The 72089-nt window shown below is 43.0% G+C and overlaps 3 protein-coding genes across 4 annotated transcripts; 1 reads left to right on the forward strand and 2 right to left on the reverse strand.

Annotated features, from left to right (window-relative positions):
* Positions 1 to 22580: 22580 nt before the first annotated feature.
* fgf18a (fibroblast growth factor 18a) lies at positions 22581 to 28243 on the forward strand. The gene is made up of 5 exons (XM_068740195.1): positions 22581 to 22612; positions 25818 to 25857; positions 26001 to 26178; positions 27725 to 27831; positions 27971 to 28243. Exons 1-5 carry the CDS (start codon positions 22581 to 22583, stop codon positions 28241 to 28243), a joined length of 630 nt encoding a protein of 209 aa, XP_068596296.1.
* A 3693-nt stretch (positions 28244 to 31936) lies between these two features.
* On the reverse strand, positions 31937 to 44883 carry fbxw11a (F-box and WD repeat domain containing 11a). Its single transcript, XM_068740153.1, has 13 exons — positions 44756 to 44883; positions 40772 to 40840; positions 40346 to 40565; positions 39875 to 40061; positions 39378 to 39468; positions 38601 to 38738; positions 37610 to 37728; positions 35861 to 36110; positions 35200 to 35318; positions 33928 to 34038; positions 33762 to 33840; positions 33452 to 33616; positions 31937 to 33330 (listed from the first exon to the last, which is right to left on the reverse strand). The coding sequence occupies exons 1-12, from the start codon at positions 44792 to 44794 to the stop codon at positions 33455 to 33457; spliced, it is 1584 nt and encodes a 527-aa protein (XP_068596254.1). The 5' UTR covers positions 44795 to 44883; the 3' UTR covers positions 31937 to 33330; positions 33452 to 33454.
* Positions 44884 to 46049: 1166 nt separating this feature from the next.
* LOC137894735 (eukaryotic peptide chain release factor subunit 1) lies at positions 46050 to 52141 on the reverse strand. Of its 2 annotated transcripts, XM_068740190.1 has the most exons (12): positions 52017 to 52141; positions 51526 to 51636; positions 50057 to 50232; positions 49202 to 49341; positions 48963 to 49101; positions 48628 to 48818; positions 48362 to 48491; positions 48096 to 48269; positions 47947 to 48011; positions 47708 to 47855; positions 47490 to 47605; positions 46050 to 46763 (listed from the first exon to the last, which is right to left on the reverse strand). In XM_068740190.1, exons 2-11 carry the CDS (start codon positions 51609 to 51611, stop codon positions 47511 to 47513), a joined length of 1344 nt encoding a protein of 447 aa, XP_068596291.1. In that variant the 5' UTR covers positions 51612 to 51636; positions 52017 to 52141; the 3' UTR covers positions 46050 to 46763; positions 47490 to 47510. The 2 variants fall into 2 exon arrangements, with proteins under 2 accessions (XP_068596291.1, XP_068596292.1); XM_068740191.1 differs by lacking the exon at positions 47490 to 47605.
* Between the last annotated feature and the right edge of the window lie 19948 nt (positions 52142 to 72089).

Genomic DNA, 72089 nt, shown 5'->3' on the forward strand with positions numbered 1-72089 from the left:
GTGAAATATTGAATTACAGAAATTGGCTTGTTTCTGCACTTTGGCTATATCAAAACAACCCAGCCTGTCCTGACCTGAGACACACACTCGCTCTCACATTCTGATTATCACATTTCAAACTGTGTATGGCACACGCTGCAGGTGGAGGAGCGCAGCACAGCAAGGCTTGTTGCTCGTGAAACAGTCGCACTCGTTCCAGTGGGTCAAACTTTCTTATTACTTGCTTTCCTTTACACATTCTGCATGTAGTCTGCATAAGAGTCGAGCAATTAGCACAGTGGGTTCATAAAGCTCTTACAGATGTGGGCTGTAGTCCCTGTAAATTCCAATAGATGCTGACTTTAGAAACAACCCTATGAATTTAATATAGCATTCAATGACATCAAAAATAAAATAGTATAAGACATGAAAAGGCATGTCAGAGCAACTGCGGCAGTGAAATTGAATTAATTTATCTATCGTATTATTATGTATACTCTGACCTTTGGCCAACACTGTGTCGCAGTGGGTAGTGTTGTTGCCTCACAGCAAGAAGGTCAGGGGTTCAAATCCGCCTGGGACTTTTCTGTATTGAGTTTGCATGTTCGCCCCATGTCTGCAGGGCTCTCAGGCTTCCTCCCACCACCAAAAGCATGCAATATTGGTGACTCTAAATTACCCATAGGCGTAAATGTTATTGTGGTGGGTTGCAATGTCGGCTGGGATAGACTACAGCTGCACCAGTACCCTAAAGAGGATAAGCTCTGAAGGAAATTAATCAACTTCTCTTGTAATATGGCATGTCCTCTGTAAGAAAGGCTTATTGTGGTTATTATAGGTCATATTATAGGGTTTATATTGTCATTTGCGCAACTTCACAATTTCTCTTGGCTCGTGGAATCATGTCACTTTGAACAGAAAAAAACAATGGTCAGCCTTTCAGTCTATTTACATATATGAATCAATCTGAGTTATTATTATTATTTTCAGAAGAGTTATGCATAAATAATAATTAACATTGCTGTGACCACATGTAATTGTTGTTAGCGATGTGGGCATCCAAGATCGCTGCTTCTCCTGTTTATAAAGCAGGCCGCACACTGTCATCAAAGGTTAACAGCATTTGCCAGCTAACATTACAATGCTTTTAACATTGCCCAGATCATATTCACTCCTCTCTGCACATGTTGTTCTGAAAGTGCAGCCCTCTGGTCTTCTCCTCCGTAAACCTAGTGCTATGCTGGGGTTGCACATGAATTTCTGATTGAGCGTAGACAACCTGATAGCAGTTTAGGATCAGAGCAGAGTTAACACACTGTCAAATGCCATGCAATGAGCACCTACACAGGGGAGAGATGAGAGTAACATGTGAGCGTATGTCGAGTGTGTGTACTTCTGAGCAAAGTATATGTGAAGAGTTCCTGTGAAAGGAGTGCGTATCTTGTGTGTGTGACTGAAGTGTGTGTGTACGTCTGTTTGTGTGTGTGAGGGCTACCCTGCTCAGGGCATTGACTGAATTGTTTCCACATGTGTCTTAATGCAGACTTCTGGGCGGGTTCGGAGGACAGGGGAGGAGAGGGGGCTGCTATACTTGGTGGGGGGGGGGGGGGGGGGTCAGGTTTCATAGTACAGCACATCTGGGCTGTGAGGGCAGAATTTGATTTCCCACGACTGAAAACACATAGCTTACACACACTTACATGCGTCTGCACACACCTTTATGAAATGTGATTGATGCACAAACATCTGTGATGTGTAAGAGACAAGCATGTGCCCCCAAACACAAAGTGTACATGCATACACACTCTGCTTCCATGCACACTGTACAACCAGCTATACGGTTCCTCATTTATGTTATGCAAGTGCAGTTTGTTGTGTCATGCTTTTTAACCCTGGCCTGTTTTATCCTTAGAAAACAGACTCTTATACATACACACACACACACACTCAAACAGCACTTCTTCCCTGGCACAGCTGTCCCAAATGCTGCGGGCACACATGCGTTTCACTGGCATGACACATGGAAGGAAAATCTGAATGTGTTCTCACTAATCATTCCCCTATTCCACCCAGAGAGAGAGAGAGAGCGAGAGATGGACAGATGAGTGAAAGGACAGCCTTTATCAGGTGTTAATAGGTGCAGGAGGCAGGAGAGAAAACAAAAATGCATGATAAAAGCACGTTAGAGGTGAATGTATAGAGAATGAGGAAGAGAGAGAGACATGGAGTGAGAAAGGATAAGTGGGGGAGTACCAATTCTATAAATGTTTAATTGTCAGCAGGTTTTTTCATGTTAAGAAACAGAAAGGAAAAAGAGCGTACTTAAACAGCACAAAATCTGTCTAGAGCCCCCAAATCTAATTTACACAACAAACAGAGGGAAGAGAGAGCAAAAAAACAAAGGGGGAGTGAAACCAAAAAGGAGAGGGAGAAAATGCTAATTGGCTACAGTCGGGCATGTCTGGCCTGAGATAAAAGAGGAAGAGGACAGAGAATGATGAAGAAAGAGGTAATGAGTGAGTGCCAAGAGAGACAGTGAAAATGGATGGATGGAAGGAAACGGCATGGGCCATTATATGACCCCGATTCAGCCCTGAATGCTTGCTATTCATTTCACATGAACACAATGCCAAACAACATAGCAGACGCTGTACCACGTCATCAAAATCATGGATCTTCTGAATTTTATGACAGCAACACATCTAAAAAAAAAAAAAAATGTTGGGCTGGGGGCAACAACAGGCTGGGAAAGTTGGTGAATGCTCAAAATATACCTCGTTGGAACATTCCACAGGTAAGGAGGTTAATTCGTAACAGGTTGTAAGCAAACAGTTTGTCAAATCAGGACTTTAGTAGCTATCAACAAAGTGCAAGCTATATATATTAGCAAAATCCAGATGTGTTGCAGACTTCTACGGGTTCACCTGTGCAAAGTTCAAAGTGTTTTTCAGAACTTGACAAAAGATTTACAATTCCCTTTTCTTTAAAAAAAAAAAAAGGGGGAACCAAATTTAAGCATCAATCATCCAGGGAAGTTACCCACGGTTTGGATCTGGTCAGTCGCTACTGTTCATTCGCTGTTTCAGCCTGATCTCCACTGCAGTAGTATTTCTACATCTAGATGCATAGACTTCTAATGGAATTCATAAATGAGTCAGATTGGATTTTCCCAGCTGTGCAGAGGTTTGGCGTTGTCTGCCGTACTGGTGCAGGAATACTGGAACAGTTTTCACTTGGCAAGTCCTTCCTGAATTGAAACAACTCTCAAACTCAACCACTGCAGAAAAAGGCTTAAAATTCTACTGGTCCCTGGCGCAAAAGTGTACTTCTTACTCCCCCTCACCTCACCCCAATTTGTCTCTCACTCTGTATATCTCTCTCCTGTTCCATCACATTCTACACCTCCTCCAACCTGCCTCCCCTGTGTTTTTCACTTGAGCTTATTCCTGTATTACCCAAAATCCTCCCAACGAGCCGCGTAAGGAGAGCCGAGGCCAAATGTCGCAAAAGGAAACGTGATTCCAAGTTAATAGACGAGAGTTGTCCAGAGGAAGGCCAGCATTTGACTTGTGTTCATCCAGCCTTGGCTGGATGAGGACTTGTGTGTTGTGGCTGAATTAAAGGTCGGGACATTCTTATGAAATCTCTTTCTCGCTCTCATCTCTGTAACACAGACCTGTGTATGTCTCCAGGCTGATACAGCATATGTCCCGTGTTAAACATATTACTGTTACACAAGAATCTGGGGCAGAGAACAACAACACTTGCTAAATATGTTGTTTATTGAAGTTAAAAGTGCATTCAATGGCGGTCATGAATCCGGCTTGAGAACTCTCATCTCTGATTGACCATGAAAACAAAGCAGTCTTTTAAAGAAAATAAACTCAAGTCAGGTCACCGGTGGAGAAATCGCCTTCGGTGTATACCGGACTAGGTTTGGACTCGGTCCAGAAGGAGAACAGGAACGCAGGTCAGGGGGTGCCATTTTGCGGGAGGTCTGTTTGGAGTCTGCTCTGTGTGTGTTTTTGTGTTTAGTGCGGTTTAGTCAGTCTCCGATTTACAAGCATTTAAGGCCCCGCTGCTGGCCGCTTGCATTTTTCATTTAGTCGCAGCCTTAGGCCATGTCCCAGATTTGAGACTTCTCCACAACACACTGCTTCCCTCTACGAAGAGCCGCTCCCCTCTTCATCGTCTGGTCTGGTCTGAGGAGATGAGGACCTCCTGGTGACCCCAAAGCCTGCAACGCACACACTCATTCTTGCACATTTCTATATGCGCACTACAAACTGATGTAGAAAGCAGACATATTTCTGCTTTTGTGCACAAACACACGAGGAGGGCAAGAAAACACAGACAGATAGGCAGACGGAACACACGCAGACAGACAACATGTGGAGCAAGTCCACTATCTAATTCCACTAATGCGAAGAAATCTGAGGAGACAGACAGGTATGGCATAGCAGACATTAGAAACACAGAGACATGCATACTAGTACACAGTTATGTGTTCAGGTGGGTTCACTTGCAGACAGATACACAACGAGACCCCTAACTGTAGTCCTGCATGTGCGCACACACTTGAACACATAGATGCATGATCACCACATTTGCACCTACATGCATCAAAACAGGAATGTCGGCATACGCACACAGAAACACACACATGCACAGTCGGTGTGAGTGTGTGTGCCCAAACACACCTGTGGTTTGAGGCCAGCACAAAGAAAACTCTTTAGTCTTTGCACTGTCTGTCTCACTTAAGTTGAAGAGGACCTGACAGAAAGCGAAAACACACTTTCACATACACACCCGCACTCTGTGATGAGTATACTGGAGTAAAAGACCTGACTAAGCTGAATTCATCCCTGCTCCCCTTTCCGATTTTCCATCTGCCTCAGCGCAGGAGAACCTGTGTGCCCACCATACACACACACACCATTCTTCAATTTCTCAACTCTGGCTGTGACACTCCTTTAAATACACACATACACACACACACACACACACACACATTGCTAATCCCCTGCGTCAATCCCAACAGTATTCCTCTGTTTTCTATTTGCTGATTTCTTTCCATGCAGCTTCTTGGTATTCCATCTTCTTTCGTTCTCACACTTTCTCCAACTCCAACCTTATCTCTTTTCAGTATTCTATCATTTCTATATCTCCTCCCTCTGTCCCGTTGTTATTTCTGTGATCCTGTGTGGTTGACCAACAGCCAGGGAGAGACAAGTGCAGGAGTGCCGGCCAAACTTGCTTGCCTCTTCGCCCAAATTACATGGGACAGTCCCAATTACCCTGTGGCCAACCAAAGCATTTCCTGGGTTAGCACTGGTGACGCGTGCCCCCCCCCCCCCCCCCTTTGCTGTGGTTACAGGGGGTGTCATTAGATGCTTGTTTTACTGCAACCCCAAGAACGTGCCCGCTGGCCGCATCCACGCCACGGGAAGCGCTGCTTCAACGTTCCAATAACTTTACTGAGCCTGATGGATGACAAATGGAAGAACGTTAGGGGTAATTCTGGAACGTGTAGTAAATTCCTGCTGGCCAAGAGGGAGATGCAGGGGGAACGTTGCAGGGGAAATAAAGCATTCTCTACTGAGAAGAAGATAAATGTGCTGTAATATTTTGGGGATTCAAAACACAGTAAATAAATAAAGAACCCTTCTTGGACAGTCTATCTTTAATACCATGCAAGGTGTAAAGGGGGGAATACGGGGGAAGAAGCAAAATAGTCTGACAAGGGTAGATTTGAGTTAAACGTTGGAGGTTGAAAATGTGAAATCAGTGGGTTGTAAAGCATGCAACATTAAGAGTGAGAAGAATAAAGCAGTGAATGTTATGTTGTTATCATACTTACAGATGAAAAGATGATGAACGAGGCCTCAGAGAATGCAACCCTTAAACAGTAAGCACATTTCTCCAATCATGGCATTGCACCTTTGGTTGACACCAAACTGAATCAGAACTATTTCAGCTACAATTTGACCTTTTTTGGGGGCAAATCTGTAGAACTATTTTCTCACGGTAACATTTTTTTAACACATCCAGAATATAACTTGCATCCAGTTGATATTTTAAAGCGTGGCAGATTTTTTTATGATATTATTACATAATTCCTGCCAAGAATGGTACGAAATTTAGAAATGAAGAAGAATCTTTGTATTTCCCTGATAAAGTTAAGAATTATTTCAGAAAAATTCTTTATCCAAATAATCCAAAATGAATGGATCTTTCATTGGACCACCTACCCTCCCTTGCAAAGTACATCAATTCAATTTGCTTTCTAAATTTAACCATATAAAAAGGAGAACGGGAGTAGGTGAAGGAGCGAGGAGATCAATTTACGGGGGGAAATAGGCAAAAAGAGAAGGGAAAGATTGGGAGGATGACGCACGGAGAGAGATGAGGGTTTGGAGCGGTTGCCTGGCAAAAGGCAGAGTGACGTAATGGATGAGAGGAGAGATGGATTAGCTGAGTGACAGAGATGAAGGGATGCTCCCTGGTGTCACCCATCCTCACTCTAAGTCTGTTCATCATTCACCGGGAGCACCGTGGAACTCTGGAGTGTGTGTGTGTGTGTGTGTCAGCTGTGCAAGCCAGCTGTGTGCAAGTGTACGTGTGTGTAATCAGTTTGTTTGCATATGTTTTTAAATCTGTTTATGCCTGTGTGTACTGTACCTATTAATATTCACTCTGTCAATCTGTTGATATTAATGTGCACCACATGTTCATGCACAAAGTGTGTGTGTTTTGTATGCATGAAGTGTGTGTGTGTGTAAGCTTTGTACAACTGTTGCTGCTATGCTGCGCTGCCCAGCCAACTCTCTAATAGATACAATAAGCATGTGGTTTGCTGCCTAACACACACACACACACACAATATACTTCCACAAAACACATATGCTCCGTTCACTGTTATTCTTCTTCTAGGAGAAAGAGGCTGAAAAATAGCCATATATTTACGTTCATCTCTGGGGCTGCATCAACACAGCCTGCCAGTGCGAGGAGAAAAAAAAGAGCCAAAGTGTGAAACATAGGAGTAGGAAGAGAAAAGGTAGCAGGAAAACAAAGGAGGACAGAGGGAGAAGCGGCGAACAAACAAGAAAGGAATTAGCCACATGGAACCTCAGGCTGAGAGGGAGGGAGAGACTTTTCTGGTAGACGTGAAGCAGGGAGCTGTAGTTTGGTCCGGCACAGCATTTGGTTGCGTTACAAGTCTGGATGTGGCTTGTGTGGGTTGGACTGAAACGAGCAGGGAAACAAACCCAAGCAAGACCGTAGCTAAATTGACTTGAAAACACAAATTACAAGTTCTTACAAGTGATTTTCATCTGTATTGAGGTTGTGTAAGTGTCTGATGAGACAAATTAAGGTTCCACTCGTATACACGTCAAATACTCTGAGCTGCATTTGTTGTTTGTCCAGTTGTGCATTCAGTAGCAGGGTGTCTTTCCAGCTAGTGGGACCACTCCGGATCCCGTTCCAACAAAACTGAAAATGTATTTACATTTGGTGGTGGTGGTGGTGGGGGGGGGGGGGGGGGGGGTATATGCCTCTCCTAATATGCTTTAGAAGTCATTTCTAGCCAGATAAATATTTCTACAGATGTAAACAGGACAAATTGTCAACTTAACTTTGACGTGATTCCCCTGGATGTGGTGGATTATGCTCAGAGCCAAAGCCAGGTTCTTTCCAGTTTACCCAACAAAACAGTTCTCTTTTCAACTAGATGTTTATTTGAATCCCATTGGGAAAGACAGGTGTTGCCAGTGTATACAGACCTAATGCGGTTTGGGGAGTTTACCTTGGAGAACGGACTACAGGTGCTTGTAGGACTGTGAACTGCACTGGTCAGGAGATAAGATGCTGAGATAAGGAAAGCATGTGTCCCACGACCCCTGAGTCGGACCCTGCTCAGACAACCCTGACTGGCAAAAGCAAGCACGCACGCACACACACACACACACACACAAGGACGGACTGTCTTTTCTGCAGGCTAAGGTTGCCACAGTTACCTGCTCTCTGTTTCTGTTCACTCGTCCGCTCTTTTTCATCCTCCTCACTCCCTCCCTCATCTTCTGTTAATCTGTTCCAGAGCATTGTGATCACATGGAAAAAAACAAGTGCAAGTGCACATATATCCACCTTAGCCAAGAGTGAAAAAACACACACAGGGGTGGGGTGTGGTGTGCGGGTGGGGTTGAGGAGGAGGGGGGGGCATGATGGGGAGAAGAAAAAAAAAAAGCGAAATAAACTGTTTATTCAAAGGCAGCGCTGAGCCCTTTTGTTGTGGTGGGGACCTGTCTTTTATTAGCAGCCTGAAAAGCCTTCAAAGGCTGGAAAGACAGAGGGGATGCCAACAGACGAGTGTATACAAGACAGAGGAGAGAGGAGGGGAGACAGAGGAGCTGGGAGAGAAAGAGGGACAGTGAAGGGGACAGGGCAAGAAAGGTTTAGACGGAGGAAAACGAATAAAGTCTGGGGACATGAATGGTTTGAAAGGTCTCGAGTGGGGGCGGTGGAGGAGATGATGGAGGGTTGAGAACTTGAGATCGTGCCACTGGCAGCGAGGACACACAGCGAAGGCCAGCGCAGAAGGAAAAGGGGGGCGCTGGGAGTATTCCAGATGGACTATAATATGGGGAAACTGCTCAGAACTGCTCTCATATGTTTGCAGCTTTTACACTGGCAGGACTTTCATAGAGTCGTGTAACTGGTTTTGTCAGTGTGTGTGTGTGCGCATGTGTGTTTGTCGGGAGGTTAAGAGGAGAATGATGTTTTATATCAGATCTAATCTTGATAGTTTATAAAAGTTCTGGAAAAAGTTATTTGGTGTGAGTGTGTGTGCGTCTGTACCTAAATCTTTACGCTGTGCTAAGTATGTCAGCATGCTGTGCGGTAGGTGTTTGTGTGCATGAACTTGCACATGTGAGGAAGATGGATGTTTTGGGGGATAGCTTTGAGAGGCTAAGGAGACAGTCACTCATTGCGTAACTTCATCTCTACTATCGCCGTCAAACCAATCAATGTTCCTATCTCTCTCTACCCCCCAGCCCCACCGTGGATCAAACAGTAAGGAACGAACACGACATATTTGCATTTCTCCCCACTTGTCCTTTCCATCTCTTCTCCTCTTTATCTGGAAAAATGTAGTTAAAGTGACAACTGTGAACCAGCCCTAAAGTACTGTGTGTGTGTGTGCATGAACCATATCTACACGTATGTGCAGAATTTGTGTGATCTATATGTGCGTGTGTGTTGTGTGCATATGCATGAACTCAGCGAGAGCTCTTGAAGCTGAATCAAAGTGCTCTGCTTTCAGTAAAAGTCACAATCAGCAAAGTGGCAGCAAGCAATGACATCACTGCAGCTGGGTCCCCAGCTGGAGTACAGAAAGGACTTTGGCAATTGTGTACGAGTGTCGGTTAGTGAGTGAGTGTGTGCAGATATATGTGTGTAACAGAGTCAGAGACCAATGTTTGCATAGTTTATTTGCAATATGCATAGTTCATGCAATCCGTAAACTGTGTAGCGGCGCAAAACACAAGCAAGTTACTGCTAATGTCGAACCTTCCCTCACAGCGCTCATGAATGTGTGTGTGTGTGTGTGTACAGTGTCTGAGAGCATAAGTGAGATTTCCAACCTCAGTCGTCCCCATCAGACTCTCTGCACATTCTGTGCCTTGTTTCTATTGGAGCAGACGGTGCTGCGGTGAGAAAAACAACAGGAATTTCATCTGTCATTGATTAAGCCCATTAACGGTGGTGTCTGATGTCTTTTACACTCATTCCACGCAGCTGCACTCACAAACACACACAGTTACACGTACACACCCCGACTCCCAGCATACTGCATTGCTACCAAGACTATAATATAGTAACGGACACATCATGGAATATCATCAAGATCCACGCTATTACTGTATGTGTGTGTGTGTGTGTGTGTGTGTGTTTGTGCTTGTGTTGGGTGTGAGTGGATTTTCACACACTAAGTCATGCAAGCCGGAAAATACTGATCATAAACTTCCAACCAGAATGAGCAACCAACAACCCCACAGTGAGCCAACACACACACCTAGCTACTAGACACATGAGCTGCTGACACGCGTTACACACATGCACGTGCACACACACGCACACACATTGTAAACTGACTCACATGAACGAATCATGGTTTGAAACATACACAAAAGCCACTGAAAACACACAGCTACTGAGCATACCGCGCAACCAGACACTCCAAACTCCCTGAATAAATGTCTGATGTTGTCATTCTGGTATTTACCACCCCACCACTGTCATTTTATTAGCTAGCCTCACTGCTTTGAATGTGCGAGCATTAGCCGTTTGCCGAAACTCGGGCTGAAACGCTGAGACAATACAATGTTGATATGTCTCGCGCGCCAGTTCCACTGTAAACAAAAGATGACGAACATTTACATATAAATGTATATGTATACGTATATATACGTATACATATACGTATATATATTGAACATACTGATTGGCCATCTATAATATAATTGGCTTGTGGCTAGTCGGACATTTACCAGAGCGAGAATCTGACAACGTTCAACTGCCCTCACCCAACAGGAGCTGTTCGTGATTATGTGCATTCATGCCAAGTCAAAGCGATAATTACAATGATGGGAGGGAGGTGTGGGATAGGAGAGACGGAAGGCAAAAACAGATTTTATACCCATAAAACACGAAACTAGAAGGGCGCTCGGCGAGTGCTAATCTCCGCCAAAGCGGCTCAGTTTCCCCATTATGTCATTCACCTTAGTCACTAGTCCTATGATGGTTTGACCTACCTTATATGGTTCCTTGACCATGAAAACCTCCCCATAGATTATATATATATATATATATATATATTATTATTATTAACTTGATAGTTATTCAAGAAATGTTTTCCATGGCAGATAACCCACCCTTCCACCCATGGTTACACTTGGAGCGATTTATGTGTAACTGACAAAAATGGTTGAAAAATCTGTACTCTGTGTCTGTGTTCTTTTTAGACTCCAGTATATCACACACACACACAAAATCAGGCTTGTGGAAGCACCCAGTTTTTGAGGTTTGGTTCCTTGCTCAAGGGCACATTGGCAGTGCCTAGGAAGCGAACAGCCACCTCTCCATCTACCAGTCTGCATCTCCACCATACCAGTCACTACACCAGTCCACATCTAAACGAGTTCCTTCCTCGTCATGCACCCAACCATTAGACCAAGTTTAATGAAAACTGTCTAAAACGTCTGTGAAATCCAGCTTGCAGACAAAGAAGTCCAGATTGTAGATAAGTGTGACAAACAATCACACCATTTTAAAAGCACTAAAATGCACTGACTCCAAGTCCAAAACAAAAAGTGAAAGTTATATCTAACTATAAGTGCACAGTATATAATTCATATAGTAATTGAATGATCTGTTATGGCTACATGCGGATAAATGATTTATGGCCTACATTATGTCCAGTGACAAAATGCATGAAAATAATTTAGTAGAATTATTCACCGGTTTCTAATGAAACAGAGTTTCCTCAAAGTCTGTGTGGAATTCAGTCAAGTGCGCTTGTAGAAGACGCTAAATGAACAACTTTGACGACTCCTACTAAGGTCAACTTCTTGAACTCCGCATCACCCGCTCAGAACTCAAGAAACACCTTGGATGAAAGGAGAAACATATTCATGCCTTTCCTACAAGTCCAGTTAACTTCATTCAACACGGAGATCTGCTGTGACCTCGGTAACTGAGAATCTTCACAGACATGGAGTCTTTTTTTTTTGCTTCTCTCGTGTACCACAGCAATGCGGTGTTTTAACAACATCCAAGCACTAGCCACATTGAGTAACTGCTCTGGGAAAAGCAGTAGTCTGAGAATGTCAGAAAATTCCACTACGGTAATTTTTAGGGCCATTAGCATTCATTTTTAATGGTGTTTTATTTCAGTTTAAGTTATTATTTTGTCAGTTCAGCATAATGAACAGACTGTAATCAATGTGCGTTACATATTTTGACAGATTTTTCTTTCCAGCTCCTTAGTGACTCCAACAAACTCTCCCCTTAATAGTTCAAGGTTAGACTTCTGGCGATCTGAGAAAAGTTCCACCAGTACAGATGAAGAGGCCCTTGAAGGAAAGAGTAGTGAGAGTCTGTGTGCATTTAGTGAACATTAGTTAGCATATGACAACATGAAATGTTTGTATATGTAATTGTCATATTTGATTATTTTTTTGGTAAATAGGTAAATTCTTCATACTTAATTACTTATTTAATGTTAGTTGCAAAACATTTTAAATGTCTGAGTTGCATTCTTTTAAAATCAAGCAAAGGTTTTGTCAGGTTTTGGTTTTTTGGCTAGTTTATCTTGATCATTTGCGTTCTTGTTCTTTCCTTTCATTCGTTCTGTTCTTTCTCTCTCGGCAGAGGGCGGAATGGCAGAGTGGAGCAGACACACCTGCGATCCATATTATCATTTGACTGGTCTTTAAATCGCTGCTCACCTCATTCCCCGCCTAATTGGATTGACATAATCCACATGGTGATCTGGATCATCATCACAAGGTTCTAAATTGTTCTCGGTATCTTCATACACCAACCATGAAAAGTAAAAGTGAATTGGGCTTGTGTATTTTTTACAGATTTTTGAATCCGTACATGGTGTTTTCAATGTTAAAATGTACTATTTTTTTCCCAACGTGATTCTGGATCCGATCCAGATGAAATTCAGTGGTTAGATACATTCTGTCCACAAATGATAAAGATTTAAAAATGACAATAGGAAAACACAAAGGGAGGGAGGGATGTCATCCACTTAACATCTAACAAAGCAGACTTCCATCTTTGTCTGGAGCCTCGAGTTAAGTGTTGTTTCTTCCATTTTTATGGAGCAGCCACAAACCCTCTAGCCATGACTGGAATGTTGTGACAAAAGGTTTTAAGCAGTTTACAGTAATTCTCTTAATGGCTGCCACTGGGAGAATCTGGAACATATCATAGATGGCCGCTGCTTTCCTCCTTCAGCAAAGAAAGAAGTACAAGAACCAAAGATTTTAGTATTTTGAGTTTAGAGTTCTAACCTCAATATTGTTTAAATTTGTTGCATGTGGAGACAAAAGAAAAAAGAAAAACAGGTTTTCATAGTTACAATTCATTAATTCTACCAGTGCATGTTAACAAACAGACCCAGAACAATAGAAGGCTGTTTATGACAGTCAAAAAAAAAGGAAAGAATACATCTGAGCAAATCCAAAAAAATTCTCACAACCCCATAACTTCTCAATTAAATTAGCAATTTTGAATTCAAATAGGTCACCTACAAGGTGGTTTCTTTTTTGTGTCAGGGGATGGCGATGCAAAGATTTACTGGATGGTCAGCTTTTGGTTATTATCTACATTTGTGTTAATATGATATTATTTGTGGCTCAAACAGCTTTCATCTGTGTGTGCCTGTACCATAACTCCTGTTTTGTTGGCACAGAGTACATTTATGTACTGTAAGCTGCTGTCCTGCTTGTTTGATGCTTAGTGCTGTCCATGGTGCTGATTCAGCTGTCACAATGTCACCGCATTAATGACATTGTTTTTGCTCTAATCGTTGAGTCAGGCCTCGATTGGTTTGTAGAGGAATTATAAGATTCAATAGTGGGGTGACAATAGATTACTTTAGCACACTTTGCCTTTCTTAAGATAGACTATTGGGGTCACAAGTAATACTGTAGTGACCAAACCAAATTCTAAATCGCATTAATGCAATCTATAAAAAAAAGATATATGCACATAATTTGATAGCAATCTTCAGAATAATAAACGTGGATAATATTCAAGTATTCAATATGAATGTAGTGTTGCATTTATAGATAAACAGTTTGCCTGTCAGTGCTCAACCATAAAATCAGGTTAAAGCATCTGCTTTACTGTCCTCATCCTGAAAATGGCTTCCTATTAAGCTTAATGTCCATAAAGTTACTCTTGACTGTCTCTCAATATTAAACAATGAATTAATACAATATCACACCGACTCAGTGGAAGTGCTACGTTACTTAAACTATAGCCACACTATATGCCAACACTAAGATGAACATGCATGAAATTAACAATAAAACAAGATAAAATATGGGAAAGACAACTTTCAATTTTGACATTGGATTACACTCGATTGTTTTCCAAAAAAAAATATTGACTGCTTAAATAAAAACTACTGATTATCAAAATCAGAAAAAAAAAATCCTTCAAAATTTGTCCTCATTTTAAAACATCCTGTATCCCAGTGCTGCCACTGGGATACAGGATGACCCTCTGAATACCCTGTCATACTGCAGACACCCAAGCTGGTATGCTGTTCAATCCTTAACACCGACTACGGTGGTGTGAGAGAGTGATTGGATGTTGTCAATATAGGATTTAATATTGAACATACTGATTGGCCATCTATAATATAATTGGTTAATTAAAAAAATAGAGAAATTCTCAATAAGTCAAAGAGACATTTTTTAAAATTTGTTTGATAATGATGGTGAGGGAAACTTAATAAATTGGTGTAAAGTCAGTAGAATAGAATAGAATATTGCAGCGGAGCATAACAAGAGGACAAAGTGACGCTATCAGCAGAGACCTGGGGAACAGAGCAGCGATGAGGGACAGCTACCAGAGACGCCCCGAAACCCACACTGTTCCAAGCAGAATAACTCACACTGGCCATTGAAAAAAACACACATCAGACACAAATGTCTATAAACTAGTTAGTAATATCAGACAGAATTAGAATCCGAATATTAACACACCTATAGTTCCCACTGGTGCACACCTTTGATTCAACCCACACTGAACACGTAAATTCACGCTTGTTTTCATTGATATTTTATTGTCTGCTTGTTTCCGCTCATCTCTTTCTTTGTTCTTACATCTCCATCCTTCATCATCTTTTCAAATTCCAGGAATCCGTCACATTTCATATTTCCATCACAGTAGACAGCCATATGGGCCAACTGCTCTCCAGAAGTCCAAAGCTCTGTCCAACACTCCAGTCGGACTCCAGAGTTCTGTCATGTGCTATAACTTAGCTCTTTCCAGGATGCTTTACTTTTCCTCTGACTGTCACTTCTCATATATCTCAATCACACAGCGCATCTGTAGGGGGGGGGGGGGGGGGGGCTAGGTAATGGGTTATGGCCGACTGAGGTGCGGTGCCATCAGATTCCTGTCAGAATCCATCACACACATTTGCAAAAACATGTACGTCTGAAACACAAAGGGCAGCAGGGAGAGGCAGGTGGGGCAACACGGAGTGAGAAGTGGCAGGGAGGAAGGGAGGGAATGATAGAAGACAGCAAGCAGCGTGTGAGGGCAGGGGAAAGAGTGCGTGAGTAAGAGCAAGAAGGAAAAGAAAAGGGAGAATAAAACAACAGGCAAAGTGGAAGAAAAAAAAGGAGAGGGAGAAAGCCTCTGGAGTGGTTTTTCACTCCAACGGGACAAAAGGTTACAGCATGACGGGGGTAGGTGTCAGGTGATGTGTGACAAGCCCAAATTAAAGATGACATAATGGCAGGGGCCCGGATGGGGTCCAAACTGGGGGCTGAGCGAGACTCGGGGTGGGGGCAGACCGTGGCAACCAAGTTGAACTGGGCCACGCTGGGCTGAGCTAGGCTGGGGCTGGGCAGCAGGGGGCTACCCTGCAGGCTTCTCCATATGGAAGGCGTTAGCGTAGCGGCTGCTAATGAAATGCAGGCTGACGTCAGGCAGACACCCACCCTTTGTTTTGCTGCTTAATTTGTTGTAATATTTGTCTTACAAATGAGGATTTTCACCGGGATGCAAGACTACAGCTGCAGAAGTGAAGGGCAGAGGTGGGAGAACAGTATTTGAGTACAATGTAGTTTGCCCCTTAGGAAAGGAATAGAAAAAAACGGAAGGACTTGAGAAGGATGAGTGAAAACTCGGGAATGACCTCAGCCGACTGGGCGGTAGAAATCTAGGATAAGGGCTCAAATGGGAAGGTGAACTGTGAAAGTGAGGGATTGCTGAAGGGAATAAGAGGCATGTGTGTTAATTGCACGTGGATTCATGAATGCAAAAACATGTCTGCATTATGAACAACAACTTGTGCAGGACTACAACATACAGCTCCCACAGCTGCCCTGCTTTATTCATCCTTAGTTTTCAGGATCTGCAACTCTTTCTCTCTCTCACCCAATCACCCAGTTTCCACCAAACAGAGGAGTCTTCCTAAAATAGTCTCAGTGGAACAAGTTTAAGTATGCTTTTGTTATTCCAAAAAGAATTGTGCTGTAATTGACCACCACCTGGGCATCTGGCAGGAGTCAAAGGAAGCCGGAGAGAAACGGATACAGAGGAGAGGGAAAAGAGCCATGGGTGGAAAAAAAATATGAAAGAAATGACAAATTTGAGATGAGCAAATGGAGACTGAGGAAAGAAAAAAAGGAGAAAATGCAGTTGGTGTGTGGGGGGGGGGAATGAGGAAGAGTGTGTGTATAGTGACCCCCCCCCTCCTCTGCCTCTCTTCCTCTGCCTCTTGCTTTCCCACTGTGACATGTCAATTTGTAGGTACTTTATTGACATGAGTAATGATGGGATGTGTTGCCAGGGCATTTACATAGCAGATTAAAGGCCTTCATAAACATTACAGTTCCTGCACTGCCCGGTGGCAAGGAGAAAGAAAAAAAAGCAGAATGAGAGGGAAGTAGACCCAGTGAGAGGGAGCAGTAGTGGAGGAGCAGGGAGGAGGATGGAAGCGCAAGCAGATGGAAAGACGGATGGCAGGAAGATGGGAACAGAAAAGACGACAGGAGTGAAGACTACAACCATCATGGATTCCATCACGAGTACCTGAACCTGGAGAACATAAAACACACGCTAGACCAGCATCCCACACAAGACACAAGCTGTTGTTCACAACATTAGGCATGGAGTAACACTCTCACTCTGTCACGGGCACACACACACACACACACACACATGAACTCTAAACACTCAGCGTACAGTCTGTCACTGAGGGTCAAGACACTCTCGCTGAATCAAACATGCAAAAACCACAAGGACCATAATTGAACAAACTTCTACCAGTCACTCAGTGCTGCATATTTATGTGCAACCTCATTGGTCAAAAGCTATTAACTTCTTCTTCTCTACCAATCAGTGTCAGACAGCATGATGTATAATATCATCCATCTTTAGTTCAGTGCGTCATAATGTCAAATCACACATTCAGATTCATTCCCTGCTATTTAAATTAATTCCCGTCTTTAATTTAACTCAATTGGATCGTCAGAGGTTCTTGATTCCTGTCTGAGATCCTGATGATGCCGGTATATATATTTGTTCCATCTGCATAAAAATTGTGCTTTCCATGTTTGATTCTTTTTACATAAACCACTGCATCAATGCAAAGTGTCCAAACTTCAACAAGCAGTCTCGCACAGATGGCAAAGAGAGATGAAAATGAGAAGGTCTCGCTGCTGGATCTCATACGCCGTTGGATCAGGTCATTATTATGCACATAGTTAATCTGGAAGGAACAGATGTTTTGTATTATTTGATAGTTTGGGTAGATGTCATCCAAAAATATGACAATAGACTCCCACGAAACTTGAAGCAGCTGAATCACCTCTCTAATGAAAGTCATACGATGTATCCCAAGGAGGCAAGTGTACCCCCAGAAGAACACGACTAACTGCATGGGCACAATTCAGGCTGCAAAAAAAAAAAAAAAGATTTTACACAACATCAACCAACTATCTTGCATGAATTATAATCTGGCCACTAATCCAAAGTAGCATGAAACCTTCCAAGTTTAAACTGTTCAAGTTATCCCACTATTTCTTCTTGGCGACGCATACAGACAGCAGCTGCATTGAATTCTTGGAGGGCCGAGCGTAAAACGTTCATATTCACTGGATCCGCTTTAGTGAGAGATGGGAGCAGGCAGTTCACCACCAACATCGCCGCTAATAAGAACAATATTTTTGCTTTGCAGCTCGTTCCAAGATCTGGTGGCGATCGCTACAAAATAGCTCTCTGCTAATGAATTCCTGATCTCACTTAGTAGCAGCTGTTGAGGCCATCATAGCTCAGACAAGTGGCAAACATGCTCTTATTTCAAAGCCCAGCATATTGTACATATTCCTCGACTTTGTATAGGCCCCCTGTCTTCAAAGGACCTTTATTACGTGTCTTATACATTTACACATTGGGGAACAGCTTGGACGATGATTGACAGACTTGCGTATCTATCTCAGAATCCAATGTGAAAGTGACATTTCAATATCTGATGTGAAGTTCCATGTCTGCAGGTGTTAATCAAATCCACAAGTTCATCCAAACTAAGGAAGATCTTTGGTGGATTCGCACCTGAACACAGACACGTGTACAGACAACTATCATGTTGATTTAACAACTGGCCAGCAGCTCAGAACGCCCCAAGCTCTACATGAGGCTCCCCTCCAATCACCCATAGCCTAGAGTCCAGCACAAAGTGCCTCTCCACCATGATGACCTTGAGGTCAGGCCAGAATGCCCTCATATAATGAGAGTGCTGTTTAGGGATTTGTTGGGCTGTGATAGGGAAAGGGCAAGCGGACGCAATGCACCCTGGGTCTTTGTCTGGGTGCTGAGAGTATTGACGAGCGCTGATCGATGTTAATTGCTAGACAGAATGGCCATATTGATCAGACTCCCTGGAAGCAGAAGCCTGCAGGCCCAGTCAAAGGGAGAGGGAGAGAAACACACAGTAAAACCGCTATTGGACCCATATCTACAACAGCTACATGGCAATACACACACACACACACACACACACACACACACACACACGGGTCTCATTCACTTTAATGAATCGAAAGAAGAGCACAAAGGCATAACGTCCATCAATGCCACATCTATTCAACACAACTGAGGGTACATACAATAGTAAATGTCCAGGTAATATGGAATGGAAGCTGTACGAGTGTGTGAAGGGGACGGAATGAGGGTATCCATGTGTGTGTGTGTGTTTTAGCTATGGGTCAATAGGCAGGAGCTGCAGAGGCAAAGACATGGGCAATCAATATGCTGACTACAATCAAAGGGAAGGACATTTTGAGCAGATTACAAAAAAAGAGCTGGCCAGATTAGAGAGAAAGATGGGGAGGTCAGATAGTGAGTAGGGTGGGAGAAGGGGGGGGTGAGTGAATCGGGTTAGTATGAAAACTTTATTTATTGGGTTAGAGTGAGTACAAAGTAAGAAACACTTTTTTATTAAACACCTGTCAGACATCTTCAGATTTAACCAACTCCTCCAATGGAGTGAGCTTTAGGTCATTTCTAAGATTTGCTGAAGGTTTTGTTTGGCAAGAAATCAGCAAAAGGTTTGAATGTTTCTACCAGTATGTTGTTAACCCCGTCTATAGATCCCTGCAGTGTAAATGGGATCAATATAGAATTTAATAGAATAAAATAAAATAGAATGTCTTTTCCTGTTTTATTCAAAATGTGTTGAGCCAGATGTCTTGTTTCCCAGAAATTTGTTTTAGTATAATAGAAATGTTACCTTTAGAATAGAAGTAAAACGATCTCACCACAGACCTTAAGATAAAGTTACCGCTGTCATAAAATCTACGACTGTTGTATCGATCTTTCTGTGCCGATTGAGTTGGGCTCTTCTGCCTTCTATCCTACACCCCACGGTTGTACCAGGATGTGATATACTCCCCACTCTGAACCCCCTCCATCTGGATTTAAGAGTACCAGACGGGCTCATGCCTCATCACCAGAATGTGGTGCAAATCCCTCTCCACAACATTTGCACTTGTATCCCTTGCAGCAGCGTGGTGAGCTCTGAAAAAAAGCTCCCAGACACAGGTGCAAGGGCAGAGAGAGCCAGTCGTAGGAAAGAAGGCCAGAGGCTCGTCTATATGGAGCATGACTTAGAAAGGCATTCAACCACAATACCCAGACCCATCTCAGCACGCCCCTGTCCAGTTGCAAGACGTGTGTGTGTGTGCGTGTGTAAAGTACAATGTTGAAAATAATAGGCCGACTCTTGGAGCCAGAATAACTGCCCCTGATGAATGAGGCCAACCCCCCTCCCAATTCTGTCACATGCGCACACGCACACTCACACTCACACACAGCTAGAGGGAATTGAGGAGTAAGTGTGTGTGTGTGTGTGTGTGTGAAAGGTATGGCAAGAGTGTTGTATTGGCTTGGCTGACCGTCTGCGGTTGTGCGGCGGTGAGAGAGAGTTTTGGGAGCGCAGAGCGGGCGTTGCTGCCGAAATCCCTGAGAAATGTTCGTTTTGGATCCGTGACCGTGCTTACATACCGCCCTCCCGACTGTCTCTCATTCTCCGTTTCATTTTTCCCTCTTAAGGTTTAACTTAAAAGTTATGAAATGGGGAGTCAAAATGCATCGCTGGAAAGCGCGGTGACTCTGAGCGCTGTGTGTGTGTGTGTGCGCGCACTGCCATCCCACCCCTCTCTGAGTCCGGGGCTGCAATGCGAGATCATCTGCGAGGAGATGCTGGAGGGCGAGACGTCTGTTTGGTTTGCAGGCAGATGTTCACTCTTGAGCAAGGCAGGTGTCTCCGTTTCAGGAATTTGCCACTTTCCCTTTCTGTCGGGCGCACTTTCAAGACCAACAACTCGTTTTTCCTGGCTTTACAGAAACAGACAATAGATGAAAAAGAGATGGAAACTCAGAAAATACCAAAGGGGGGGTTGCAAAAAACAAATCATCGAACTAAGGCACTGTAAATATGATAAGTGGCATCTCGCGTATTTATCACACACATAAAACAGAACACTTGTTCACGTAGATATCTTTGCACTGCAAGTTGGGTCGGCACGGTATAAAGACCGACTAATCCCATTTTGATTCAATAAGTGTGCATGTGTGTGTTCGAGAGAGAGGGAGGGAGAGAGAGAGAGAGAGAGAGGGAGAGAGAGAGAGGGAGAGGTGGGAGGGAGGATTGATCCGCGTCTGTTAAAATCTGGTTGGGGTTTTTCGCGGAGTGAGGTCTGTGCCGGCCGACGCGCCTCTCCTGTGCAGCAGCCCCCCCTCAAGAAGAGAAGAGCTTCTTTTTTTTTTAACGGAAGGAAAACTCGGAATTTCTGAACGCGAGAAGGATCTGCTCTGCATAGTAGTCGTTAAGTGGATAAAACGCATGCGTTATTCTCCCCGGGTGACTGGATGAAGCAGAGGCACTACAAGGGGGGGGAGGATGGTGCAGGCTCTGGACTGGGAGCCGATCTGTCAGTGCGATTTTGAGTAAACACGTTTCCAGGAGCGTTTTAACTTTCATTTCTCCAGATAGCTGCAAAGCTCTTCTCTTCTCCATCGCGGAGTTCGCTTTTCTCGGAAGGAGGAGACTTTAGTATTCACCCCCCCCCCCCCTTCCAGAGAAACTGCTTTAAACTTTCTACCTTTAAAAAAAATAAATAAGAAGATCGGATTGCATTTTCCCCTTCAAACATTTTGGGGGTGATGTCATCGCGCAGTGTTTTGGCTGCTGTTGTGTCGGGGGGGCGCGGGGAGGACTCCTGCAGCCAGGCGGCAACCAGCGGCTGAGACGAGCGTGGAGGTCGGGGGATAATCAGGTGCAACGCGCGGCCGTTATTTCCTTGCTGCGTCCGCCACTCCGGTGACAGCTGTTCCCATCCTCTCGAGCCCCCCCCCGCCGCCCCCCCTGGGCTTTCCTTCCCTTGTATTTCCCCCTCCCATTCTCATTCAGCACTCTCCATATACCCCTCTGAGCTGGACCGCTCCGGGACCTTAATCACCTTCTCCATCGGACACTGTTGGTTGGTGTCACCTGAGCCAGTGTGTTTGTATGTGGGGGGGGGGGGGGGGGCGCAGTCATGACCGAGACCGCCCTGCATTACCCTGCGTCCGCAGAGCCCCCGTCTCCAGCTCGCCGTTTTCTCCACCAGCCAAACCAGATAGCGCATCTCCAAAAGCTCCTAACCGGGGTCTGCTGGGACTGAACTGGCCGGTGGTCCCGTCTGTGCTGGAACAGACACTTGACTTTCTCTAATCCTCTCCGGGCGCCGGGATTTATTTGGGAGTCCCGCTCCAGCGTGCTGTCGAGCCGAGACGTTACGCACTGGATACCAAACATACCGCATCTGTTCACGGGGCTAAAGCATCACTCGGAGGGTCAGTGAGGTCGATCGGACTCGGCGTGAACGCGCGTTCACCTGTTCCTCTCCTCGTCGGGGGGGGGGGAACGCATCTTTCAAAGCCCCATCACCCCCCCCCCCCCCCCCCCACCCCCCTTCCCCCCTTCCCCTCTTTGCTCCCCCCGCCCATCCGTCCTCTCCACCGCTCTGGACAGCTGTTAAAGGTTGCCTTGCCGTCATACTGGCAGAGTTAACCCAGCCTCATACCCACATTGCACGCGCATACCCATTGATCTATACGCCTGGGGAGCCGGGACACGCAGCCGCCGATGCCAACGGGAGTGTCGGCTGACGCTTGGACCCTGCGCAACTTCACGCGGATTCACAACACAAGAGAGGAACTCTCCGGACCGTCTGACTGGCTCAGACCGAGCGAGGAGACTGTCTCGGGGCCAAGTCCCATAGTGGAGGAGGGACGCAATGTGGCCCCTTCTTTCCACGCTGACCGTCTTGTAAGTCACTTTTATCACTTGATCATTTCATACTCTTGTCTCGTTTTTGTTTTTTTGTTAAATAAGTTTCACGATAGGCCACTGACCAAAATGATGGAAAGGAAGGTTGCAGCGTCTAAGGATTACATCACTCCTCATCAGCCCCCATAGAAAACATGCCATGGAAGGGCCTGTTTTGATTGGCTGACAGTTCGGGGTCACTGGGTCAGACTCAGGGCCCTGTTACTCATAAAAGCTGCCATAAACATCTCCATCACCATCTGCACTTACTGCAGGGATGACCAAGCGGACTTAGAAAAGGCCACTTTCCCATCACCAAGAAAATGCCTTGACCCCCCCCCATTGAAAATGTTTCAGAAGTTGAGTCGAATAACACCGGCTTTATCTAGTGGGTTAGGAAAATGACAAATTGCCAAGAGCAAATCTAAGGGAGGATACAAAGTCGGGGGGCTTGAGTTTGCCCATTTGAGGTGTGTCTTGTTAAAAGCCGAGGGATTTATTTTTCTTTCTTTGCGTCGGCTGTACTTCTCCCAGATGGCAGTCATCTCCAGATAGTTCTCATTCCTCAGACAACCTGGACAGGGTGTGTGCTGCTGCTTTCTCTCTCCCCATCTGCGTTTTCCCTCGCACTCTGCACGTACCCACCTCGTTTTTCCACAGATGCTTGCTCAGATAAAAGGTAATGAATTATTAAATAAATGACCGGCGGTGCCCCTGGCAGGATTTTGGATGAAACAGTCTCCCCTGTTTAGTCTGCTGGTTTTCATTTAGGTATTTTTACGGTCAGTCATCTTTCCATTCATTTCCTCCATTTCACATTGACCACAGCCACTTCACTATTTTACCAACTGAGAGCGCTCAGCCAGCGAGGAAAGCCAAGGGCTTTTTGCCACAGCAACCTGTTACTGCTCTCCTCCTAAAGCCACAAGCTCCATGTCAAGGCCTTCGGTTTCCCCCTAACCATTGCTCCACCATGGGCCTCGTTACGGCTAATGCCACGCTCACACGCCCACTGGCCTGACCGCCGTTCTTCAGCGAGGCCCGCCGCGGAACAGCTGAAACGTTTGCGTCGTGTTGAAGCTCTCTGTTCCAGCGTTGGCCTACCACCCTAACCACTGCTACACACAGCTGAAACCGCCGCTCCGCGCTGCATCCCACCAGGCCAACCGCTTTCACTCCACGCTGCTGAACGGTCCTCGGCGCTGAGGTCCGCTCATCTAACCGCAACCTCCATATGGTCGATCTGCTGGGATGCAGGTTTATGATGTCAGACCCTTGCTTGCTTTGGCTGCAGGCCAAGGTGCACCAGGCTTTCCCTTTCTCCATACCTCCTCCCGTCTTTACTTTTCTCAAATTTTACTCAGCGCTCTCTTATTCTCACGTTTTCTCATCCCTCCCCCCCACAGCTGGCTGATCCGGTCTCCCTCATTCCCTCTGTACTCTTTCTCTCTGTGGCTGGCATAATATGGAGTGTCTGTGGTTTTTCTGGGAGCCGGGGAATCCAGCGCAGAGGCACTTTTCCTGCAGTGTCCTCGGCAGCAGTGCAGCCGCCGTGTTTTAACAGCTGAGAGTCCTCACAATGCACAGGCGCCCAGGTTTTTTGGGCTGCGCAGACAAAACGCGACGGCCAACCCTCCACTGCAGTTCCTGGGGTATCTGTGAAGATGGGTTCAGGGGCCAACACATCAGCTCCGGACACAGGAGCGATTAGTATAGAGAGAAAGGATTCAAGAGGGTCGAAATGCGTTTGTTAGTCATGAGTTGAAACCCCTCCTCTTTCATACCCATTATTTATCTTCAGAACATTTCTCACTCTTTTTTGACCCTTCACTCCTCCTCCTCACACCTGCTGATCTGCTCATTCTTTCCGATTTCATCTCCACATAACGTCCGGGTCCCGTCAGGTTTCTTTTGCTCCATTTCCTCCTCTTTATTTTGTCCTGCCTTCTACCAATGCCTTTGTGTACTTTTCAGTCTCCTTCCCTCTATCTCACACCCTGAGCAGCACATGTCTTTGCCTCGGCCCATCTGTCAGCTGCCCAGTCCTCCTGTACGCCAATACACCATGCACACATCTGCACATCTGTGTGCATGCCCATGACAGTGTGGAGAAGCCCCCCCCCCCCCCCCCCCTAACCTCAAACAGAAAGAAGGATGGGAGGCAGGACACGATAGGAGAAAGGCAGTGTGGACAGAGAGACAGGGCGAGCGCGATAAGGCAGAGGCGAGATAAGGAGGACAACAAGTCAGAGAAATAGAGAGAAGACACATGCAGAGAGACGGCTAAAAACAAAGGTGGGGAAAGATGAAATTCGTAGAATTGAACTTCAAGTCTTCAGCCGCGAAAAATAGAGCAGTTCAAGGACTGCCAGAGGAGATTTTACACAACGCAAACACTCCCTCACTAAAGCTGTAAATAACATTTGATACATCCAAGGTCAAGGTCCAAACGTCAATTAAGTAATGTGATAATGTGAGAAGAATTTTAATTGCAGCTTTAACCAGCTGTTCCAATCATAAATTCTCAAACACTCCAAAGAGTCAACTAGAAATAATAAGCTAAAGCTATATTTTTAACGGGCTCTATATATTAAATCTGATGCAACGCCACCTCATTTTCCTCCATAAATCATCTTTCCACATGTTTCGAGAGGTCATGTTCTCCACTTATTCCTTCCATTTCCAAATGTGACCACAGTTTCGCCGCTCTCCAAAGCCACATCACAGGGAAGTAGCGCACCTGTAGTCCAGCCCCAGCTGTCTACATACACGGGGCAGCCAAATACGCCGGTCCATTCCGTCAGATGTCCGAACCAAAACATGCTCTAGTTGTCTCGGCATGCGTGCTATTTCGGCACAGTCCAAATCAGGTCATTTGGAGGCCAGATTTCGGTGTGACTAAAGTCAACGGGTCAGAAAGTGAGTTTGGACTGAAGACTCGTGGCAGAACGATAAACACCGTTCTGGGTGTCGTCTGTCTGCTGATCCCTGGACATCTGCCTGTCTGTCTGTCAGGTCTCTCTGCCAGCCACACACACACACACAGACACACACACACAGCTGTGTGAGTAATCGCCAATTGAGGAAAAGCGATGAGCAGAAAGAACAGCAGAGGAGAAAGCAATGGAAATGATGCCGTCGCAGGATTATTCTAACATTTCAGTGTTGCTTACTTATTTCTTAACTAATCTGTGGATATTTTCAGATGCATCCAGATGTTGCTGGTGATGGGCAACCCATTACAGGTGAGAATCTGCATTCCTTCCTACAGTAGAAGAGAAAATGTGCCTTTTGGTAAAATGTGTAGTTCTTGTATGTCTGTTCAAGAGTCTGTGTTTGTGTGTGTGTGTGTGTGTGTGTGTGTGCGCGCGTCTGGCCCCACCAGCAGGTACTTGGTGGAGATGGGGTCAACTTTAGTGTGCACGTGGAGAACCAGACGCAGGTGAGAGACACCATGAGTCGGCGACACCACCGGGTCTACCAGCTCTACAGTCGCACCAGTGGCAAACATGTCCAGGTGCTGGGACGCAGAATCAGTGCACGAGGTGAAGACGGAGACAAATATGGTAAGACACACACACACACACACACACACACACACTTCAGTACGCATGTGTATGCAATATTAGATTATTACTTGCACACACATGCAAGCTCACACTAAATAATTGCAGCAAGTACAAAGACTGAAAGGTTGAGCAAGTGTGTGCATGAATGAATACGAAATGCAACTGTGCAGGCACACACACACACACACGACTTTCCAGGCTTTGGCAGAGGGGCAGTGGAGCTTGTCTTGGGAATAAAAAGACCTCATCGACTGGCTGCTGACTCAATGATTCACATGGGGGGGTGGGGGGTGGGAGAGAGAGAGAGAAGTGAGTTTGAGAGAGAAGCCTGGCAGGTAGTGTTGGAGCGAGTGTTAGAAATTCATCTCCTTCATCGATCCATCCATTGATTTCTCATCCTCCCCGTTGTCTCCTATGGATTTTAAACAGCAGGCATCCTCTCCCTCCCTCCCACTCCCTCTGTCCATCCCCCCACTCCTTCCATCTTTCTCTGTCTAATGACATCTAGCCCATTCTTAAACCACACACAAAATCAGCGGACGGAAGAAAGCCAAGCCATCGAGCTCCAGTTCATACTTCAGTGTGTGTGTGTGAGCCGATAGTAACACTTCCATCCATTCAAAAACATGACAAGTAGCTCACACACACAATGCACAGCACAGAAAGGACATGTATGCATGAAGGTCGAAAGACGATGGGATAGAGCAGAAGGAAGACAGGAAGAGAGTGCGGGGAAGAGAGAAGAGGAGGGAGGCAGTTATTGATTTCTCTTGACCCCTTTTGTTGACTGAGGTCATGTCGGAACCATTTTCAGGATTTATTTTTAAACAGGCACAAGCGCTCTCTGAAGATGTGCAGTTGGTGAGGCATAATTGCCCGGAAGGACGAACACGCATGCACCTGCAAGCACACATACAAATACACGAGGTGTGCACGTGTGTGTGTGTGTGTGTGTGTGTGTGTGTGTGTGCGCACAACACACACACACCTTAAAACAACACTATCACAGACACTCAGTCTGAGTGGTGTCCCGCTCAGCTCGGCCCACCATGCTCCCGTCTACTCTTGGCTGTTATCTGTTTTATGAGGCCCATTTGTGGCCAGCAGCCTCCCCATCCACGTGTGTGACCGCTCTTATCCGACAACCATCTGTCCAAGCGAGAGACACTTACGTCGGCCTGTGATTTATCAGGACATTTAATAAAATCCAATGCCGTGATTCAACGTGAACGCCTTATCTGGTTTAAAGGCAAATCCAATTTCATGGCGGCTGGTGAGCTGCACAATTATCGTCACGCTTTTTGGCAGTAGGTTTGCTGGTGAAATCAACGATATTGTTCTTTGTCACAGCTCGGTGGCCTCGCACAAGATGCAAAGATGCAAGAGGAAAAGTTAGCATTAGCATAATCTTATCCACCCCTAACATTTGTGTGATACAACTGAAAAAAAAAAACCTTTGAAATACTTCAGACAAAAGACTATTCGTCTCTGCAATGCCTGTGGCTCTAATGTCTGTCTGTCCCTCTGTATGTCCCTTCACAAGCCCAGCTCGTAGTGGAGGCTGACACCTTTGGCAGCCAGGTGAGAATTCGGGGCAAAGAAACCAATTTCTACCTATGTATGAACCGGCGCGGCAAGCTTGTAGGAAAGGTGAGAGCACTATCTTGTCATTTCAGAGGCCTTTATCATGAACATCAAGAGTGTGCTATAGTTTTCTGACCCTGACCACCCTCTCTGTGTTTCTTCCAATGTGCGTGTGTGTCTGTCTGCGGTTTCTCTGCTCTCTCAGAAGGCCAGCAATCGAAGCGCAGACTGCGTTTTTGTGGAAAAGGTTCTGGAAAACCACTACACAGCTCTGATGTCAGCGCGCTACTCAGGCTGGTATGTGGGCTTCACTAAAAGAGGCCGTCCTCGCCGTGGCCCCCACACACTTCCCAACCAGCAGGATGTACATTTCATGAAGCGCTTCCCCCCCGGGGAGCAGCCTGACCTCACCACACCCTTCCGCTTCACCACCATCAGCAAGCGGGGCAAGAGGGTGCGTGCTACCGGGCCCCGCTAGTAGTGGCTAATGCTTGCACCCCACTCTCATGGCATCCAAAGCCTTGACCTGAGCCTGCCAATGGCAAACCCAGTCATCACTTCAGCCATGCACGACTGAGCAACTTCCTTTGTTGGGACAAACATTGACCAGAACCTTGATGAATCATTCTTGGGGTTAAGCTTTACACTGACTAATTTGCCACTACAGCCCCCTAGTTAGTGTTCATTCCTCTCAATTTTAGTTCCCTTCACTCATCCAACTGGAGCATCTCTGGTCTATCAATGGAAGCTACAAGGATCTGGTCTGCTCCGTTTCACAAGCTAGAAACACTAACAAAGAAATCTGGGAGGCCGCCAGAGTCCCGGGTTCGACAAAGGGCTTAATTCCACAGCCAGAAAAAAACGCAAGGCCTTCATGTCTCCTGTTCTGGACTAGCTGGACAATGTCAGGTATGGGATTACAACCTGGACCAGAGAGCGAGACAGAGCGAGAACGAGGGTAAGAAAGACTGAACAAGAGAGTGGGTGCAAAGCCTAGAGACGAAGGGGGGGGAAAAGAAGACAGCAAAGTTGACAAAGGGATAGATGGAATGATCTGCGCCGATCAAAGGACCATTAATGGATTGTTGACATGTGACGCACTTATTTGTCCCACGACTAAATTAGTGGGAACCTGTGAGGCTGTTGAATGAATGGAAGGATGGCTGAAAAAAAAAAGGATGAGTGACAGAATGATTGGGGGGGGGAGTGGCATACTGAATAAATGCCCTGTAAGGTTAGGCGGCAAGAAAATGTAACTAATAGTCTGTGTGTGTGTGTGTGTGTGTGTGTGTGTGTGTGTGTGTGTGAGAGTGAGTGATCCAACAACTGAGTGAAGCTGGATCTCAAGGGACTCTGGAAAGGGACCATCCAGTCCCTGCATGGACCCCGGGACAAACACACTGCAGGGACGGAAAGCTTTAGGAACTAGAATGTATGCAAACTCAAGCTGTACCAAAAAGCAGCTACGGCAAACAGAAACAACTGACCAAAGACAACTGGACAACTTCTTTGTGACTCCCTCCTGACACCCAGCCCCCTTGAGGACACTACGCCCTGGGCTCAGAGCGCAGGGGACAAGCATAGCCCCGGTCGATTAGCATTGCTATAGAAATGACCCGGGGGTGATGCTCCCCATGTGATAGTGTGGATACAGAATGCTGCTACCAGGACATTGAGTGGAACAAGCCAAAGTGTCACGCATAAACACACAGGAGGAAAAGAAAAAAAAAAAACATTAAAGGGAACAATTTATTGAATGTTATATATATAGTATATATATAAAAGAAGACAGAAACCATAAATAAGCAGTCTTACTATGATGGTTACTATAATTATTATGATAAAATTATTTCATTTATTTATTTCAGCTCTGTGCAGCAGTCTTTCCCCAACTCAGTAAACCTTAAAGAAACATTTCCTGTCTCCCAGCCTCCAAACTGTTTTCTTCATATTAACACTACACATATGGGCAAACTGGCTTTGGCGGCCTATTCATCGATTGGTCAAAAATAATCGCTTACATTGAGCAGCATCAGCTTATTTCCAGCGACAGCAAGCATCGTGAGTGTTTCATGGTCTCAGCTCAACTGGTTGCAGCCCTTGCTGGTGTCAAAATGGAGCATAGATTCTTTTTAAGTGACAAGCCATGCAGTGGCGAGAAATTCAGGCTTCTCTCCACAGTAGGAGGCCGACTGCAAATACACTCCGGAATCAAAGTGGATGTAAAAAAAAAAGTTGACCGTAGACTTCTCGTAGGGATAAGTGATACTCAATTGCTGTAGAAGATTTGTAGATTTCAGAGTTCTCTCCGTGTGGGTGGCTGTAAGAAGTCAGAGGCTCGAATACAAGACATTAAATTATTTGAAAAGCAATACAAAACGGGGATGGTCTTGGAAACTGCTGAGCTCCACTCATTTTCAAAAAAACAACAACCAACGGTGACTCTCCACTGCACGAAGTTTTGCCATGAATTCACAACATGAAGAGACTCAGACAAACCGATGAAGAGAAACATTCACTTGTGAGATAGTGTTTCATCCTGCTCTTGTCCGTCCATCCCTCCCTTTCCTTCCCGGTCCTAGCAGGAGGTCACTGAAGAGATGTGACTGCCAAATGACCCAATCATGCCAGCAGATGAAAACAGCTGACTCAGGAAGGGGGGGGGGGGGGGGAGGGGGTTGGGAGGATTCCACTGCAAGGCAGCAGGGATCACTGCTGAAGGGGGTGGTAAATGTAGAAGACAGTGGGGTGGGATAAAGAGGAGCGAGTAGGGGGGGGGTTGTTCATTTCTGGAACGTTGCTCCATCTCCACTCTGGAATGATGGAAATATTCTGCGTAGCCAAACCCAGAGTGGAAGGTGTATGGTGATCATGTTGGGGAAGGAATGCCAAATATGTGCGTGAGAACGGAGCTGTGACCTGAGAGCTGCAGGAATTATGGGCCAAAATCCCACAGACCCAGAGGAAGCACACACACCCATATCCAACACATACACACATCATATATTAACGGGTGCTCAAGAGCACAAATTCATCTCACACAACTTATTCCCAGAATTTGAAGCATTCTGTTACAATAGTCTAAAAGAGACATTTTTGAAAGCTCAACCCAGTCAGCAGGCCAACCCTCCTCCTCCTCCGAGTTGAGAGGTTGCACATTGTTCAATAAGCAGATGCATTAGGATCAGCTCACAGACAAACCGCACCTCGACTGTAAGGAAGCATCTCAAACTCAGCCCTCCTTCGGTGTTTACAGGACTGAGCACACACACACACACACACACGCACGCACAATCTACGGTTACAGATTATTTGTGATTTATAGCTTTGCTACATAATGCAGAACTGAGGTCTCATAACACATTGCACTGTGGGAGATAGCTGAGTGTTTACCCCCCTCTAGCGGCCAACCTGATGAATGGCAGTCATCACAATAAAAAAAATCACATCAAATGACTGGACCAATTCTGAAGGTCTTATTGCACCTTTGAAGCTTTTGCTGGGGTGTCATATCAAAGGGTTTACAGTAACTGCATTATTGTGTGAATCCATGGAATCACAGATCATTAGCTCCTATGTTTCATTTATCTGAAATAGACATTTTTGGAGGGGGGGGGGGGGGGGGGGGGGCATTCAAACCGCATAAAAAGGGAAAAAATATTCTTCATAAATACTTACCAAAATGCTGCTTTGCACACAGATCCAACAAAGGATGGCTCACATTTAACTCATCTGTGCAGACAATTCATTCCTGATGCAGTTCAAACTGTCACACTCAATAATAGCAGGAATACCATGTTTTCACAAAACATAGCTGAGATATAAACAAAGACAAATCTGCTCAGTGTGGACAATAGTCCCCAACAATGTTGTACTTTCACCAAGACAAAAACACATTTCCCGTTATCCAGGTCTTCAACATCCTCAGTCTTCAAAATTAAAAGCCTTAATGAATCTTTCTTGAACTAGGATTTTTTTCTTTGACTAAATCTAAAACTACTAAAACTGTGCTGGTTCTAGAGCCCCCCCCCCCCGCCAATACACTTTTAATGCCTTCTTCAACATATGGATTTTGTTGACTGGTGAGTTAGTTAACGGAGCAAATACCCAGTGTGGTGGTCTTCAGGAAAATCTAGTTGCTGGATCTTAATTTAATTTTTCGGAACAATTTAAACCATTTTATTGTAAAAAACAAAAACAAAACAAAGAACACCCTTTCACATAAAATGACAAATATGAAAGTCGTTGCTGAATATGAGGCAAAGAGCCACAGGTTTGAATGTCAGATCTACTGACAGATGCATCATCATACAAAACCCTCACTCAAACACAGACAAGAACTGACAGACAATTAGACACTCATTCATTTTACAGTTGGCTCAACACTCCACCACTGTCAAGTACTTTATTCACAATAATGTAATTTTCTTCTTTAAAAAAATCATTTTTAATATACAACACAATTTTTGACAAGACAACTCCGTTTACAACTAAATTTGAGCTCTTGAGTTCCAGCTTCTCTCATAACCAAAGCAAGCACATAGTTGGAGGGAAAGATTGTGTGAAAGGGACGAACGAACGAGGGTTAGAAGAAAGAATGGAGGAAAGAGAGGGAAAGCGAGGACAATGCTTAGTATGATTTTTGCACTCAGAAGCAAAATACTCAAATAAAATGAGAAAATAACAGATAAAAAAAATAAACCGTAAGAAAGATCGAGAAAAAAAAAAAAGCAGAGGTGTGCCAGGATGCTGCATCCAAAGCAACCCCACATGCATGTCTGTATGACTCTTCTGCTCTTTTCTACCATTTCAGAAGTCCACATAAGCAAAAACACACTCACTCAAAAGTAGAGCGTGTGCAACCCCATATTCCGAGCAAGTTCGCGTCTCTGGGGTTTAGAGGGGTGCAAAGGGGTTGGAGAGAGACAGGAAGGAGCGAGAGGAAACGAGGGCGAGTGGGGAAGTCAAGCCCAACACTGCTCTCCCTCGTTCACTCCATCCATCTCCAATTCTTCCTTCCTATCCCAGAGCTGAGTAAAGAGTCTTTGTCTCCTCACATCACAGCTCCAGTCATCCTCTGTCCAACTGTTCCACTTGTGTGTCTGTAATATATATAAATATATATCTGTAAGCGATTCCATACCTGTGGAGAAACTGGTTTGGCAGGGGTTGAAATCTTAAGAGCTGTAACTCCTTAAGTTTGTATCGAGGAAACAGAAGGACGGTTGTGGCTTATAATGTCTAAAGGTAATACTGTCATTAGTGTACATTACAGAACATAAATTAGTCGAAGGTGAACTTCTTAGGAGCGTTGCATTGGTTCTGTAGTAGGGAATCTTCATCAGTGTTGACCCGCGCCTGAGCATCTGAGCGGAAATCACGGTACTGTCTCAGGCTCAAGAGTCTGTCAGAAGGGAATGGAGGCGGCGGGACGCGGTGGACAGAGCGATGAGGAGGAAGGAGAAGAGATGGGGCCCCTTTACTTGACGGATCCACCCATCAGCCCAGCGCTTCCCCCAAGTTAGGCCGTGTTGAGTGGCGCCACCGGAGGGTGTAGAAAGGAACCTGCAATCCACACATGAGTCTGGCTCAGATGAATGCACAAACCGACTCAGTGGGGTTTCACATGATGGTACAGATGGTCCCTATCAGCAATGGGTGAATGCATGAGTGTAAATCTTCATACCTGCTATCTAGTAATGTAAGTGTAGGTGCGGGAGGGAGACCGACCCTCTGACTGGCCATTGGTCGAGACGTTCAGGAAATCCCAGATCAGAATGGTGTCATCGTGAGAACTACTGATGATCTGAAACTCATCAAACTGGAGGCGGAACACACGGCCAGAGTGCTCCTGAAAACACAATGAATCAATTCACACTATACACGCAGGCAGGCTGTATATGTACATCACCTCTGATATATATGCACATATGTATCTGATATAATAAAAAATATGCAGGGTGATTAACCAAGCCAGTGAAATCAGCGACGCTCACCACTAGAGTACGCAGACATAATGTGCTTGCAGGGGCTCGTGGGTCTAAGGCTGCCTGCAGGTCCCAAACTTTGATCTTACTGCAGAGAAAAAAAGCAGGAAGAGACGACTTCAATAAGAAAATTTTTCTTTACACAAGTGTGTGCGTGCGCGTGCACGAGACTGACCCATCATAGGCGCCGCTGACAATCCTTTTGTTGTCAAAGCGAATGCAGCGCACCAACTCCTCATGACCCTCCAACACCCGCAAACATGCCCCACACTCTATATCCCATAACCTGGAGAAAGAGAAAATGATTTTACACCAAAACAGTATTTGAAAGAAACATTTCTGAATCATTAAATTGAATAGATTAATATAACCCTGTCGTAGTCTCACCGGGGAGATGTATGTACCGCTAAAACAGGAGAAGGGGTATTGTACGAAGCAGCTCTTGAAGTGCATTGAGGAAGTGAAAGACTGGATGTCACTGAATTGTCTTCATTTGAATGAAAATAAGACTTAGGTGTTGTTGCTTGGCCTGAAAGATGCCCCTTCCTCCTCGTGGATATTGGTGTCCTTTCGGACAACACTCAAAATCTACAGCGACAAACCTTGGTGTGAAGCTAGTGGCCTGAAGTTTGATGCTCAGATCACTCTGTGGTGAAGTCCAGCTTTTATCAGTTCAGGCAACTGTCCAAAGCCAAGCCCTTTGTTCCCCGGCATCTTTTTGAGATTTTAAGTCATGCTTTTATCCCAAATCGCTTCGATCATTGCAATGCCCTGTATGTCGGGCTCCCTCAGTCATCCATCTCCCGACTGCAACGTGTAACAAAAGGCGGCTGCTCGGCTTTTAACAGGCACTAAAAAGCGAGAGCAGAGCACTGCAGTTCTGAGGTCTTTGCTCTGGCTCCCCAATTCATATCGTGCTAAATATAAAATTATTTTATTTGGTTTTAAATGTCTTCATGGCCTCGAACCTCAGTATCTGTTCGAGCTACTGCAGCCCTATGCCCTTGCACGCTCCCTCAGGTCGGCAGTTCACTCCCAGTTGGCTGTTCCTCAATCAAGGAGGAAAATGAGGGGACCCTTCCTTCGCCATCACCAAAGCTGTGGAATGCACTGCCTCTGTCCCTCAGACAGACAGAGTCACTTCCTTTTTTAAATCCTCACTTAACACTTTTTCTCCTTGGCTTTCAACGCAGCATGAAAAGCTTGACTTGAGTGTTTTGTATATTTATTCTGTTTTGACTAATTGACTTTAATTTCGCTGCCGGTTTCGGCACTTTGGTCAAATTTATTGTTTTTAAAAGTGCCTTACAAATAAAGTTGGATTGGATTGGAACCCTCCACTAAAACTGTTTAAGCAAAAGGCTTTCTGTTAATTAAAGTGGAAATATTAATTTCACAAAACAGATCTAAAAAGACAGCAATATGCTCGTCTCATCTTTCCACATACCGGATTGTGTTGTCCGATGAGCCGCTGACCACCAGGCGGTCTCTGTACTGTAGACAGGCAATGCCTCGCTTATGACCATTCAGCGTGCGCACAAACTCACAGGTGCTAGTGCTCCAAACCTGCAGAGGGCAACACAGACAGCCATTTAAAACAGCCCGTGATCGGTCAGGACAGTTTAATAACCCACTTGGGTTTCAAACTTTGACATTTTCTCTTTCACGTCTTTAATTTATGAATGGCTATGCTTGTCAGAATCAAAATGATCTTTACTGATGTTGCATGGTCTCATAGGAACAGGCAACAGTACATTTAGATAGCTTTCACACCTGCCCAAGTGGACTAGGTTCGATTAGGCAGCTGAAAGTCGCAACATTGTTGCATTTATCACTTGTTCCGGTTATGCATTCACATGGTTTTCTTAAAGCGCACCAACCGAACAAGGGTTCACTTGCAAGCAAAACAAGACCCACGTTTTCAGGCGGATCAGAGTTTGTTTGTTGGGTCTGCACCAGAGTTCGGATGCGCTTTCACACCTGCCCAAATGAAGCGGACTATCCAAGGAAACAAACTCTGGTACATTTAAAGCGGACCAAACAGCTCTGGTGTGAAAGCAACCTAAAAGAGAAAAAGCTAATTGCAAGGTAAACACAAACAGCGTTACCTTGATGGTGCGGTCCCCTGAGGCAGACACAATGTACTTGTCGTCAAAGTCGACTACATTTACAGCAGCCCGGTGTCCAACAAGGACACGGCGTAGGCTGATGTCAGTAGGAGACGCCATGTCCCAGACAGCAATAGACCGGTCTTTGGAACAGGTGACCATCAGGCCGTTTGCGAAGCGCAGGTGCAGAACTGCCTCGTTGTGGTGAATCAGTGTGTTCAGTACCTCACCCGTCTTCACCTCCCACACTCTGCAGAGGAGGACATGAAGAAGTTAAATATGGAGGGAAATGTAAGGAAGACAAAGCAGTGGGGAGAAATGAAGAAAGGTGGAATGCAAAATAACAACAATAGGAGAAAGAATACGGATATGGAAAGAGGGAAATGACATGAGAAAAGTGAAAAAGATAGGAGGAAGGGGTAAGTAGGAAAGACAAATAACATGGGGCAATGGAGAGTGGAAAACACTAGCAATGTGAGAAAAGGAAAAATAAATACAATGGAGGCATGAGAGAGAATGGTGTTTATTAGCAATGGAGAGCGTCAGCCACACGGCTGTGGAGAACATGTTGCCGAGCTGCATGGCTGGGCAGAGCCAAATGCAGAACATATTGGAAAAGCTGACAGCCAAACCCACAAATAAAGTGCCTGTCAAGCTGTTGCTAAGGAAGTGAAGTCACATTTTCCTTGGCTAGCACCCAGCGAGTATGGCTGAAGTGTGAAGTAATAAGAGAATTAATGTTGAGCTTCTGTATGCGGCAGCCAAGCGAGTGTCAACATGCGTACAAAAGCCAGGCCTTTAAATATTTTCACCAAAATATAACACACCAGCTTCAGTAAAGATAGCTTAGCCAAGTAAACACATGATAAAATAGTTAATGCCGTAATATGCTTTGGCAGCTTACAAAGAAACACATAAAATGATAGGCTTCCAAGTGTTGACCAAGTCAACAGCGTTTAACCTATTTGATGTATTTTGCACATGGTGCTTTACCCTTAAGAGCCCAGCATGGTATTTACATGGTAAAATGGAGGTTTGTGCACATTGCTGTGTGGATGGCTTATTCAAAGTATCCTTCAGATGTACGCCACTTTGAACAGCTGGACTAACTGGCAGCTACATTAAAGTTATACCATTAAAGACCAGTAAAGCACTATTGATGATTCATCATAATTTAAGGACGTTCTTTTGTGCATCTGAGCTGTGAAACAATAAATTTCAGTTATATATGTTTACAACGTGTGTTTACATTATATGTTTACATTAGCTAGCCTCAGTGTACATGAAGCCAATTAATCAGCGTTAACTTGTCTTTACTGCTATATCTTAAGGGAGAAATTAACACAAAAATAAATATGAAGAAGCTGCCCGAGTTTCCGAGGATAACAAAGTTAGCAGCAAAATGTTTCGTTATCACTTTTTTTGGCCAATTTTTGGGTAAATCTCACTGATCGGTTTGTCAAGTCAGTTCTGACTTGACATTTTGGCACTTCTTAATGGAGATGGATGGACAAGTGTTGAAGCATAAACATCCTTTACGTCAACAGGCATTATAGCACCGGAAAAGGGGATAAAAATGAGAACATGTTAAGCCGTTAACAGAATCACTTTACATGTATGAATGCTAATTGTACCCTTTTCCACTGAATTCAAAAGCCAGATGTTTGCGGCTTTTAATTATAATTAACGAGTAACAAACTTCCTTCAGTTGTAAGCCTTGTGTTCCTCATCTACGAAGATGTGCCATACCTCACAGTTGAATCCGAAGACCCAGTGACGATGACCCTCTCATCATACTGCAGACACAACACTGAGCCTGTGTGACCAGTCAATATCTTCAGACACTCCAGAGACTGCTTATCCCAGATCTGTTACATAAATAAAAGACAAGGAGTAGAAAAAGAAGGAAGAGAAGTGAAGCAATGAGAAGGTGAGAGACAGAGGGGATAACGAGCAGCTGTCGAAAAAGTTGCACATTTGGGTTATGCCAAGAATGGCCTATAATTTCAGCAACGTTCACGCCCCATTCCCCCACTGCTGTTCTGATCCGTGTTGTATTCAACAGCTATTCCCTCCTCCAGAACAATAACAAGCCAATGTCAACTGGATTAGCTGAGCGATAAATGAGATGGTAAACTAACCTGACCCAGAGGAAGAGAGTCAATTCATAAATAGAGAAAACCAGATGGGAAGAAAACCACACATACAATCCATGTTATGTTATGCGTTCCCTTCTGCTGCTGCTTTAACTCATTAACAGGATTTATCCTTTTTTTTTTTTTACATGCCCGGTTTAGGTCAGGAGGACAGACTTGTTCTCAAGAAAGCACCAATTAAATTATTTTATTTTATTTATTTATTAGTTATTTGGTCTGTCAAAAAAACACACCAACTCACTTTAAAAACAACAGAATGTCGTAGCATGCTTTCGTCAACACGTTAAGATCGGTATAACACGGAAGTCATAATGCAAGAACACCTCGAACTTCCAATACTAGTGAACAGTTCATTTTAAGACAGAGACAACTGTATGTGGCAATTCATTCTGGAACATTTAAAGCTACTAATCTGACAGCCAGACAACCTGCTGCTTTGCCATACTAAATGGATGTTTTCGGCTGTAATTTTAGGCAACAAGAGCTGTGCACATAAACCAGCCATTTAAGCATTTGAGAAGGCCAGTTTTTATCTCGTCTAATTTACAATTTCATACATTTCTGTTGTTGATTTTCAAACTCACCTTAATTGAATTGTCTCTAAGGCCACTGATGATCTTGTCGTCATCGTACTGGAGACAGTAAACCCCTTTACTATTTTCCGAGCGACATTGAATCCTTTGCAAGTTGTGTCTGCCACATCGCCAATTCGCCTCAATAGTCTGGAGAAAACAGGGAGAGAAAAAAAAGAGAACTGAGACAAACACACAAGGCAACTAAATCACGACAAAATGAGAAGCAGTACAGTAGAGACGAGACGGGAAGGAACGCTGCAATTTTACATTGTTATCGGAGAGTGCGTCCCTCTGGTAGCACTTTGCAAGCAGTCAGTGGTGTTCAGAATGAGCAGTGAGTTCATTACCAGTCTTTTTGAAACCAGAATTTTGTTGTAAATGTGACAGACTACTATTTCGGGCCTCTCTGATCTGATTTTGACCAACAAACCAAAGGCGTGCCATGCTCAAACCTCGGTTATACAAGCCCAGTGTACCCCTCAGAGGACCCCTCCTGTTAGGCACCGATCAACAATAGAAGGGACACCACCATAATCTGGGTCAAGTGCTTTAACAATCTTCCATAGCAGTCATCAGTGGAGCAGCACATTTAATAGCAGAGCAGAGACTGGCATTTATTATTTATTATTGTATAATTATCGCAATATAAAAAAACTACTTGAATAAGTTGTAAAAAAAAAATTGGGGGATATTTCATCATCAGCAAAATAATGAAAATTTGAACATTTTCTTTCCTTAAAAGTTAAATAAATGTCTTGCTCATACTGAATTGCATCACTGTCTTACCTCTATGTCTTGAATGATCTTGGGATAAAGAGAGTGATAGTAAGAGTTGGGCGGGACTTCTGCTGTGCGGTTCTTGAACAGGTATTTCTCCCTGGGGCAAGAAAAATACAAGAGATCATTTTTGTAGTCCCTATATTCTATACTTTCAACTACAATATTCAAGACTTAGCCGATATAACTCACACATAAAGGAGATGTGTATACGAGTACATAGATATGAAACCATGAAGAGCCCTGGTACCCATTAGATACAAATCCCACTCAGAATGAACTTGTATTCACAGAAACTAAAAAAGCAGATGATTTAAGGTCTTAAGTAGTAAAACGCATTACTTCTTTACAGTAATACATTGACATACGAGTATAATTTGCTCCTGAACCGAGCTCGTAACTCAAATCGCTCGTATGTCAAATAAATGTTTCTCGTGTAAACCATAGAAAATAAAACAAGACGCCCAACCCTGTATGTATGCAAATGATTCCACATTCATTCTCACCACTGGTGTCTCTCAGACAGGCCTTTCCACAGTGGGTCAGTGCGGACCATGCGTTCGATGAGCTTCTTCCACAGCATACCCTCAGAAATGACTCTTTGCCATTCCTTACACACCAGTTCTGCTGAACATAGCGAGCGTGCATCAAGGAAAGACAGGATGTTCTCGGCTATGTGATCTAAGCCTTGGGCTGGAGGAAGGAAGAAAAAAGGATGAGAGAATGCTTCCTGCAAATTTGTCTGTTCATCTGTTCTAGTTGTTCAGGAATTTCTTTTGCAATGTTTAGTACAATATTTGTATTGCTAATCCAAGTTTCGTGTTCAATAAAAACCTAATTTACTCTGAAATACAACAAATTATCTCAAAGAGCAGACAAAATCAGTGCCGTTCAGATGCTGAGCTTATGAATAGTCACACTGCAGTTAGTAAAGCCTGAGATCACATTGGCGGTAACATGACAGTCTGTATTTGTACCTGGCAGCGCAGTGATGAAGTCCCTCTGCAGCATTGGTTTGAGGTAAGAGTTAATGTGGCCATGTTGGTAGTGGCACATACGGGAGATCAGGCGCTCAACAAACTCCACCTGGTCAGCCTCGGACCACTGGTCAAATAGGGTGATGCAGTGTTCCTTCTCCTTCTCGTAGTTCCCCTCTGAAGGTCGTTTGCGGGACCCAACAACAGGACCATTAGTAAGCTGTTAAGATATGGAGCACATTCACGTGAATTAAACATCCGGGTTACAAAGCTGATAAAAAAAAAAAAAAAAAAAAAAGCTTTGGAGGATTTCATACAAGGAATATCAGTCAGGTCCAGGTACTATTCCTAGGTGTTGCATATAAATCAGTGTTCCCCTCTGCCATCCCCACAAAGCTGTGATTTCAAACACACAAATTGACGCACCGTCAGAACTGTGTTCGTCTTTGGCGACAGATCATCTACAATGTTCTGCGACCCCATTCCAGATGTGTTCTGTACAAAAAGCACAAAACAAAGAAAATGTGTGGGTTAGTGCTCTGTTCTCTTGGCATCTTTTGGAAATTCACTAGGAGTCAGGGCAGTAGTGTGGACAGCACAGGATACAAGAGACCCACAAAAAACAGCCAAGGGCAACCGTCATGACTCTTGCGGCGTGCACGCACAAACACTCGTGCATACACACATATGGAGTGAAGAAAAAAAACTGAGCACTTTAACAAAAGGAAATGTATTTGCTTGCTTGTCTGATTTGGGCTAAGTAGTCTGGACAGGAAATTAAACTGCAGCATCTCGGGCATGGCACTGGCAGCAGCACAGGCATGACTGTAATGATGTGTCTTGCAGAGAAGTGACACACACACACACACACACACACACACACACACACACACAAAGGGAGGTTACCAGATCCCACCCATTTCTAGAACAAGCAAATTATAACCATGATGTCAGTCATTGAATAAATAACAGCTCACATATTAGCATCGCTAGAGCAAGAGGCCGACGATTTAATCTTGCTCTGGAAACTTGATAAACAATACACAGTCAAAGGTTTGGATCGATCAACCAATTCATTTGAATGGGAAACTGCATCCAAAATCCTGACAGGTACTGTATATAATAAAATACCAATTATTATTATTTCATCGTCACCAGAGCAAGAGATTATTGTAATCTGCAGGCCCTTCTAGTATTTACACATCTTTAAAAACCACAGAATCTCAAGATAAAAAAAATAACATAATTTACATTCATTTTTACATCTCTACATTACTCGTTAGGCTCTTAGTTGCAGCTGAGGATATGCTTGACTTTGAAGGTCAAGAGGCCATCTTGCGTGTGTACAATAAAATTCATAAAAAGGGATAAACATGCAATATCAACCCTGAAGGAAAGAGGAGGAGCAGAACAATATCCGAGATGCACCAAAATCGAGTAGGTGGTCAGTACCGGTACCATCTCATATCTCTGTAGGCGGTGACTAAGCCACGGTCAAACTCTAATAGCCATGTTGCCGAAGAAGCTCATCTTTAATATGCGATTGTCCAGAACAGATGCCTTTTGCGACTGTTGGATTTAACCCAAACACACAAGCAACAGATAATTATGCACCAAGACGAAAGCAGACGGGACAGGAAGCCAAAATGAGCTCGCTGATTTTGATGATCATGCAAAACTAAAGAGGAAAATGTGTGATTGATAAAAACAAACATATGGTTCGGCCAGGCAGGCAGACAAGCAAACATGTAGTCTCAGTGCTTGAAGGAATACCCCCCCCCCCCACCTCAGCTTCCTGCACCCACCCCTCCTCTCAGGTCAAAATTATTCAAGTACTTTACAATTCAAACTCATCTGACTGAATTATCTAATATTAAAAGAAACATGGAACAATCACATTTCAACTCTTTAGGCACCATTAGGTCTAATTTAGATGCAAGAACTGTGATTTCCCATGAATATAAAGAAGACAATTACAGTTTACAAAACAACAATTTTGTTTCAAGCAGAGCGCTCGAGAGTGCACCAGAGAGAAACCTGAGAGCAATGTGCTTCCAACAGGGAGGATAGGACAACGGAAGGTGAGGCGGTAGGAGGGTGAGGGGGTGACTGCCCTAAAGTGGTATGAGGAGTTGTGTGGAGAAGATGAATAAAAGTGAAAGGCTGGGAGACGGTGAGGGAGGAAGGGAGAGGAGGAGCAGCAGAATTAAGAGGAGAGAGGCAGAACCTGGTTGTGAGCCCGGGTGGAGGGGATGCTCTGCAGGCACCTGAGTGCACACAAACTCTCAGCCACCGAGGAGCAGCCCAGCCAGAGAGAGCGAGGCACAGAGCACTGTGTGAGAGAGAGAGAGAGAGAGAGGAAGGGAGGAGACAGGGGAGAGCGAGAGACCAGAGATGAGAAGCAAAGGAAAAGTAGAGGGGGGGGGGGGGTTGATGAAACCAAAGGACATTAATGAAGAGATGGGGATGGATCAATGAATGGACAGATGGGTGAAAGTGGAAAGGAATTGTGAAGATCAAGACAAGCAGATTTATTGATTTGAAATGTCAGGATTCAAAAATAATGAGTGAAAAATAAATAAGGTTTAGTGTGAAATTTAGGGGAGGTGGGTTTGCAACCATCAAAAGTGAAGAGAGAAGAAGGGAGGTGGGGAATAGTGAGGGGAAAAACCAGTATTAGAGCTACACACACTGGCACAGTGAGCGCAGGAACACACAGCGTACAGACCGAAACACACACACAGAGGCATTATTAGACATGTAGGGAGAGGAGAGGGAGGGGCAATGCGATTAATTATTCTCAATTACTGTTACTAAGCTTTTCTTAGACACCCCACCTGCTGTTCTGCCATCCCCACTTTGGTGAATGCTTAGTGGAGACCCATAGAACAAATTAAATAAAAATAAATAAATAAAAACACACACAATCCAGGAATGAAAAAAAATGAAGTACTCCTATAAGCACATAGGCCCAAAACAAATATATAACTCCTTGTAGTTAAATGTGTATGAATGTAATAACATAAACATTATCTAAATATAATTCCTTTCAATATTTTTCTCTCCTCGCTTAGGATTGTATAATGGTATTTTCAACGTAGTTAAACGAGTGTCTGTCTACATCAAGATTAGGTATCCATAATTAAATTGCAATTAAGTTATTTAATGGTTATCCATGGTCTATAAGCATGGATGGAGGAACGCGTGTGCAGAAAAGTGAGCTATACGGTCGAACTGCCAAGTGTGTGTGACAGAACTCATCTGGTACATTTAATTTCCCAAACAGATGAAACTTTTTATTTCCTGACTCTTAACATGACTTGCTTTGTCAGTAATGTACGATTTTTTTGAGTAACAGAAGGTAGTTCGGCAAAACATACGTGGAGAATTTGTTTCTATACACGAGTACGTTAATTATTTTAACACATCTTTGCCATTTCTTAGAAGATGTCCACCTTAAAACCACTTTGACCCCTATTTAATAACACCGACAGCTATAAATATGCTAACTTTAGCCTCGGTGGCTAGTTAAATTAGGTATCCTGTAATTTAACAAGACCGGTTTCTTAATCATTTATCGAATGCGACTGTCGGGGGGCGGGGATTAGATTACAGCGATAGATTATGTTTTTTGCTGGCACATTAGATTATACCATCGAAACAAATGAACCATTTGCCGTGAAATGGATGTCCAGTATATCTAGCATTTTTAGCATGCTAAGCTAATTGCTACCTCGCTAATCGTGGTAATGCTACGTGAATGAGAAAGCAACACACTTCCTTCTACGCACTTTTAAATGTAAACAGACGGGCAGCGTATTGTTATATATTATGTGCATTCCGATGTACTCTGGACTCTTCTTGACTGTCCTACATATATAGTAATGTGTGGATTAGCGTGAAATAAATAACATAACATACCGTAAGTGTACGTGGTTAATCGCCTCCTAGCCTGTGCTAGCTGAATGCTAAGCTTAGTATCACACAGGGCCCTGTTACAGTGGCGCAGCGTCACCGCAGTGAACGATACCCCGAGAACCCTCGGCTGTCTTCGGCCGACGACTAAACAACGATTTCCTTTTCCCGTTGTCGACCAAATTTATCCGAAACACATTTTACACTTAATGGACGCTCACCTATAGTTAATTTACATCAACTCATCCACTATATGGGTAATGTTCAACAAAATGCATCGATAATTTCAGGCCCTCCCTTTAATTTGTGGTTCCCCCCCCTCCCTGCCTGCCTGCCTGCCTGCCTGCCTGCCTGCCCGCCTTTCTCCTCAACCTCACCCGACAAGCCGCTATAGCCCATTCCAACCGTCGATTCGACCCTCGGTGCTTCCCGCAACACAAAAGCCATACCGAACACGTCGGATGTTCACGGTGTCGTAAACGAAATTGCCCTTACCATCAGTTCCAACGGTTTATCCTCCATCTCTGGCTCCATGTTGACGATCGCCCCCGACACTCGCAGTGAAAATGGAAACCCAGCCCTGCGTCGGCGGCCCGCAAATGTAGAGACGTCATTCAATTCGCTCAACCACACAGCTTTGGTAGGGCAGTGTCAAAGGGGTGGGTGGAGGAAAGGAACAGCCATGTAACATTGAACACGATGATTGGGTGGATTTTGTCAAAGGAGGCGTGGTTACGCAGTCTTGCCTAATACTTATTGGCTAAACATGCTACCCAAGGCTTTCCCCGGTGACTCCCCCAAACAAAAGGGCAAATGGATGAAGATGCTGTTGCTATCCTGAAGGAGGAATACAACAAGGCAAAACCTATCATCCGCATAGCTTTGATATAAAATGCCTCAGGGTTTTGTTCATTTCACTGTTATTGGGTGACTGAGAAGGCAACTCAAATTCATCTCAATATTTAGACGTATTTATAGGAACGATTTTACATCTTTATATGGTAAGAATATGATTTTGTTAAACAGATTGCATTGCTTGAGAAAAACTCCATCGCGACAAAGAATGCGAGGGAGATAAGTCAAGTTACACCAAATGGAGTCTCTGGATAAAACAAAGCAAATGACTTAATTGCATAAACTAGCCAGTAAAACATGGATCTTCCATAGATCCACTGATCTATGGAAAAACGTTTGCAGGCTGTATTTCACAATATAATCCATGACTTTGAAGCAGGCACAACCCAAGTTGCAATTCCTAGTTTACCATTCATTGTACATTTATCTATTACATATATTTTTTCACTAACAGAAGACCTACAACTGTAATATTTAGAGGGCACAATGGTGTGGAATTTGTCACTTACTTGATGTCTCCGTTAGCATCCAACTTAAAACGCAAAACTAGTTACTTCATACATATCACAAAATGTATAAAGACATTCAAACGTGTTTGTGTGATATTGGAATTGGGATTCAGACTCATGAAAATTTCAGAATTTAATCATATCTGAACACATCACCTATTACGGGAGCATAAAAAAGGCCTATCCAAGTGAATGATATTCAGGAGTACTGATATCTTTGCTTCCTGCAATGTAAAATGACTTCCATTTTAGAATGAGATGGAATTTGATGAACCGAGTAGATCATCAAAACTGCAGAAGCAGCCATGCATAGTTATCATTCACAATATATATATAAATTAAGGTCAGAGGAGTAGATAAAATCTCAGCCTCTCCAAGAACCAGACATATAAGACAGGAGACCACAGCAGATGAGGAGGTAGAAATGGTTTTCAGCAGTTCAAATTTAATACTTTGTCCCCCTTTCTCTACAGAAACCCAGGTAAAAAAAAATCCCCCACTCTCAAAATACAACAGCAGCAGTTACCAGTAAAAAAAATGAAATGAAAAAATAAAGGAGCAAGGAAGAAGAGCGAGATCGGGAAACAATGAAGCAAGAAAGGAAAATGTATTTTCTATATATGAGGATTGAGTCCAAAGTTCACCTTCATTTTAGATGAGGTTGGGGCAGAGGAATCTGGAAACTTGCTGTTGTGGTCATTCAAAATGGAGGGGCAGAGAAAAAAAAAAGGAACAAAATGAGTCGACTCCAGTCCAAGAAGGGGAAGGAACCAGCACTCTAAGGCAGGGATTTATTCAGGAGGGGCTTTCTCCCTCTCTGGATCAACGAAAATCTCACTCCTCTTCAGCCTCTGTGATGTACGCTGACTTGTGTACAGATGAAATCTTATGTGCAAGTTTGTGTATGCAACAGATAAATTGGAAGGTGTGTCTGTCATATACGTATGTGGTCAATGCAGGTGCAGCCTTCACTTGCTGCAGGAGAGGTGGCATATTTCTTTCCTTTTTTCTTCATTCAGCTGCTTTTTTTTTCTCCCAAAATCAGTCCCCGACTACCTAGTAGTCATCCAAATCAAAGAACTCATCGTCCTCTCCTTGGTAATCCATGCCCTGAAAATCCACCCTGTACCGCAAGATACCTGAGGGACGAAAAGATACATTTAAAAAACTTACAATGGCTGGCCATCCAATTCAATGTTGGATAGATTGTGGTAAAACATAAAATATATTTTCAGGTTGAATTTGGATATCTTAAAAATGTTCCTTAACAGGATTCAAAGATTTGGGTGAATAATCCCATATATCAAACAAATGCATGTTCAGAAATCAGGATAAAAAAAGGTCTTACCTACAGGCAGGATGCCATGATGAATACATGTTTGAAATAGTTTAATTTAATTTAGCATGCTGTGCCAACAAGATTAATCAAAACATTTCCAAAAAGACGATTCAAAGAAATTAAAAAAGTTGGTGAGGTGATACAAGAGCTAAGGGAAAATTAAGTCCTGGAACAGTCTGTCCATACTACTCTATACAAATCCCTATTAACTGGACCAGAAACAAGCCAATCCAACTTGTTTGTAAATTCATACATTTATTTAGCTGCGGCCGAAGTTACAGAAAAATGTTTGCCCCTAAAGACGGTTAGAGATTGCTCGCGACAAACTTAACTCTGTGAAGACTTTAGCCGTCGGTGTGTGGCGTTAAGCCCGCGATTATTATTAGCCCGTCACATTTTTGCAAACCTACTGCCTCGGCCAATAATGTCTTGAATGTTGCTTATGGCTGCACAATATGAATTCAGGCAGACTAGCTTGAATGTGACCTTGCACTCAACACATTTCTCGTCGTTTTATTTTACTTACACTTCTTGATGTTTCCAGATTTTAAACAAAATTAGGGTAAGGAGGAAGAATGAGAGTGAACCAAGCCCCTCGAGTAAATGAGTACCGGTACATAACCCACTGAAGTACAAAAAAACCTAATGAAATAAACATTGAGATGCATATTAATTCCAATCCACTGAATTCCAGTTTTCAAAAGACAACAGTCCTATAAATTCTAGAGTAAACGCAACGCTCACCCCCAATGCCTCCAAAGCCCTTAACAAACTGGGATCCTTCCTGGCTCTTGTCTGTGACTATCTCCAATGTGGCTCCAAATTTCTTGTAGTTGTTGGCAAACCACTCCAACAGTGGCATGCTCTCAATCAACTCGTGTTCCTGTCCCGTCTAGAAACACAATCAGTGTAAGGAGCATGACGACATTGGCCTTCACAGAGTTTAATATAGCAAGGATTGGTTATTTGTATAAAGCGCTCACCTCCTTGTCTGTAAAGTGGGATTTGTCTTTCTCCTGCTCGGGTGTTAAGTATAAAGTCTTTTCATCTGAAATTCAAAGGGATAAGTGGAAAATGATAGCGAAACATTTGATTTGATAGTTCTCAGAAATGGCGAGTTGTATTTGTGTACCGTTCTCTGCGCCGTTAAGTTCGGCCCCATGCACACGTAGAATGTAGCGCATGGTGTCTAGGTTCTCATAAACTATGAGGATCTCCACTGCTCCCATCTCCAGAGCTTTCAGTGTATCCTCAACGCCAAAACAGTACTTCCCCGTGTCCTGACTGATCTCATCGAAGTACCGTCCTAAGGAGAGGGACAACCATTTTAATAAAAAAATCAACCACAACAGATGTTTTTGTTCCCTTCTGTTCCTATGCATCAATAGGATGACTCACCTATGAGCTTCTTCTCCTGGATGAACTTAACATTAGAGAGAACCTCAGCTGAGAGTTCAATTGCCTGGTTGAAACCATTCTCTCCCCCATAAGAAATGTCCACAAGCTTCAGAACCTTAGCCTGTAGCCTCTGTAGCAAACAAAAACACGTACAGGTTAGACACACTACAAACATGCTTGCAAATATAAATTGTCACTCTTTTTCCCCCCCAGAGCATACATAGCAAGTACTGAATTGGTGCAGGCTCATCAGAACACAGACTCACCGGGTCGAACATGTCAGATTGGCTGAGCTCCGTCTTGAAATCGGCAGAACCAGCCAAGACCATTCCTGCCACGTTGACTTTGTCATTGGACACGAAGAGCTGGACAGCAGTTTCAGCTACTTTTCTCACATAGTTGTGTCTCTTCTCCATCCTTAGACGAGCGAAACGCAGAGCAGACTGCCCACCTCTTCCTGAGAGAAAGATAAAATAATCAATCTTTTATACAAATGTTTTTATTAAACAATTCAGAGAAATATTTAATACATTCTAATTGTTCCCCACTGTAGAGTAGAAAATACAAAAAATCCAGCATTGTGAGTGTTGTGGGTCAGTACCGTGCTTCTTGGGTAGGTCCACAGTGAACTTGTGAAGCACCTCCCGGGTGTTGCCCTGCAGCGTGCCAAACAGTGCCCCACTACCGTCGATCACAATAAAGCCAAACTTACTGTCATCAGAGAGCAATGCTGTCAACGCCTATGTTGAAGGGAAAGTGAAGGAAGAATGCATGATAAGAATAATTCCTCTACAAGAAAAACGGCATCTGGAGGGAAAGAAGACAAGCAAAAGCACCGACCTCTGTGTGGAACTTGTTGTCGCACAGGTACAGGGAAGTGTTGATAGGTTTAAAAGGCTCAAAGTCAATGTTGACTTTCTTCTCTTTGCCTTCTTCTGTCACAATGGTGCCACAATACACAACCAAACCATTGGGAGGCACTGGAAAGATTGGAGAAGGGCAGAGGCTATCAGCTTTTGTATCATACACAAACTCTTTCAACGACGTTCACTGCCAACCCTGACATGGAATTCTGCCCGTCTTCAACGGCCAATAACTCCAGGACGAAAAATGGTAGGAATAAACCTTTTCATCCCGATGAAAGAAGATACTTTAATCTTTCAATCGGGAGGCTCGGTGTTTGCATGGTCAGAGGAAAAAATATTCTGTGGTGCTGATGAGCGAAAACTGGGGCACTCAGCATATAGCTGAGCTGAAAATGGCTGGCACTGAAAGAGTACAGGGTGTATAGATTCTGAAGGAAAAGCTGTAATCTTCAGGCTTTTTCTTCAAACACGCAACTGCACACATTGCTCTCAGCGTTCTTATAGCACATTAAATTCCATTACGTGTCAAAGGAGTTGTCCCTGAAATGTTTTTATTCCAGTAAAGTATGGTATGATGTACTAAAAAAACTCCCAATTGTTCTGTGTTTTCAGATAGACTCCTCACAATACAACGTTATAACATGTGCCAGTTAAATACTCTGCTTCTCTGGTTGATCACAAATGTGTGTGCTTAAGGGAAAAAAAAATTATGTTGCTTTTATTAATGTAGTCATCCTGATAGAAACTAATTTTCTGCAGTTGGCCCCGTAAAACAAAATTGGACACGATCCCCAAGTTTTACATTAAGATTTTTAGTGTGAAAACATACCCTTGTTGTATAGTTTTAGTCTTTGCTGTACAGAGGTGATGGCCCCTAGTACTGAAAGCCTGTTGACTCGACTCTTGATGTTGGAAGCAGTTCCAAACTCATCAGCCAACATCTTGGCCACTCTGGATATCTGGTCCTTGGGAGGGATGATCAGTGAGATCATACTGGTTCCATTACTATACAGGAGACAGAGAACTTGATGTTAGCATTCAGACAAACAGAGACATACCAAATACTATGAGTGCATTGTTCAACAACATATTATATATTTTAGGGCCGTAGTAGGATTAAAACATTTAATGAAACTAGGTGACATCATTGAGAATGATGAGCAGATAATTATAATCTTGTAACATTTGGAAGAGAACATTTTAACAGTTTATTTTATTACCTTTTATATAGGGTTACATCTTGCTCTTGTCTCATTTAGTAAACAAAAAGACAATTTCCCTTGTAAAATATCACTAAGAAGTGGTGTCATGTTTCGGGACAAAGACTGACTTCAAGCTACACAGTATTCAAATGCTACCACAAAAAAATGGATGCCTCTTCATTCCACATCAAGAGACCGAGCATACTAGTACAGGACAGCACCATACACACACACAGACAGATATGTTCATGAATGTAGGACGAATAGTCAACGGCGTGCGACATGGCAGCCACGGACCACAGCAAAGGCGAAGCATGCGCAGTGTTAAAGTACAAGCCGACGAGCTGTTGAAAAACCATGCTGGAAGTCAGTGGAGCAGCACCCATTTCACGCGTCATGTAGATTATTTCGGGACACGATATACAAGGAAATTAGTTTGAAATTCTTTCCAGCTGATCTGTCTGAATAAGGTAAAGCGTCAATGCAACAACGAGCAGTTAGGCTACCATGAGGAAGCGGCAACTAATTTAGTAAACTCTTGAGGGGGAAACTACAGACAAAATAATGTACGTGTTTGAATGAAAGGAAAACGGTGTGGATGTTAAGGAATTATTTGAGCATTGAACTGCTGCCAACCCGTCATTCGTTAGTGATTAACGTGGTTTCTTGTGAAAGACACCCGATGGCGGCCTCTTTCTACATATGACGTCCGTTCGATGGTCCCAACAGTAACACAGCTAACATTGACGTGAATTTAAAGATTTAAACATTTTGTGGTACTTAAAACCAACCTCAACATGAGAAATTACCCATAAAACATTAGCGCAGACAATTGTAAATATGTATCCATCCAAAATAACTCGCTGTTAACAGTCTCCAGTTGGGCTAAATGTGACCGCAGTTAGCTTTAGCATTTAGCAAGTTAGCAGCGAAAGCTACCGTTAGGAATGCTAAGCTAACCACTCCCAAAGTCGGCCCTACTTATCCGAGCTCCAGCTGTTAGTGTAGTCAGCATTCACATCATCGCCCAAAGCATTAACCACAGAATCGTTGGCCCGACTACCGCATCGTTACCCAGCTCAAGTTGATTCCTTACCCACGGGCTGCTTCCAAACTTTTGATCAGCTTCTTGATTTTCCATATCTCCACGTTTCTGTCCGCCGCGCTAGGGTCGTCCGCCATCTTTCTGCTGTGATCGCTTCAGCACCTGAAGAGATATGAAAAATAAGTCAAAAGCATATGGATACGGTGAAGGAACCACTAGCCTAACTGGGGTCAGTTTAAGATAAAAAAAAATATCCTTCTAATTAGCTAGTACCTCTCTAATCTATTGGCCCAATTTCAGTTAAGGCACCTGACCAGCGGGCTGACTGGCAGCTGCTCAGGCCGCGAGAGAAAGACTTGGCTCAGGATGCCCGTGTCAGTATAGGACGCGGAGAAGAACAAGGCCTAGAGTCTTCCAGGCCCTAGCGCCCTCCCTATTCCTATCAAAAACGGCCTACTTAGTCTCCAGTTCGATAGAAAACAACAACAAACACCTCAAAACAGACTTTAGCGCGGCAATAATGGAGCTGCTACAGTTCCTACCTCGGACAACGCCGCTCCGCTGTCTATTTGCTTCGCTACGGTCAAGTCAGTGGTCCGGAGTGACGTCGCTTTCCGGACCGGCTCCTCTCTCCTCCACACGCTGTGCGTGCGTGGTGCTATCGATGGGACTCACATGTGGGAGGTGGTTAGAATGGTGGCGTTCACTTCCTGGAAACCACATAGAAACCAATGGCAGTCTTTGTGTTAGCGTCAATCATAAATATCGGAACAACGATTGGACAGAGGGTAAAAACGTGATCGAAAATGGGTGTACGTCCGTATTTAAGGGTCAAAGGGCTGAAAGAGGTGACTCGAACTAACAGGTTGTGCTTGAGAGTGTGTTTAAAACTAGACTCACCTTTCCCTCTTCTTCTTATACGTATAGTCCTTTATAGCCCATGGATAAAATTGTCCTTAGCACTAAATATAACTTGATCAATAGGTGTTTAATACAGTTATCAATAAGATAGCTCTGTAAGTGGCAGTCTTTGGACAAATTGAAAATATACTTATTATATATATATATATTTAATATATAAATATATTCCAATTCCATCAATTGTTTTCAGTTCTTTAATTTCTTCAACAAAAATCTGTTATACAACAAAGAGTCTCACAATTCAAGAAAACCACTATATCATGAGTTGTTCAACTGTCCAAGGTGCTATTCACATTCAAAGGCCAGGTAGTCCAGTGACCTCACACATATTGATGTCATGAATTGTGGCTGAACGAGAGTATTTGTAAGTCTAAAATTGCATGGGGACTAGACAATGTGTCTGAAAGCACACCTCTTGTCTTTCATACAAGCATTCTGGTTTTATTTTCCATGGAGCAGCACTGGAAGATACTGATGCTGTTGCAAAATTAGACCATGTAGATGGCAGCATTGGTTAAGAAACAATTCAATGCCTTTCACAGCATCTCACTTATTTGATGGAGCATCATAGCAGTGAATCGCTTGATTGCTTATTCTTTATGTATTAACTGATGTGACATACAGAAGACAGGTCTTGGCATGCTGTGCTAATGTTGTCATGCACTTTGTTAGACATTATCAGATTGCCACATGCTTGAATTCGCCGCTGTCTCGAGAACTGCGATAGTTACTTTCAGGCACAAACACCTGTTTTGACATCTCTGGTGAAATGTGAAGTGAGTGACTCTTCTGCTGAATTTGACATTCACATGCTATCTGCCTTCAAAATATTCCAGCTCAGGTAACAACTCAAATTAATCACTATCTGTCAACCATTGGACTTGCAATGATCTGTCACCTAGAAATATGATGGCAATATGGCATGAGTCCGGCCTTGATGTGCTGCAGAAGGGCTACGGTTTCTATTTAATTTCATTGTCGCACATGAGCATTCAGACAAGCACAGAAACACCTTTTTGTACCCCAACCTTTGTGCCTGAAAGACATCAGTACTTGGAGGAATGTAAATTAGTGGCATGTAAAGTGCAGGACATTGACAACAGAGGATACATTTGCACGTGGTTTTGGCTTTAATGCGTAGCTCTTTGAGTGGTGTTGATTACTTTGCTTCTCACACATACCTGTAGAAAATGGCGAATGGCATTTAGCCTATATGAATGCTCCTTCAAGAATATCACGCTGTGTTCTGTATTAGACCGAGGGAGCCCATAGTGACTAAAATACTATGTTGTCATGGTGACCAGGTGCAACTGTGTGTGTGTGATGTCTAGGTATGCATGTGGGAGACATATGCAGTGTGTGACCCAACACAGATGCCATCAGGTTCAACAGGCGGCATTTTCCCATCTGCGGCCATCTGCCTAAGTGGAGTTGAAGGGAAAGAGAGATGAGTGAAGGTGAAAGGAGGAACTTTCATGGCTATTCAAGGACATAATCCTGCTTGTCGCCACATACAAACGTAAGTAGAGCAAAAGAGACAAGAAATAAGGATATATTCAACATTCAATTCAACCACTTTAAGAAAGGTGCACAGCGCTACCTAATTACAGGTCATGGGGCCTTACCTTGAATGTCAGAGGATTAACTTCCCATACATGTGACGGCAAGTCAGAAAGAAATAGAGAAAAAGCAAATTAAACCTCTGTGATAACTTATTCCCTGATCAACCGTGTTGCTCTACAGTGGGAGTAATCCAGCGTTCATCCCAGCTGAAGAAACACCGGGACTCCTCAGAGGGAATTAAACAGAATGTTTTCTCTGCTGACTTGTTAATCTGCGAGTCAGAATTTGTCTGTCTCTGGGGCTCACGTTTTCTGCCCCCCCCCCCCCCCCCCCAACACACACTGAAAAAGAGGATCATAATCGTCAGCACTCATTTTCATTCATTAATTTATCCAATGTGTTTAGCAAATGTCGTAATTTATATATTTTTCCCCCTGACTGGTTTACTGCTCTTCACAAAAGGCAGGAGGAGATTTCCCCGATCTATTTCCTTCTGTTAATTACAGTAATAAGGAATAGAGAGTTGGAAATTTCATAAATGTAAATGGAGAGGAAACATGCTGCATGTCCTCAGCGCAGTGGATTAAGACCAATAACCTCAATTTAAGGGCCAGGTCAATCTTAATGACGTACTGAAAAGGGGTTAATATGAACCAGCTGGTCTTTCAGACCACTCGGAGAGCCTATACTCTAACTGTCTCTCGCGTCTCAGGTGAGTGAGGAGTTTATTCATTATTTTCTTTTCTTTTTTTTTATCAGTAATCCACATTCAAGGAGCACAGGTAATGTAGAAGAAGTGTAGAAATAGATATATGTCTGTACAAAATATACTTAATGCAGCTCTTCTGGAGAATCTACTTCAATAGCTGAAGCATTAGCACTCATTATTTATTTGATGACTGTGTTCATGGTACTCATACAAGTACAAGCACAATTGAGCCAATAGTGGGTTGTAATATTTTGGATATAAGCTATGGAGAAGAAGAGCGATGTTCAGAGTCCCCTTAAAATCACGTTTCCATGGAAAAGCATCCAGTGAGCATAGTTTGCCGAAAGTACTCTGGACAAGATGTATACCCTGTATGTATATAATTTGAAAGATAATTGATATCATTCAATCATTACAGATTAACACATTTATTTGATTTTTATTCATAAAACTATTACATAAAGATTACTTGGTGACAATATGGTTGTTATTCCCCAGGAAACTCAACGGTTCATAACATAGAATCCACTACATGCCGCAAATCATGCCGCATGCAGCACAATTTAAAACCAGTCAAATAGTAAGTTATTATATTGGAGCGACCACAATGATTGATTGATAGGCAACACATGATTGGAGAAAGGGGTGAAACAATGGAGAAAGATGGTGGAGGATTGATTTTCTTCACACTGCATTAATCAAATTGACCACAGAAAAGGCATTATCTGTGTAATGGATTTAATACAGCATATTAAATGGAGACAAAGGCGTGGCTGGTGAGCCAAGCTTACTTTGATGGATGATGATCAGAACGATGTCCGAGCCATTCGGGTGAGATGTACTGTATACGTCTCACAGTATTGAAAACCACAACTCTGTCACAGACCAAGGCAGCTAAGAACCCAAATGCACGGCAGTAGAATGATAATCCAGAAACTGGGCTTTATTGTTCAAAACCAGGTAGTCAGTACAAAACAGCAGACAAATCCAGATAGACGCAGGTAATGAGGCAGTTCCAAACATCAGCTAGGAGTCACAATAGGCAGGCAGACCAAGCCCAAGGGGCAGGCAAATGTAATAAGTATATATATATATATATATATATATATTCAGAAAATGTATTTAGCTTTCTTTGCAACACGACTGACATAAAATATATATTTCCTAAAGTAGACGATTGTTATTAATATTTTTATTGCACGAAGTACTACATAGGTGAAAACATTGTTCCTTAACGATAGTAAGACAGTAGCAGTTCTCAGGTCAGATTGATCCAGCAGGAGGTTCATATCTAGTTCATTTTAAAAAGTTTGCATCCAACTTGTTGAAATTCCTGCCCCACACTCAAGAGTACTTGGTTGAGCAAGGTCATAGTGTCAAAAATCAAAAGATCAGTAACAACCTGAGAGTGGAGTAGGACTATATTTTCAAAATGTTTCGATATCAAGCCTGCAGTCTGCTACCTGCATGTCGGTATCTCGATCCACCTTCACCTCACAAATTCAGTCGCGGTAGTTGGAGCAGCATTTTTAGGAACTGAAACTGTTTTTCTGGCTTGTATCTATTTGGTCTTTTGATAACTCGCATTATGTCACCAATGAATCAAGACGGTGAATATCACCGACACAAACTGCCAAAACTGCACTTTGATCAGCAACGGGATAAAGCATCCACTGATGTTTATTGTTGTTTCCATGGGTGCCCACTAATTACACTAAAGACCACTGGCATGCATTCAGAAATAGACTTATGAAACAGAGCACTTTTAGGTACATTTCAGGTAAAGCTTTTTTAAGGCTGAGACTGTTTCCCCTGCACCATCTTTATATAAGTCAGTTATTATCTCATGTAGCCACCAAGTGTGTGGTTTGACAGTGTCTTGTCCTATGAATGGTAGATTACACAGCAGCCATTGTTCTCTCAGCGAAGAGGCTTTCTCTCGACCTAGTTATTTTTTTTTTTATGTGTACAGGGATTTGGTCTCCAGCTGACAGATGATGTGGGTAATTTTGTAAGACACACCAGCAGTTCTGGCACATTCACCATCTATACAGGACACTGGTGTGCATCGTTACACCAGCGATTTTCTTACGTTGACTTGATTCAGTGTGACATGAATGTGGACAGGCTGTCTCTTCGGTAATAGAACAATGGTTGATACAGCACCTTCGATACTGCATGCTATCAAGACTATTTCTCCACCCACTTACACATTCCATACTTCATAGCAAGTCATGCAAAGCATCTACTTTGATCTTTGTGTAAATGATACTGCCAAAAGAAATGCTGCCTGACAGGCAGGCTCACTGACTCAGAGGGGATGTGCTCTGAATACTTTTTTTTATGGCGATGGCAAACTGTGCAATGAGCATATCACAACGATCCGAAAGCCACCCCGCCCCACCTGAACTACAGTAATGATGCCCATATCATCTCTAAGGATTGATGAAGCCTTCTCCCAACCAACGGAGCCCACAAGAACAGCAGGATCTCATGGGCCCCAACACAAGCCTGCCACCTGGACAGAATCATTACTCATCCTCGAACTGCATTGTTGCAACTGGGGAGGAGGAGCTCAGAAATGGATGTAGACCTAGTCTTCCCAGTCTCCTCAAAGAGGGGAGGGGGGAGAGGGAATATTTTCCATATGAAAGGTTAAGCCCATGGGCTTTAGAGGCACTTTACTCCAGAGCCTCATTGAAGTGGTGCCAGTGTTACTGTTCGCCTTCCCATTCCTTTGGGACTGTCAAAGACGAACTGCATAAAGTCTGTCTTTAAAGACACATGGCCTCCCGAATCTAAACAGGTGCTTCACGGGGGGCTGGGTCTCCTCTGCCCACAATGGCCTGTTTAAGACTCTCTCAATGTCAGTGTTTATGCTGAAAGTTTGCCACGCTAGAAATTTGGTGCATGAGCTTAACCTACAGCCATGTAAGTTAAGGTCCTGCATCCAAGTTACCTCTCTGTTGTTGAGAATCCTTTCACCGCTGTAAGCCTGTAACTGCACAGCATTTGCGATACATAGCTGAGGAATCTGTTATCATTTTCATTTGCCGGTATTTCTGTTTCTGTGTGCTGCACGTACGGTCTCTTTTTTTAAATTTCTCCTGTAAAAATTGTAATTTGTTCACTTTGGCACAGACGCCACCCTTGCCTTCTCAGATACATCTGCTGCTCTGACTTCCCTCCATCTTTACCTCCAAAGCCTGGAAAAGTTGCACCATGGCTCACAATAAGTCTCAAAGGAAGGCTCTTTTTTGTTTCACTTGAGGTGATGCAAATCATTTTGGACAGGAATGGCACTGTTGCATGTAATCAAGTTGTCTTTCCTTTTTTTTTTAGTGGGCAGTGAGACAGAAAGCTGCAACAGAAAACAATGGCTCACTGGGAGGTGTACACACACACACACACACACACAAAGGCACACAATACACAGAACTAACATGTCCTATTAACTATTTCTTTGAGCCACACAGCAGGGTCAGGCTGGATTAAAGACACCAGAGTCAGACACACAACTGACATAAGAATTGTCCCGCGGGGAACAACACATTCAGAGGTGCAGAGTTCAGTGGTCGAGAGAGGTGAAAAATGCACTTTTTCAGATAGAGTGGTAGTAAAAACTTTTAGGTCACCCATCCATCCTTTATGGTGAGATGTCAGCATCAAATATAAGTATGGGACAGAGGAAAGTAGAGAGGGGGATGAAATTGAGATGGATTGAGCAATAAAGAGAGGGACAAGAAAATGGGAAAAGTGACAACGACTGGAACAGAGGGCAGTTCTGGGGATGTAATTTTCAGACCACCATAGTCTAGTGTACTAATAGCACAGATTTATGATGATTGGTTTGAGCAAAAGTACCCAATGTTTGCAGTGAGTTTCTGTTTCTGGTCTACTATTTGTGAACCCGTATTTGGAACAGGAGGTTAATGTAACAGGAAGTTACCCATGTGTGGTACCTCCCGACTCACACTCGGCAACAGCTGATCACAAAATGTTTATCAATCTAATTGCAGAGAATATAAAGCCTCTCCCATGGTAGAAATACAATAATAATGAATCCTACTATAGTGGTGTAGTTTATACACACATACAATGCTTCACAAAATGTACACATTTGTTGAGCAAAATAAGAAAACAATGCAATTGTTTGCAAGTTGCAAACATTGCAACTTGCAATGTGCGCAAAAGTAGAACAATCCCTTAATCACAGAGATCCATTCCAAAATTGCATCATCCTTGCTTCTTGCCTACCGTTCTGCAAATTTTCAACAAAAAAGTACCTTTAATATCAGAACCAAACAATCAAATATCTCTGCACAATCAAAATGGGTGCACTCGGGGGGTTCTCCCACACGTGGACAAACACACACGCTCCCACACACCAAAACCGACACAACTTTCCCAAGACTTCTTAACAAAGAGAGGCAAACAAGCATACTGTACAATGCTGCATTGCATTTTGGGAGATGCAGCAGAAGTGAACAACTATTTTTGAGATGGGCAGTGCTGAGGAAAGTGAAATTAGAAATTCCTGGATCCCCCCCACGTTATCTGACTCCATTCCAATAAGTTAATGGCTCCTTCCTTGCCACCTGCCAAACTCTTCCACAAAATGTTGTGAAAACCTATTCAGCATCCCCCCCCCCCCCTCTTCTTAACAGACCCACAAACCAACACCAAAATAAACAAATAGACCATCCATCCATTTTCTTGTGGATGAGATGACCTAACCCACTCTTTTCAAACCAAGTGGTACGGATGGGAATCGTAAACCGGTTCCTGTTGTTGAGAACCGGTTCCCAGTGTTTCAATATCTTGGAATTGTTTGCCATTTTTTACAAAGATTCCATTGTCGATTTCAGTGGGTACGAATGACATTGATACGGCCGTTGTATAAGTTACGTAACCTGGGTGCTGACTTCACTTTGAGGGAGACAGTGAAAAAAACATTTCACTTTTTTTTTAAGCACACATACAGTATATTATATTACAAGAACAACACTGCATAAGGAAGATGACGAGTGGTGAAGGGACCCTTTTTAGCAAATGAGATGGGTAGGAGCATAACAATACAGCAAAGGTATTTAAGAGGGGGTATTGGTGAATATTGTAAGTGAATTGCAATCTATGCATGTTGCCTAGGTGCGGGAAACATTTATCAAGGTCAGACTGGTTGACTATCTTCAATGAACAGATGAGTCCAGTCATGCAGACGCCATTAAACATATACATGTCCACTGACAGTCTATTACTCACTGCAGTGCAAACCTAATGCAATACAAAAAGCAATGTGAACTACTTTAAAAGTACAAATCTCATTTCAAGTAGATGAGTGGTAAGAAATTGTTTTTACTTGCTGAAGAAAAAAAAAATCCAATTACACAATCCCTCCAAGAACCATAATGAGAAGTGAGATGTGAATTGTGCCTGGGAAGAGCTGCTGATGTGTTTTACATACACAAGCAGGCTTTAGAAAAGCTGCTTACAGCACATTTCACTTCCAGAATTTCTCATTTTAATCTGTAATTTGTAGCTAATTACTAGGTAACATTGCTTAATGAAAGTTGTTGACAAGAGAATGCTGTTTGCAAAATATTGAACTGGGTGCAGAGAATGCAAAAATAGTTGTTCACTTCTGCTGCATCTCCCAAAATGCAATGCAGCATTGTACAGTATGCTTGTTTGCCTCTCTTTGTTAAGAAGTCTTGGGAAAGTTGTGTCGGTTTTGGTGTGTGGGAGCGTGTGTGTTTGTCCACGTGTGGGAGAACCCCCCGAGTGCACCCATTTTGATTGTGTACCTAACCTGCTTGTTTCTGGATTTCTCTGCATGATTAGATTGATAACCTGCTTTATGAACTCTGCCTGTCTCCTGGAACTGGTCCACTGGTCTATCCTATTCTGATTTGTCTGCTGGAACGTTAAAGTTAAGGTTCTGGATTTCCTTCTCCTGTCGTGCGTTTGGGTTAGGGTTAGGGTTCCTGCTGCACAGTCACTGAGAAGACTGAATATTACACCAGCGTTTTTCTGGTTAAGCAGGCAATGCTGCTGTGATGCTGAAACAGTGTGTTATGTTTGACACCGTGATGGTATTCCAGAACACCGTGACCGGACAAAGCGGTTCAGACGATAAATGAAAGTACAGTCTAAAATCAGCCAGAGACTCAGACATGATATTGTTTCCCCCGATTCTGCCTTAATCACATAATCCCCTGTTTTGTCTATGAATCTGTTCATACTATCCTGAATAAATGAATTAATATGAATCATTATGTGAGAGCTTAATATTTTTTACATCACAGCTTTCCTTCTCTCATGCCAGTAAATATTTTTTACATCACAGCTTTCCTTCCCTCATGCCAGCAAAGTGCATATTTCTGGTTACTAAGCATTGGTTTTCATAGTGGGGCTCTGAAAAATAGATTACTATTGTAGAATAAAGATGGGAAAAACATTAGGAAGTGACATATGGAAAATGAAGCCCACACTCATAAAATGAAGTAGTTAAAAACTCCCAGATCCACTGGGAAGCACACGTGGTCAATTCCTTTCTCTGTGACAAGCTGTGTAGGTTGTAGGAAGTCAGAACTTGACACCAGCAAAGCATTTTCTAGAATGCCGGAAAGGAACATGTCAGCCTGTATCCTCATGATTTCTTATTGTTTGGGACTTGGCTTCAGATCCATATATCAGTGGTAAAAGTGGACCGTCTGATTTTCTGCCACTTCAAAATGGCATTTTCACGAGAAGGAAAAGTTACTTGATGGGAGAATAAGAGGGAGATGAAAGAATGCTAAGATGATTTGTAAGTGAGGCACAGACAGAGACAAAATGCTTCATGCCATAGATAGATAACTATATTATCTCTACCTGTCTGTCAGTCGATCTTGCTGTATCTCTCTATGTATAGAGAGACAGAGAGAGAGCGAGTCGCCTGCCATAGTGGTACCTTGGGTCTTATCTACTATGGTAGCTCCTGGCCTGCATGGCTGTTGTACTTAGGCCCTGTTTTTGTGCTGCCATGTTTAGTGGTCCCATGCTGTCCGTCGTTCCAGCGTTTCCCAGCCACTGGTAGGAAATCTTTCTGTCGCTTCTTCGACATGGCGGTGGTACATGCCATGTAGGGGCTTGTCCATCCAGTTTACCTGCTCTTCCTCCTCTTCCCCACCTGCACGCTCATTGGGTTCCGCTGCCTGAGACATTCCCCTTAACAGCTCATTCTTGGTCACCTTTTTTCTTGCTGCATTCTTTGATTTTCTATATTTCATCCTGGACCGTGACCATGACACTCCCTAGGCCTAGTCCTTGGCCTCCCTCTTTGCACTGAGTGGACAGTCTCAGGGTGCTGAGACTGTCCGCACCAGACTGTCCAGCATGGGTGGTGCATGGATTGTGAACTGGTAGCTGGAGAGGTGCCCTTGGCAAGGCAATGAAGCCGGTAAGCTGCTCCTAGGGCGCTGCTACGCGGCTGCCCATCACTTGCCCATCTTTCCATTATTTGCATGTCTAGAGGCCTTTTGTGTGTGTTTATATATCAAATTAAAAAAGAACTTCCCCACTGGGCATGAATAAAGTTTGATAAATCTTTTATAGAGTGTATAAAACTAAAGCAAACCCAGTAAAAGCAGGACTGAGAGGAAATGTGGCTTCATGAATAAATCTCAAAAATGAAGACAAAAGAAATGTAGTGGAGACCAGGAGGAGTCAGATAAAGATGGTGAAGAGCCTGCGGTTAGTGCTATGACCTGTTCTTAAGGCTCTAATATTGTAACACATTTTGTGCGAGTAGTTTAGACATTATTGTTAGTCAATGGAAGAAGCTGATCAAACGAAAGCTGATAGCTGAGTAGGGGCTGAGAACTGATGATAAGGGGGTGACAATAGAACAGGACGGACCAAATGATCCCTCGATGACGACAACCTAGAGGTATCAATACTGTGTCAGTGCTGCAGGTTGATGATGCATCCATGAATTGATGAACTGCAAACTCCAGGATAAAATGACAAAATATTCATTTATGTTATTGACAAGACCTCTGCCACAGAGTGTCCTTTTGCTAGTGTTGGTTTTGGTCTGTTTCCACATTTATTAAAAAGTTATGAATGGCTTTTAATTCAATCTTTTAGGATAAATAGGAAATGGCCAAAATAATTACCCACAATGCACTGTTTAGGATTTCCTGCCTGCTCAGTGTTCAGTGATGAGATGAGAGCTGTCCTGGCAGGCCTTGTACCACAAGAGAGTACCAGGCCCCAGCGAAGGTGAGTGCCATTATACACTTGTTTAGAAAAGGTGCACCACAGGGCGTTTGAAGTGCAGTCACACTTTCCATTGAGGAGAGAGGATCACAGAGGAAGTTGGGCTCTCCTGGTGAGTGTTAAGGTGTCGCTTAAATATGTTAAACATGGTTTATAAAATATGGGACAGAAGAAGTGATCAGAAGATTGTCTTATTTGAAGCATATCACATATCTGCTATAATCAAGTCCTGTGATTGGTTTGTTTGTATTCACCCTACAAACAAACCACCCCACGGTTTGATTGGAAGCAAGTCGATACCACCCTTTTCTCTGCAATCTTGGCCCACTTGTTTTGTGTTGGATCCAAGCATGATTGTTTTGTTTGTATTTGCCAGAACATTGATTTAACCCAGCGTTGAAACAATTTCACCAGAGTAAGTTGTGAATAAACTTTAATTTTCCTATGTATGTACACTAGTAAAAACATTTTTTTAACTATAAACTTTTGTTACTTCTGTGATAGCAAAATACAGACAGTGCAGCAAAATATAATCTGTGTCTTGTAATGCATAAATGTATTTTTTGGAGGCTGCAGAGCAGCAAATATCAGAGGAGATGAAGGGCATTTATCAAAGTGCACAGCTAAACACATTAATCGTGGGACTAATGGGGGTAATTACAAAGTGATTCACCCTCAAAAAAAGTATAATCACTGTTTTAACCTCAGAGTTCATAAGAAGAACTTTTATTTTTTCCATCCGGCAGCTGTCCAGGAGAATCTAATTAGAAAGTTGTCGGGAGCAATTTGCATATAATTGTACAACTTTAACATGTAAAAATAACACAGATGTTTGGATGAATACAAATCAGTAAAATGACAAAAATCTGAAAACTTAAATGATAAAATGAAAAACAGGAAGCAGAAGATAGATTTTTGTGATAATTCTTCACAACTTGTTAACTAAAATGTTTTATTACCTCCGCCAAGGCGCTTATGTGTTTGCAGGCTTTTAGCGAATCAAAATTACAGTTTTGCCCACTCTGGTTAAAGTGAAATTTTCAGCCAACATATTTAGTAAATATCTCTCCCTCTGACTTGTGTTTGCACTGGAAAAAGACAAAACAACTCAGAACCACAGAGCATGTATCTCTGAGCAAATACTGAAGTTGTGCAAATACGAAAGATTGACTTTCGAAGGTTCAGTTATTGTTTCAAATGTCGAACGTCTTTGTCTGCCTGCTTGAAGGCACGCACCTGAACGGCTGCGATCCCTTGATGAATTTGATGAATGATGCCTTTTCAACCTTGATCGAAGGCAGAAGGTCGCTGACATTGTACACAAGAAGTAGACATCCTTGTACTGACAAGACTGTCTACTTCTTGTGAAAGGAAAACCTGCCCTCTGACTTTCGATTTAACTTTAACTTTCTGTGAGCTTTCTTCACGCTTATGTATTTTTTGGACCCGTTGGTCACCCCTCGCATTTCTTCAGATTAAAAACCACAGTGGTGAATTACTTTACTTTTCTAGTGCAAGTGGGCCTAATTAGCTTTCTTTTATTTTATTTTTGTGGTAAACAACTCAAATGACTTCTGTATTGTCCAGTTCAGTTTGTCAAACTGGGTGAATCCTTTGCCTATGATACTGTAAAACTGATTAACAGTCTTAAACTGCACTCACTCTCAAGAGTGTGATTTTTTTTCACATGTTTTCACATCTCGTTTTTTTAATAGAACTGTGTGAACTTTATAAATTATACTGTGTGTTGGGTAATTACCTTAATGGCGGTCAATAATAAACTAGGAAAGCACTCGGAGGAGGTCTGCACTCTCTGAGTGCTTTTCTAGTTATTTATAAAGTCTGCAGGGTCTGCTGCCTCTTACTCTGTAGTCATCGGGAACGCTATAATTTCATCGAGAGAGGAAACAACCTTTGTAAGTGAATATAGTTAAATGTTTTGTAGGAGAGCAAATAACTTTTTTTTTAAGATCAGACTAATATCACTGTTTGTTTGTTTTTAGAAGCATTTGTGTCAAATGTATGTAGTCCTGGATAAAACTTAGCACTCAGCTCCTGGATTTGTCTGCAATAAAATAAGTCACTTTCTTCTATACACCTGTTTTTTATTATTATTTGTGCTCAAAAACACTGTATTTTGTTCAGAATATAATCTTTCACTGTTACACTGCCAATAATTGGGACGGTGGGTAGCTTATTGATTTGGCTTTAAGAATTTCACTGGCTGTGTGACTGTTTCTGTCTTTACTTTCTAATAACCTTCACTTTATTCTAAATCACTTTAATCCTAATCAGTCAAGGAAAACATGCAAATGATTGAAAAGATTGATTCTTGGGCTCAGATGTAATGCCCCATTCACTGCTGGTGTTTTACGGATAGACACCATACGAGAACTCAGACCAGATGTAATTAAAGCTTGGGAGTGTGACTGGGAAGTCTTTGTGGCTATGGGATCTATATTCCGTCAAGATATGGAGCACTTTCCTGGAGGCCTCAGAACTTTGCTGTCTAAAAATATCTACCTCTAACACAACCTTTACTCTGTTTTTCTTTCACCAGTTTTCTTCTACCATGTCCATCTGCAAACAAACAACTATAAGCAATCTTTCCAACACCCATATGAAGACAGGATTTCTTGATGTGAGGCAACAGCACTAACTACTGTGTCAGTGCCCTCGAGTGAAAGTCTATTTTATAAAAAGGGTGAACCATGAAACACATGCAAAAAACAAATTACAATGCTAAAGATGACTGCAAATCTCGATTCAAGGACGGCTCTAGCCTGCAGTCAGATGTGTCTATATAGTCACTCTTTCTTTGTGCAAATTGTTGTGTACTGTGTGTTCTGGTTGTACTGCAGTGCCAGTTTGACTCTCCTGTGTTCCTCTGAACTGGGTATGATAATTGGGCCCTGCTAGCTATTTGTAATCGTTTCTTTGACTGCTTTCACCAGATAATGCGTTACAATGACAACCACACAAATCTGCAGGGCATGTCGATTGACAAGAGACAAAGAATGAAATTTACCTTCGTAACAGCTCAACTCGTATCTTCTCCCAAGTATTCTTCTTTCCCTGTCGTCTCTCTGGGCAGCACTCCAACCATGTACAGATGGGACAGAACAGGAAAAAAAAAAATGCAGATACTGAAAGCAAATAAATAAATCAGAGTTTGAATTTTGGAAGAAAGCTGCAAAAATCCACAGCATTGTTAGCTGGAAACTGGAAGGCAGACAACACGGGCCCTAACAATGCTTAGAAATGCTTAGAATCGGAACAGAATAATTGACTTGTTTGTGTCCTTGCATTGGCCTTTTTCAAATAGTGTTTGAACTTCTTTTAGAAACGTGTCCTCAGCTGAACAAAAGGGATACTGTATTAAGTAAAATGTCAGGGCATGGCTAACATTTTGATGAGTACAAGGCAGTTGCTCAAACTTCAGATTACTAGTGCCAATCACAGCTACGGGGTAGAGACCAAACTACTTCTGTGCTGTGTGCGTGTGTGTGTGTGTGTTGTGTGTGTATTTTAGGCCTGTATGCAATCTGCATTGTATAATAAGTCTTCAGTGTTAAGTTGCTGGTTTGACTTTTGAGAAATACATTTTAAGTTCACATTTTGCTCTGCTCTTTTCTATTACTATCATGCTACTCTTGTGGGTAACCAATTTTTTCCACTTTCCGGTTCTGTATTTGTTTAATCCTGGAAGGCGCGTTTACCTCTGACATCTACTATATATCTGAAATCTATTTGTCTAAAATGTACTGCTAATAATTCCTCCTGGTGCATGAAACCTGTGTGCATCTTTCTGTTTACAGAATCATTCATGGTAGTGAATTGATTTACATCTTAATTGATCACATGACCTTTTCTTTACCAGGTTAGATAAAAAATACAATTGGCAGAACATACACACACAAACATGCACGCACACAAACACCATCACTGCCACCCTCAGACCAGTGAACAGTCCCACTGAAATGAAGCAAATCACACAGAATTAGTCTCCAATTAGTGGGTGAGTGGGTTTGCCTCTCTTTATTTGTCATCATCAATTTGCTCTGTGGTGGATGGCTGCACATTGAGAATGGTTTCCTGCCTACACCCTCTACTGAATATAGTCTCCTGTGCTGTGCAATGTAATTGGAATAAAATTGGGGTATGATCAAAGTGTATGCCTCAACATGTGACTATTTCAATACATCACAGTTACATGAACTACAGAAGCCAGTATGATAAATAAGATTATTGTTATGTGGGTATAAATGTGTTGAAAAATGGTTATCCTGTTTACTTCCAAAATGTGTGTATTTATCTTTTGCTATTGTTGATACATTTTCACACATGTTCAGTTTCAGTTTTGAATTTTTCCTGTCCATGTACAGCATCCTTTGATCTCATGGAATGTTCTAGATCGCTTTAGTTTATTTGCTTGTTCATGTATTGGATTGTTTGTGGTATGAATAGCACCCTGCAAACACACAAAACTGTAGCTGTTGTCAGTGAAAGATTTCCAGTAGCAGTTGAGTGATTTTCTTCCACCTTCATGCAGGTATGGAAATGGGGATTTGCAGAGACTTCATTCACAAAGTCAAGGTGATTGGCCAATTAATCAGTTTTTCTCCAACTACCAGCCTTTGAAAGCCACTATTGGTCAACCACTTCCGTGTCCTCAGCTGCAACTGCTTTATAAGTAGACCTAAATCTTTAGAAAAAAACAAACCACAGCCTGATCTCATCCCCAAATCATCTCAGACAGAGATAAATTGTTTGTATATGCCTGTTGTTCTTGTTTCCGTGACATGCAAGATGATGCAGAGATGAGATGTTGGACAAATAATTATTTCTCATCAGTCAATAATTCTGCCCAAGAGTCCTTGTGCTGTCTGGCTATCTATTCATAATCTCAAGGCTTACAAGCAGGTGGCATCACACTATATCCACAGGAAGCGGGCAGAAAAATGGAAAGGTCAACAATCTCAAGCAAATGTCCACAAAATGACTGAAACACTGAGTCACTGCAGGAACATATGGCACCCACGGTAATGAGATGGACTGGCAAACTGAGAGGCAAGTGGCAGCAAGACTGTTAGAGTTATTGTCACATTGTAGAGTTTTTAAAATTGAGGAAGCCATGAGAGTTTCTCTAGAAGAATCCCTTTTGTCTCTGAGCTATAGTGAAGGGGGTAGGGATCTATGCAAATACCTGAGAGCCGCCTACTTTCACCGTGTTAATAAAAGGTCTGAAAGGACCCGGTTGCGGGGTCTTTGGTCGCAGCTGCTGGGCGAGCAGAGTCCCTCCCAACTGGTAAAGTATCGAAGTTTGTCTGCCTGATTCATTTTGGGTGCGTTTAATTATTTCTTACACAGGGTGTCAGGGAATTATCCCGACAAAGACTAAATACACACTGGAGGGAGAACTGTCAAGGAGCAACTGCAAAGCAGACAGGGGCTGGGAATATGACAAAGGAGGGGCTGCATAATGCTGAATACATGTGAAAATGAAGGAAGTAAAATATTTAACACCAGCACCACAAGTGTTTGTGATTCTCAGCTGCACTGCTGTTGTCCGTTTTGTCCAAAGCAATGACATTTACAACAGAGCTGAAAGCTATATCAGTTTCTGGCAGGGAGAAGCGAGGAATTGAAGAGTGAAGAACCTGTTAGCAGTTATTACATCTGCTGTTCTATAAATCAGACAGATAAGAACTACTAAGGAGGAACTCGGTTAGATTACGGCGTTTCATTATTTGCTTCATTAATGAGTCAGGATATTTACAGAACGTGTCCCTGTTACTCATGTTCAACCATGACGCTTGTATATCACCTCTGTAAGAACTCAGCAAGTAGTAGTTTTTGTGTTATTTATGCATGGCCACATTCAGTTAAATCCTGTGAGTGGACGTTTCTCTTTCGTGAAACCATTCCCAACACTCACCTCCATTTCTTATCAGCAGGAAGTTTCTAATTCATTAGATTACTTCCCTTGATTGTCTATTTCCTGCAGGGATCCAAGCAACAAAGTCTATTCTTCCATTCAAAATGAATTTGCAGTTTCTCAGTTCCCCCCATATTAGTCTCGACTGACTGTAATCTAACAAACACAGCCTACAGTTCACTGCAGGGCATTTTAAGAAATGTTTTTTTTTTTAAATGTTCAGACAATCTGTTTCAGACAATCCATCAGACAGCAACAATGAGGGAGGAAGTGAGCACCGTTAACACAAATATGAATATCTTGTGTGATTAGCTAGATTGTTTTTCAGTTTTTTAAGTCTCTGGGCTCTCGTGTGATTTCCAACACGTATGCATCCGCCAGTGCTTTGTAAAAGTGAAATTAACATGAGAAGATAATAATTCATGTTGTTCGCAGGAAGCTATTCTCTGCTCGATATTTACCAATCGCACTATTCCATTGTCTATCTTTAACCTTTATAAAATGTAATTGCATGCAGGTTAATTGCTTTGAGAATGTGTTTCATTGTATAAAAATAACAGCCTCAAGTTATACCACATGTGCTTCAGGTTTTCCTCTGCAGTCTCTCTCTCTCTCTCTCTCTTGATCTGAAGTCTGTTATGAGGTTGTTCTGTATGAATGCACCACATCGCTTGCTGATATCGAGTATTGCTCTGATATTGTGCTTGTGTACTTATATTCATACTCTTGAAGTTATTCTGCTACTGTCTTTAAATGCAACCGTGTTTAAATATCAATGTTATTATTTCTTGTTATTATTTGCTATTATTTACTGCTATGAAAATGGCAATGATCTTTTATTATTATTATTTTACATGGATGGAGTGTTTCACCCTGCATGACGCTCACAGATGAATTGCTAGCTTCCTGAAAGTGTTGCTGCAGGAAAACTCCTCAGTAGCCTCTGACTTGTCTTGCAGTAAAACCAAAATAGACTGCACCACCAAATCTAAAGAATGTTGTTTTTTTTCTATATATGAGCGGTTAGCCTGGCTTGGGCTGGAGTTTCATTGCCGCATAAATTCAGCATCATCAGCTTCGCATTGCAGCCACAGCAAGGAAGTGCAGCCACACATTTATTTGTTTCTTCTACCTCCACTAATTTGAATATTCTATTTCCACTCACCTGAAATAACCTCCAGTCAACATAACTATCAATGATGCTCGTCTCCAGTCACTGAATTCACTGACACTGAAGCTCACGAGACTACTGCTACTGTACTGCCGGCTTGTCCCGTGCGGGGTCGCCACAGCAAATCAACCTTCTCCACTTCACCCTGTCCTTTGCACCGTCCTCCTCAACACCAGCCACTCTCATGTCCTCCCTCACTACGTCCATGTATCTTCTCCTGGGTCGACCTCTAAGCCCTGTTCCCTGGCAGTTCCATCCTCAGCATCCTTCTACCGAGCAGCATGTACACAGACGCTCCTCAGAAGTCTGTGGCTCTGCACAGATAATTCCATCCGTCGAGGCAGAGATACAAGAATAAATAAAATCATTTTCATCCTCTCCACTTCTCAATCTCATCCTTTCTGCACTTTTTTTCTCTCCGTTGTTCTTTTGACACCATGTTGTATATATCTGTGTGCAATACTGAACAGATATGTCTGTAATTTTGACATTCCTCAACGAAGTCTGGAGATAAATTATGCATTTGCCATCTTCTGTGGCATTCCAGTGATATGGGAGCCAAATACTTACAAAAACAAAAATTACCAAAGACTGTCATCTCTAGAATAAGGAATAAATATCAGATACATCAGACAGGATAATCAGTCAGTCACACAGAATGAAGTGCACTGCAGTAACCACTGAGTGGTATTCAAGGCTTTTATCCAACTTTCCAAAACTAAGTGAAAATCATTACAGAGAGCAAGCTGGTGCTGAGCTTTTGATTAGATTTTTAGATTCGATAATTGCGTTGTGTCAATGATTTGTACAAGCCAGATGGCACATCTGATGTATCCTTCCTGAGTTTCTGCAGGTGTATGCATCCACTGCATTCTGGCAACAGCTGCTAGATCAGCTAGAAAAGGGTGTCCGAGATTATTTTAGTTCTCTGTATCAATTAAATATAGAGAGTGGTTTGAGCATAGAAGAAACACATTTCCTGCCTTCATGGCACAGTTAAAATGGGGATAATTAGCTATGAAAAACGATGGGGGAAGGAGAGAGAGAGAGAGTCTTGGTGTTGCTATGTTGAATGTTTAATGATCGGAAGCTTGCATTGTAGTGTGTGCACATGCATTCATGCTTGCGCCTTTTCCCCCATTCGACTCCCACTCAGCAGGTTTTTAATTTTTTACTTTGCAACTACACACTACAAATTAGGTCACTTAGGACAAGTGACTAATAATGCTGCTGTGTTTACTGACTTTGCAGAGCATCACTCTGTTGGGAAGAATAGCAGTCAATAAAAAACACAAATCCAATTCCATATCATCCACGGTTGTATCACGATTGATTTTGTGAGTTCCACATCATTTTTTTTAAATGGAATTATATTCAAGGTGCAAATACCTGCTATGCATTTTGGAGCTGTAGGTTATCAACATTTTAGAAAATGCATTTAAATGTCCTCTGCCTGTGAATGAAAACGATGTGTCTCTATTTCAGCTGCATATACATGAATGCAACTATGTACAAATGAAAACTTTTAGCGCTATTATTATGCAAGCACAAAATGTCTATGCAAGATATGAACAGAGGGCAAAAGACGGTATAAAGTCGTGGATTCTAAGCTGTAAGATAAACAGCAGTGCAGCTGCTCACAGGGTTTTTCTATTGATAGACAGTCAGACGTTCTCTTTTCTGTCCACAGTTCAGCCTCCATCAGTCCTTTGTCTCTTTCTCTCCATTGTTGCCACGGCAGTGGCTCATAAGAATGCTGGTAAAATGTGCAAAGCACAAGATAAATATTTTAGCAAGGCTATAATGCCTTGTGTACAGTCAACAAACAGTTTGTGTGCTAAGGGGACGTGGGGCAGATGCACTGTATCAAGGACGGTACTATTAATAATAGTCCACATAAAAGTAGAAATAATCTGGAGATAGGATCGCCTCTCTAAACACCAAATCATCCCCTTTTCATTTGCAAGAAATCACACTCACTCGTGCACGTTTTAGTGTCGCCAAAACAATCGTAACTTTAATGTCAGTGAAATCTAATTGTAAAACCCCTG

The sequence above is a fragment of the Brachionichthys hirsutus genome, chromosome 6 (assembly GCF_040956055.1).
Source record: "Brachionichthys hirsutus isolate HB-005 chromosome 6, CSIRO-AGI_Bhir_v1, whole genome shotgun sequence".
Taxonomy (NCBI): Eukaryota; Metazoa; Chordata; class Actinopteri; order Lophiiformes; family Brachionichthyidae; genus Brachionichthys; species Brachionichthys hirsutus.

Coding starts and splice junctions, on each gene's coding strand:
- fgf18a (XM_068740195.1), top strand. CDS start 22,581: ATGTGGCCCCTTCTTTCCACGCTGACCGTCTT. Junction 22,613..25,817: donor CTTTCCACGCTGACCGTCTT/GTAAGTCACTTT, acceptor GGATATTTTCAG/ATGCATCCAGATGTTGCTGG. Junction 25,858..26,000: donor TGATGGGCAACCCATTACAG/GTGAGAATCTGC, acceptor CCCCACCAGCAG/GTACTTGGTGGAGATGGGGT.
- fbxw11a (XM_068740153.1), bottom strand. CDS start 44,794: ATGGAGCCAGAGATGGAGGATAAACCGTTGGAACTGATG. Junction 34,039..35,199: donor TCATCGGACAACACAATCCG/GTATGTGGAAAG, acceptor CTCTTTCTCCAG/GTTATGGGATATAGAGTGTG. Junction 33,617..33,761: donor TATGTCTGCGTACTCTAGTG/GTGAGCGTCGCT, acceptor TTGTGTTTTCAG/GAGCACTCTGGCCGTGTGTT.
- LOC137894735 (XM_068740190.1), bottom strand. CDS start 51,611: ATGGCGGACGACCCTAGCGCGGCGGACAGAAACGTGGAGATATGGAAA. Junction 48,819..48,962: donor GGACCTACCCAAGAAGCACG/GTACTGACCCAC, acceptor TCTTTCTCTCAG/GAAGAGGTGGGCAGTCTGCT. Junction 48,492..48,627: donor AATCTGACATGTTCGACCCG/GTGAGTCTGTGT, acceptor TGTTTGCTACAG/AGGCTACAGGCTAAGGTTCT.